Source organism: Lycium barbarum, chromosome 6 (genome assembly GCF_019175385.1).
Source record: "Lycium barbarum isolate Lr01 chromosome 6, ASM1917538v2, whole genome shotgun sequence".
Lineage (NCBI taxonomy): Eukaryota > Viridiplantae > Streptophyta > Magnoliopsida > Solanales > Solanaceae > Lycium > Lycium barbarum.
The window spans coordinates 123,603,458-123,675,546 of NC_083342.1; the positions used below are offsets into that span (position 1 = coordinate 123,603,458).

General features: G+C 34.1%; 4 protein-coding genes and 1 long non-coding RNA gene across 12 annotated transcripts in view; 1 reads left to right on the forward strand and 4 right to left on the reverse strand.

The window, feature by feature from the left end:
• Positions 1–7,290: 7,290 nt before the first annotated feature.
• LOC132598550 (ferric reduction oxidase 6-like) lies at positions 7,291–12,871 on the reverse strand. 2 transcript variants are annotated; one of them, XM_060311489.1, is made up of 9 exons: positions 12,136–12,871; positions 11,938–12,031; positions 11,616–11,816; positions 10,362–10,593; positions 9,091–9,418; positions 8,727–9,003; positions 8,370–8,625; positions 7,855–8,284; positions 7,291–7,763 (listed from the first exon to the last, which is right to left on the reverse strand). In XM_060311489.1, the coding sequence occupies exons 1-9, from the start codon at positions 12,365–12,367 to the stop codon at positions 7,594–7,596; spliced, it is 2,220 nt and encodes a 739-aa protein (XP_060167472.1). In that variant the 5' UTR covers positions 12,368–12,871; the 3' UTR covers positions 7,291–7,593. The 2 variants fall into 2 exon arrangements, with proteins under 2 accessions (XP_060167472.1, XP_060167473.1); XM_060311490.1 differs by having other exon boundaries at positions 11,934–12,031; positions 12,136–12,274.
• Positions 12,872–13,760: 889 nt separating this feature from the next.
• LOC132598554 (ferric reduction oxidase 6-like) lies at positions 13,761–18,094 on the reverse strand. Its single transcript, XM_060311496.1, has 9 exons — positions 17,675–18,094; positions 17,475–17,568; positions 17,190–17,390; positions 16,117–16,351; positions 15,623–15,950; positions 15,181–15,457; positions 14,827–15,082; positions 14,318–14,741; positions 13,761–14,228 (listed from the first exon to the last, which is right to left on the reverse strand). Exons 1-9 carry the CDS (start codon positions 17,904–17,906, stop codon positions 14,059–14,061), a joined length of 2,217 nt encoding a protein of 738 aa, XP_060167479.1. The 5' UTR covers positions 17,907–18,094; the 3' UTR covers positions 13,761–14,058.
• Positions 18,095–41,072: 22,978 nt separating this feature from the next.
• On the forward strand, positions 41,073–45,910 carry LOC132598552 (glutathione S-transferase zeta class-like). 5 transcript variants are annotated; one of them, XM_060311495.1, is made up of 10 exons: positions 41,176–41,203; positions 41,295–41,411; positions 41,489–41,545; positions 42,118–42,146; positions 42,232–42,303; positions 43,171–43,224; positions 43,344–43,419; positions 43,557–43,618; positions 45,048–45,147; positions 45,289–45,910. In XM_060311495.1, the coding sequence occupies exons 2-9, from the start codon at positions 41,306–41,308 to the stop codon at positions 45,144–45,146; spliced, it is 555 nt and encodes a 184-aa protein (XP_060167478.1). In that variant the 5' UTR covers positions 41,176–41,203; positions 41,295–41,305; the 3' UTR covers position 45,147; positions 45,289–45,910. The 5 variants fall into 5 exon arrangements, 4 of the variants coding, with proteins under 4 accessions (XP_060167475.1, XP_060167474.1, XP_060167476.1 ...); XM_060311492.1 differs by lacking the exons at positions 45,048–45,147; positions 45,289–45,910 and adding an exon at positions 44,358–45,041 and having other exon boundaries at positions 41,073–41,203; positions 41,318–41,411; XM_060311491.1 differs by lacking the exons at positions 45,048–45,147; positions 45,289–45,910 and adding an exon at positions 44,358–45,041 and having other exon boundaries at positions 41,128–41,203.
• A 368-nt stretch (positions 45,911–46,278) lies between these two features.
• LOC132598553 (uncharacterized) lies at positions 46,279–49,399 on the reverse strand. Of its 3 annotated transcripts, none has more exons than XR_009566598.1 (5): positions 48,993–49,399; positions 48,348–48,511; positions 46,914–47,599; positions 46,684–46,778; positions 46,279–46,592 (listed from the first exon to the last, which is right to left on the reverse strand). It is a non-coding gene; the product is annotated as an uncharacterized LOC132598553 (long non-coding RNA). The 3 variants fall into 3 exon arrangements; XR_009566600.1 differs by lacking the exon at positions 48,993–49,399 and adding an exon at positions 48,691–48,986; XR_009566599.1 differs by lacking the exon at positions 48,993–49,399 and adding an exon at positions 48,629–48,986.
• A 21,698-nt stretch (positions 49,400–71,097) lies between these two features.
• The window catches only part of LOC132598555 (ferric reduction oxidase 6-like), a 4,608-nt gene continuing 3,616 nt past the window's right edge, over positions 71,098–72,089 (reverse strand). The window contains exons 8-9 of the mRNA XM_060311497.1: positions 71,716–72,089; positions 71,098–71,625 (exon numbers count right to left, since the gene is read on the reverse strand). The exon at positions 71,716–72,089 is cut by the window's right edge and continues 50 nt beyond it. Of these exons, the coding sequence (XP_060167480.1) occupies positions 71,459–71,625; positions 71,716–72,089 (541 nt within the window). The 3' untranslated portion in view covers positions 71,098–71,458. The remainder of the gene's footprint in view (positions 71,626–71,715) is intronic.

A 72,089-nucleotide genomic window follows, 5' to 3' on the forward strand; every position in this document is an offset into this window, starting at 1 on the left:
TACCGCTATTTATTTGCTGCTATTATTTAGTATTATTGAAACTTGCATTTCTCAACGTTCTACCAACTGGCGCATACACATCGCATTTATTTCGCACATTTTAATGATAGCGTTTGTTATTAAATATTATTGCACGGTCATTGCAACATCATATAATTTTATTATCCGGATCTTTTTATTTCCGTATTAGGTGACATTCTGGCACCCTTAGTACATCGTTAATCAAAATGGGTTTTTTATTCAAATTTAGAGGCCAAACTATTTCTTGCACTTAGTCCGTATATTGACTTACCGGACCCCAAATCAAAGTCCGATTAATTCCTAATACTTTTGGACTAGACCATATTTTTTATCTCAATTTTTAGATCAGTCCATGTTTAATTTAATAGTCCATTCTTTTAAATACCCAGTCTAAAATTTGACCCGGTCCACAAATGGACCGGGTCCAATTCATTTCTCAGCAAAAATAAGGGAAACCTAGTTTCCCTTCACTTCATTTCCGCCCCCTTTTCCCTTCTCCTTCATCTCCGCCTCCCTTCACCCTTTACCCCGAAACCCTCGCCGCCGCTCCCACTCACCCCTCTTTCCCTCCTTCTTCTCCGCTCCCCACTCACCCTTGTCCCCCAATTTTCTCTCTCTCCCGCTCCTCCTTCCCTTTTTCAGTACAAAAAACAACAAAACAAAAACCTATAAAGGGCAACAGTAGACGGGGACGACAGGGGGAGAAAAAAAAACAGAAACGGACCAAAAATCCTCTGAAAAAAGAAGAACGAAATCGATTTGTTTGATTTCCAGTCGATTCAGAAACCCCTTTCACTTGCAAAAAAAAAATCGAAGCTTTTCAGTCGAAAAATCCCTAAAAAAAAAACGAGTTCCATTTAGCAGTGTTTAATCTCTCTTAATCCCTCCAAAAAATAAAAAATAAAAAATTTTGTTCTCTTCTCTTGGTTTTGTTTGATCCGAGTGCATGCGAGTTCTATTTTGGCGGTGTCCGAGCGTAGATCTGAGGCTTCGCACTTTGTTCGCTGCCTCCAAAAAAAGGTAATCTTCATTCCCTTTTTATTTATTTTTCTTGTTTTATTTTTGTTTGTGTGTGTTCCAATTCCTGTTTGTGATTTAGTTCCATGTTTAATGTAGCTAGTTAGTGTTAGCCTGGAGTTTTATGTTAGTTGTTTAATTGTATGTTTCTGGTTTGGTTTCCTGTTTAATGTAACTGAATATGGCTTAAAATTAGTCTCAAATCTGGGAATAGGGTGATTCCTCTCTTTGTTGTATTCTGAGTCGTTTTGAAATAGTATGTAATACCCTGTCCTCTTTTATTATTTTTCTGTATATTTTTTGTAGCTTTTTTTTTTGTTTCTGAATTGTTTGGCTTTCCTATTGTTTTGTTATGGTATTTAAGTGTTGTTCCTTGTCTATATAGTCGTATACTGTTAGTTATAGCACTCAAATTCTTGTTTCCTGTTTAGTTAATACTATCAACATAGTGTTTGATTTCCTTTCCTTGTTTAGCTAGTCTTACCCTATTAGTTGTGGTATGTGATGCTTGTTTAGTTCAATATGTTAGTTATGGTATTTAACTTCTTGTTTCATGTTTAAGCTTGGCTACTATCATGTTTTGTTTTCCTTTCCTGGTTTAATTTAATTCTATCCTGTATTTATAACATCTGATCTTATGTTCCTTGTTTGATCAGCTTTGTCCTATTCAGTGAAAAAAAAATGTTTGATTTACTGCCTCTGTTCAGTATGCCTAATGTGAATTTTGGTTTCTTTACCTCATATAAGATCAACTCTATCATGCTTAGTCTATAGCTGCTTAAACTCTTGTTTTCTGGGTTTAGTTTGGTCCATCCTGTTTAACTATAGTGCTCAGTTAAAAGAAATCATCCCCTCTGGATTTTAAGTACAAAAATTGGAATTTTGGACTCATACAATCCCTTCCTCTTCTCCACTTATGTGAGTACACTGCCTATGTGTTTTCTTGGTAAACAACTGAAAATGCGGGTTGGAATACATGTTCATAGCTCTGGCATGAATCCTTTCCTTTGGTATTTATCTCAATGTGGCATTGAGTGTGTTAACAGTCTCTTTTCTTGGTCTCTTCCATCTATCCATGCTTTTACTATTTTTTCCTACTAGAGAGGTTAATATAAAAAGTCATCCTGGTGGTAGCTGAAAGATTTGGTCCCATGTTTTGCTTAACTTAGAATCGAGAATCTGCACACTCGATGTATTGAATGTCGATATAGCATGTATAGGCCTCAAATAGGAATCATAATATCCTAAATATGAGTTAATCTACAACCTAATGCTGGCCTAACCTATACTGCTTCAAAGTTGCCTGTCACCCTTAATTTGGCACTGTGTTGATATTCATATATATATATATATATATACATGGAATGGGTTATGAAGATAAGAAGAGGGTATACACTTGATATACATCTGATATACGCATCGTGTTGTGTGCATACTAGGTATATCGTATATACGACAAAGACTGGCTGAATACATGAGGCCTATATTTTCATAAGTTTAGAAAACTAAGTCCCAATGAAATTAGCTGCTGTTTTAAAACCAAAAAAAATATATATACTGCACTGGATATTGCCATGAGAAGTTTCTTGCTATACTGGACTTTACTTTACTATTGTTTCTTGTCGCATGTAGTAGCAACTGTTGCAGTATTTTTTGATTTCTTAAGGTTAAATACTGCTATCTATAATATTTTATTTTTTTAGCCTAATTGCTGCTGGTTTTTCTCGGTTAAAAAAAAACTACTGCAATCCGGTCACCTAGCTAAGGATGTTTGTTGCATGTTTTAGCTATTACTTGGTTGTTGTGATCACTTCAAAATCTTGGCTGTTTACACCTTTTTTTTGGGAGTTGTTTTACTGTTGTAGAGGAAAATTACCCTTATCATTTATGAGACTCATTTTCTCCCCTTTGATTATCTCCTGGACCTTTTGTATTTCGCTGAGTTTTGTACTGAATCGTTATAATATGCCAATTATATTTCCTTAAGTTGTTTGTGGCAGTCCTTATTCCTTTCTTATAAGGTAAATTTTATAGATATATATGGTAGTCCCTTATGGCAGAAACGTTGAATATGAAATTTGTTTTGTTTGGTTTAGCAGCTTCGTTAACTTCTCTAGTGCTTGTGTAACTTGTTCGCAACTTCTTCTATTCCTCCTTGTCTTCTCTGTGAGGCCTGTTAGGTTCCTGCCTGTTTGATCTTGGTGTCTTCATATTGCAAGTATATTGTATTTGATAATATGTATACATAAGTTGTACTCAATCGCATACTGTATACATGTGATCTGTTTGAATGCATGTTTTATGTGTTGATCATATTCATCAGTTTATGCTCTAATCTCTCTATTTTTTTTCTTTTTATGCATGACCACCGCTTACGAGTCCCTCGGACTCGTCTCCTTCCGCATTCGATGTTGGGCTGAAAGCCCAACAAAATCCTCTTATCGAGTCAACCCCCATCAGATATATAAATGATTCTGGGCCGAAGCCCAGACAGCAGCAGCAGCAGCAGCAGTCCAGTGATAAAACATTTCGCTGGGCCGAAGCCCAGCAGTGGCCCAAATCCAAAGAGACTATTGGGCCAAAGCCCAACAGCAAACAACAATCTCAAAATGGACCGATCCCACTTAATTTTATTTATACCTTCGCTTTATTTTATGCCTTTAACTTGTATGTATTATTTGACTAACGCTTTCATATTTTCTGCTCTTCCTTAGCTTAGTTGGACTATTGAGGATTAGTAGAGATAGTTTAGTAAGGGGTAGTTAGATAAAAAGACTAACGATCAATCCCATAAGTCTGTTTTTTTCTCTTTATGTCAAAACTATTTATAAGCATCTAATATTTATCTTATTTAGAATAACTGATTCGCAAATGGCATAATTTCATATTTTTGAGTCAAAGGATTCACGTTTTGTTATCTTGGGAATTTCAAAACGTCATTAACATGCAAATAGGAATTAAAGAACATTTTGAACTTCCAAAACGCAAAGTCAATCAATACATCATTGTTTAGTTTGTTTCAAATATTTGTTTAAAGCATTACGCAAACCCGCGTTTTCCTTCTGCTTATATATTTCATGCGAGTTTTAATTAGCATCATTATCTTTGCGACATTTATAAGTTATTTTTTATATGGCATTTGTAGTTTCTTTTTTTTACGCGAATTATTATATTTTCTACAAATTTCATTCTAAACAACACTTTTTTTATACAAATTATTATATCCTTTTCTATAGTTTTTATTAGCATTTTATTTTAAGAATCTTAGCAACGTTTGTAAACTTCTATTTCAAATAGCATTCTAAAATCCCTCTTATGCGAATTCCTAGATCCATTTTTTTACAACATTATTATTTGAAGTCTTTTTTTATGACATTTTAAAATCCTCTTTCGCATAAATTGTTACAAATATTATTTGTACAAGCTATTTTCTTAAAATTTAAATACTATATCCAACATTGATTAATTAACCTAAGTTTAGTCGGATAACCGTGAGTTAACGGATCCTAAAGGATGCCTAACCCCTTCCCTTTAGGATAATATAGAACCCTTACCTAGTATCACACTGGTTAAGCAGACTATTAACAGAGGTTTAGTTTTAACTTTACCTTAGTTAATAATTAGGTGTCCTAATTCACCGTAAAAATCAATTAGGTGGCGACTCTTTAGACAAGCAATTTAGGAGTCTCCAATATGTTGTACTCCGCTTCAACTCCCGGGTTAAAAATGGGGTGTGACAATAATTTTATTTTTATTTTTCATTTTATGATTGCGTAAAATTACTATTTGTGACACAATTATGCTCCTTGCCGAACCACCAAAACAAGTGAAGGCTAAAAAGGGACATGCCAGGATCGTCAGAGGAGTGTAGGAATAGAAAAAAAATCTCCAATTCTTACTCATCTTGTGATTCTCTATTGACCGCTATTAGCCTCGCCATCGGAATCATTTTTTTTTTTTTTTGAGGTGGGATTGTTAACAACATCATATTTTAATAATCTTCCTCACTGGTATTACTGCTCCTTGCCGTTTTATAAAACTACTCTTCCTTCTAGCCACTATATTATCCAGACTTTAACTTTGAACTTCTTTATGTATAAAGCGTAAATATTCATAATTCTCTTCTTGATGCATTCTGCAGTAGTCGGCTTTTGGAATTATCTGGAACGTTATTCTAATCCTTTCAGTTTCTTTCTTTAATTGGTATATATGAGTATTTGCCTTATGTAACAGTTCTGATTTAAAAGATATCTTAGAAGAAGACATTTTTATTGATTTATTCATTTAAAAAGTTATCTTAGAAATAAGACATTTTTACTGATTTTTTATTTTATTTTTTATCACGTTCTTTTATATGTGAACTTGATTCTGTTAACTTTCAGACCAACATGGACCTATTTATTTTGTCTTGGTCTGCGTTTTCAGATATTGTTATCACATTTTGTCTATATCTCGACCTAAATATCTCTTGAAATTAATTAATAAGAGAACACAATTTTTTATAACCCTACAATCTTTTGGAAGCTAGCAAATAACTACCCTAAAAAAAAAAAGACAATAACAACAAGCCCAGGTGCTTTGTGATAAGACGGTGTCGCCTAGATTGAAAGGTAAGTTATACAAAGTGGCGGTTAGACGAGCATTGTTGTATGGTGCAAAATGCTGGCTAGTTAAAAACGTTCATGCTTAGAAGATGAAGGTAGCGGAGATGCGGATGCTCAAATGGATGTGTGATCATACTAGGAGAGATATAATTAGGAATGGAGATATAGGGGACAAGGTCGGAGTGGCCTTCCTGACAAACAAGATGAGGGAAGCGAGACTGAGATGGTTCGGACATGCGAGGATGATCCAGTTAGGAGGTGTGAGATATTGGAGGTCACAGGAGTTAGGAAAGGTAGAGGTAGGCCGAAAAATAATTGGGAGAGGTAATTAGATAAGACATGACACAACTTCAACTGACTGAGGATATGACCTTAGATAGGAAGATTTGGAGGTTGAGGATTTGGACAGAAGGTTACTAGGTAATTAAGTTTTGTAGCGATGTGTGTGAGAGATGTGGGGGGCTAGCCTTTCCATCTTCTCTTCTCCTTTTCTTAAGTAGTATTATTTTGGTACCGCATAGATCATTATCCTTTATGTGTATTACCATGTGTTATTCATTTGTTTGGTATCTTGATGTTTTGCTGTCTTATTTCTCTTGCAATCGTGCATTGATTTCATTTCTTTTGAGCCGATGGTCTATCGGGAAACAACCTTTCTACCCCATAAAGGTAGAGATAATGTCTGCGTACATCCTACCCTCCACCAGGCCACAGAACCTACTTGTGAGTTTTACACTGGGTATGCTGTTGTTGTTGTGCATTGAGGCATACAAAAAACTGAAGTTTGTGTGGTGTTGAAAATTTGATTTCAACGTCTGATCCAAAGAGTCGCTCCTTTGCCAGAGTCATTACCAACATTGAATTGCCCAAACCAAACAATTCCAATTTAGAAGGTATTTTCAGTTTCTTTTGTTTGTTGATGTTAGAGGTCTTTCCCATTATACAAATTGATCAGATGCCTTGATAGATAAATCATTTTTATTGTGGAACTTATTTTTTCTATTTTGATTAGGGAAGTTATTTTTCTCATTTTTAAGAAACTTGTTTTCCTAAAAAAAGTACTTTTCAAAATTTTTGACCATCGAATGTTTTCCTATGAAAAATATTTTTCAAAAATTTTGACCATCCGAGCATAAAAAAATTGGAATCCATACCGTACACACCCTATATGTCCGTATGCATAGATTAAAAACTAATTATATATAGTTATACACATATTATACATCTAATATATAATCTACCGGGCTAGTTTTACCCTTTTTAGTTTAAGTGGTATGGACAGACGACTATTTAGATTAATTTTTTTTTTTTTTTTTGGAGACAAACATAGCGTACTGGGCTTAACATGGACAAAATTTAAGTAGTAACTTGGAGAAAGGCCATTTGTGCAAATGCCTCCTTGTCTGTACAGTCCATGATAAAGGTCGAATGGTTAAAGTAAAATGAACCTCTACAATAACAACTTTTTAGAATAGTCATTGGAAATATAAGCAAATTAGATACAAGACATTACGACAATAGTACGGAATTCAGTGATTCAAAAATTCTCTTTGATAATAGTCAACAGGTTTATGTTAGTTACTAACTTTATATGTGATATTGTTATAAATATAGATATATGTGTGTGCGTGCGCGCATTTACAACGACTGAAAATGTACAAGATGCTTATTATATATACCATAAAGCACAGATACATGCGACAAGGAACTAGTTAATAATATGATCCTTTTTCTCATTACAGCAGTAAAAAGTACTCCTTATAAGAGCTATTGGATGCATACTAGTATTGGCGGAGCTAGAATTTTCCTATGGGGATTTAAAATATAAATAAACATACGAAGAATCCAAGAAGATTCATCATCTACAATATATACATAAAAATAATTTTAACTTTCTTTGTAAGGTGTAACTTTTGACGAACCCTAGCTCCGCCCAGGCTTACTGGGTGATCTAGAGGTCAAAATTGTGGCAGTTGAAATGGAAAATCGCCTGATGGCCTTTTCTCAAGAAGTTTTGCCTTCTGCACTCTTTAGCAACACTGCACTTAAGCGTTGGAGGACCACACACTATCACACCAATATCTACACTTCCCCAACTCTTTGCATGTGATCCAAATATATCTGCAGAAAAAAAAAAGTTTAAACGCACTCTAAAAAATACAAAGGAGAAGCATATAGACCTTATAAAGTTCAAATGTTGTTCCCAAGCTACCTTGGAAATCCGGTCTTTGACCATATCGAATATTATTGACAAATTGAGCCTTTCCAGAATTCCTAGGTAAAGAGGCCTCATTTTGCTGCAAGATGTCTATCGTTTTCGTGGCATCCTCTGATTCCTCATTCGATGAGGTTTTCCTTTCCCAAAGATGCCACAAAGCGATCACGAGACCCCCAAATACAAGAACACTTGCCGCCATACATCCAATCAACAAAAGCCCCTTATACCACCAGTAATTTATATTGAATGGATTTATGTAGAAAATGTCCAACATTGCTACAGTGATGACCAACCCTATTGTGGATACTAGGACATATAATCCAGACCATACAACACTTCCAGTACCAACCAAACTAGACATTCGACATCCCTTGGAGTTAGGGGAGATTGAGGTGTGCATTGCTTTTGGTGTTTTACCCTCCTCCTGAGGAGAAAAGAAGTACAATAATTATTATATAGAAATAGGATGATGATGCATAAGCAAAATGAAAATAGGAAAAACCAATTACCAATGAAGGTTGTGACTCCCGAGTCACGAATGTTTGAATCTCGAGATTCAGTTTATCAGAGAAAAGTGGACAGATTGCCTCTATGTCAACTGTATCTAGAAGTGGAAGCTCATCCGAATTTTTAATCGCCCATACTAGTAGTATAGTTCTTGGCATGCAAGGTTTGCTATCATTGATGCGGTGGAGGATATCACTCAGGATAGCTAGGAAGGGAGAAATTCCAATTCCACCTGCTACCAAAATGAGATTTTCATATCTGAGAGGAGACACGTGATCAAGACAATTAATTAGTTAATGAATTAATAACTGAAAAAAACAAATTGTATATTTAATAGATATTGTAGCGAATTCACATACGTTAAGTGGTATGGTGATTCATGGCCATAAGGGCCTTCGACAAAAGCTGTTATTTTCCTGTTATGCTGCAAAAGGGGCCCCTTATCAGATTGTTCTAAAGAAAGATTCAAGATGTTCCCCTTCAGTTTTTTTGTCCAATCTCCAAGAACCTTTATGAGAATCGCAATATGATGTTTCCCATCAAGGGGACTAGAGGAGACACTGAAAGGGTGCCACTGCAGCCAGGACAACTCGCGTATTTGTAAGAATATCCAGCTAAGGGCGTTGTAATGTAAATCTACATCGCAAGGAAAGAAGTATTAGAATCACTGAAAAATGAAGTGGTGAAGAAATTAAATCAGTTGAGTCAAAGATTTATGTTTACTTGCAGGTTTTGAAATAACGAGTTCAACAGTTCCACAAGGAAAGCTGGTGGCTGAAAGTATGTCAACAGCCTTTCGTGACTGGAAGAATCTAAGGAACCGATCAAGCATGAACAGGAAGATCCCAGCACCAGCTATCATGAAGATGAAATCACCAACATGCAAGGCTAGGAACACCACAAACACCACATACAATTGGTGTGTATAGAAGAACAATTCAAAGTTTTTTCTCCTTACTCCAGGAAGTGAAGTTACCCACATCAGTAAACCAGCTGCAAGGCTGATAACTCCCGGAAGATTGGCTATTCCTACGTTTTTCCAGTTAATTAGCTGCATCAAAAAAAAAATGAGAAAGTGAGAAGTCGTTTGGCCACGAGATTTATTCACTTTTCTACAGAATAATGTCACTTTATTTCAAAATTTGGTTATAAAATTTCCATATCCAATTTGGAGTGGGATTCCAAATTCGTAAAAGTGCTCCAAACTTGTTTTCCAACTCCATCTTCATAAATTCCAAATAAAGTGCTCTACTTTCTCCTTGCAAAAAGTATAACCAAATACCACTCCATCTTCAACTCCAACTTCGTGAATTCTAAATAAAGTAAAAATACTTGGAATCTGTGGCCAAGCTACTATAAGTAGGCGTTTGGCCATGAAAACCAAATATTTTTCACTTTATTTGGTATTTTGGAGTTGAAGTTGAAGCTGGAGTTGAAGAAAGTGAAACATATTTGGAATCTATGGCCAAGCTACTATAAGTAGGTGCTTGCCATGAAAACTAAATATTTACACTTTATTTTTTATTTTGGAGTTGGAGTTAAGATGGAGTTGTGTTTGGTTATAGTTTTTACAAAGAATATTTGATTGTTTGAATGTATTGAAAGTGAAAACAAGTTTTTTGGTGTTTTTCAAATTTTAAATTTTCATGGTCAAACTTTGATTTCCAAATAAAGAGAAAATTTTCATGGCCCTTCAGTTTTTACTTTTTTAAGAACCCTAATAAAGATGCGTTTCATGCAGTGAAGGGCCAGTGTAAATGAAGGGGTTCACCCTTAGGCAGAAAATTATAGTGTATATTGAAGGTTAAAATTATTTTTTTATGTATATATGATAGGTGTTGAACCCTCTTGGCTTCTCCGTATGTTTACTTCTTCATATTTTTTAACCTCCTTACTGAAAATCTTAGCTCCGCCACTGGCCTTTAGTATATAGTACCAAAATAAAAGGAATCTCTATGGGCAAGACAAATGTAACTTTTAGTTTTAGAACTCACTCTTTCAATGAGTCGCCCCTGCATTGCCCAGCGAATCAAAAAGCACAGACCATGAAGAGTAAATAGAGCCATAGTAAGATGTCCCAGCCAAACGTGATATCTAATGGCTTGTTCAAAAGGGATATCTACAGCTTGAAGAAGAACTGAACCCCGTGCAACAGGCAGAAACAAAAGTGCTAAGCAGATTAATGCAATGAATCCAAAGCAAAGGCCTAGCTTCAGCAACACGGCACTGAAAAGATTACAAAGAGCAGATATTAGTCAGTGGAGCAGAAGCTGTAATTAGAAAAAGAAGACCTTGCTACTAAAGGAACCTTAAAGTCGACAACTATGAACTGGTTCTAAGTCTTGAGATAAGAATTAATGTGCTGTAACTGTATATATATATCATCAGTTTGAAACCTTTTCACATGGAATTCTTTTTAGATTTAACAGATGCACAATTTACAAATTGGGGTAACAAAGAAGACAGGGCATAGAAAATTAAGGAAGAGAAAATCATCAATCTTGCTGATTTAATATCACAGGCAGACTAGATAATGTGCAGCAAAATGAATTTAAAATACTATCATTTATATTAGCGCAGTGAGAAAATGAGATGAATATACAGAATAGCCCTGAATTACCTAGTGATGCAGAAAGTTAGTAGTACTCAATTGATCTAAATCAGTTTGCTTTCATTAGAGTGGGACAGGAATAGACATAAAAAACTAGGACACATTTATTATTTCAGCGGTCAGGTCTAAATTCTGTTTGAATGAAATCTTTAAACAGGCTCTAAAGTCATGTTTAACTTAAGCTTCAGTTAATTGGAATCATAAATTATTGATTAGTGTATCAGCTTTCTGAAGTCTACTACCCAGTACCCATGCATATTTCCGGAGAACTAGGATCTACTGTCTAAGAAGATAATATAAGAACACACATGAAAGAAAGATCAAAATCTTAATTAAGGGTATATCAGATTGCAACTTTTCTGAATATAGAGCTGTTGACCAAGGGCCAGAAGGATGCAAAATTAATAATTTTAGAGAAGCATACCATGTAGTTCTTTTGGATAATGCATAATGATTCATATATATAGCCCAGCCATACATCTTTATGTAAAAGGATTAAGGTAAGTTAGCATTCTGAAAAGATGATCATTTTGACAAGCCAGAGTAAGATGGTTTAAACTATAGACAGCAATGAGCCTAAAAATGAGCATGTTTTGAAGAGAAAGTGAGAAATCAGACAAACCAAAACTAGAATTACCTATTCTCTTTCAGGTCGTGTACATGAAACAAGGATAAGAGATCAATGTTCCGTATGGTGTACATAGTTACAGCCCAGACGATGTACACTGAGAAGAGTATAACTCCAATCATTTCTGCAGCTGTAACAACACCGAATGGTCCATCCACCAAAACTGGAAATGTCCATAACCTAAATTTTGGACCTTTTGCATTCTTCTTCCTACAACAATTAAAAATTCTAGGTAAGTTCACAATTACGCTAACTGATCATGAACATCGATTAACTTCTAATTAAGGGAAGTTCGAATAATTAAAGAAATCAAGCTAGCAGATAGACATACAATTGAGGTTCATCTTCACCAGAGAGAACGAGACGAATAATTGCAAGAAATGCAATCAAGAAAATTGGGAGACTGAATATCAAGAATGTGCTGCCTGCAGTCCAACAGAAACTGAAATTACTTACCTAAATATAAGAAAATGGAAACAAAAGAATGATACAGCATAAAAAGCAAGAAATTTCAAGTTGGGAAAAAAACCTGTAGTCCCAAAAATAGTTCCTTGGGTAGCTTGAATAAATTTCTCTTGCAGTTCATTAATGAATTTTATAGGCAGCAGGAAAAGAAAGCTTGCCCATGAAATGCAGATCACCCACGTTATTACTCTGAGAATCAACTTTGTTGATGATACCCAAAGTGGTTTCTTATTGAGATAATCCAATTCATCTTCTTTTTCTAAAAGAAGAGATACTTGGTCTGAGATGTCACCCATTTTAGAATCTTTGAAATTGGCAACGACTTTATCGACTTATATCAAAACATCCCTAAAGTACAAGTTTACTACTACTATATGATGAAAAAGTCTTCAGAAGAAACCAAAGCCATCAAGATTCAATCAAACTCTATGTACAAAATTCAAGCTGAAATCTGGCATAAATGAAGCCACAAAAAAATTGGACCACTCAAAATTAGTTTTCCCTTGGAAAAGATAAATACAGTGATATCAGATATGTCTATAACATAATGTGATTCACATTGTTACTTATAAAAACATAAAAACCAATGGCGTGGCTGGTTGCATGACCTGAAGATATCCTACAGTTAGTTGCTAATAAGTTCTTGGAAGGGTGCAAATAGAGAAAATGATGGCAAATTATGTGCAAGTGTAGGGAATAAATTGGTGTGGTGGAAATTACTACTTTATTGACATAAAGCTACTCAAATTATTTTATCTTGATCTGTATTTTGAAACCAACATGGACCTATTTATTTTTTCTTGGTATGGTTGTTATCAAATATCTCTTAGAATTAATAAACAAGCGAACATATTTTTTTTTTATTTTTTTTATAACACTACAGTTTTTTGGAAGCTAGCAAATAAATGTCCGCAAAGAGAAGACATTAGTGATAAAATGAAAAATGAGACTGAAATTTGAGACGTACGAAAAACTGGAAATTTATGTGGTATTGAAAATTTGATGTCTCCGTGGAACCCAAAGAGTCACTCAATCCTTTGCCCGAGTCATTATCAATATTGAATTGCCCCCAAACCAAACATGTCCAATTTAGAAGTACTGCACATTGAAGGTCATTTCAGTTTCCTTGTTTGTAGTTCATGTTAGAGGCCTTTCCCATTACATATACAAGTTGATAGATAAACCCCTCATTAGACCAGCTCAAATGTCCTAGAATTGTATGCCGATATACATAGATTATACACGATATACATAGTATCTGTGAACCATACATAGGTTGTATATCCATCTGGCTACTTTCAATTTAAGCAGTTGGGTGAGCAGTATCTATTTTTTTTTTTCTTTCTGCAGATAAATATAGCGCACAGGGCTGACGAGGACATAATTTAAATAGTAACTTGGAGAAATGCCATTTTTGCAAATGGCCCCCTTATTGGTGCAGTCCATGTTAAAGGTCAAATTGTTAAAGTACAATGAACCTTTACAACTTTTTAGAAATAAAAATCGGAGCAAATTAGATACAAGACGCTACAACAGTGGTATAAAATTCTCACTAATAGTAGGCAGCATGTATATGTAGCTACTAATAGTATAGGTAATATTGTTATATATAACATATATATATATATATATATATATATATATATAAATATATGTTAAAGCTGTATTTACAACGATTGAAAATGTACATGATACTTACTACAGATAACATAAAGTAAAGATATATGCTACAAGGATCAGTGATAAACTAGCTGATATGATCCCATTAAAGCAGTAAAAAGTACTCCTTATACGAGCTATCACATGCTTATTGGCATTGACGGAGTCAGAATTTTCACTAAGAAAATTCAATATAAAGAAATACACACACGAAGAAACCAAGGGGATCTGACATCCGCTATATATACATAAATAACATATTTTAACTTCCTTTATAAGGTGTAATTTTTCGACGAACCCCAGCTCCGTCTATTCGTATTGGGGTGATCTAGAGATCAAAACTGTGGCTGTTGAAATGGAAGATAGCTTGATGGTCTCTTCTCTGCAAATTCTGCCTTCTACACTCTTTAGCAACACTGGACTGAAGAGTAGGAGGACCACATACAACCACACCTATATCTACACTTCCCCAACTCTTTGCGTGCGATCCAAATATCTCTGCAGAAAATAGAAGTTAAAACACTTTTTCAAGAAAAAAAACGAGATATATAGATCCTGTAAAGTTCAAACGTTGCCTCCGAACATACCTTGGAAATCCGGTCTTTGACCATATCGAATATTATTGACAAATCGAGCCTCTCCAAAATTCTTCTGCTCATTCTGCTGCAGGAAATCAGCTTTGTTTGAGGTGTCCTCCCTTGGTTCCTCCTTCGGTGAGGTTTTCCTTTCCCAAAGATGCCATAAAACGATCACGAGACCCCCAAATATAAGAATGCTTGCAGCCATACATCCAATCATTAAAAGCCCCTTGTACCACCAGTAATTTACATTGAATGGAATTATGTAGAAAATGTTCAGCAATGCTACAGTGATCACCAACCCTATTGTGGATACCATGAGATATAATCCAGACCATACAACATTTCCAGTACCAACTAAACTAGACATTCGACATCCCTTGAAGCCAGGGGAGATTGTAGTGTGCATTGCTTTAGGTGTTTTACCCTCCTCCTGAGGAAAAAAGAAGTACAATAATTAACACATATAAATAGGGTGATGATACATAAACAAAACGAAAATAGCAAAAAACAATTACCAATGAAGGATGTGATTCCCGAGTCACGAATGTTTGAATCTCGAGATTCAATTTATCAGAGAAAAGTGGACAGATTGCCTGCATGTCAACTGTATTCAGAAGTAGAAGCTCATCCGAATTTTTAATTGCCCATACTATTAGTATATTTCTTGGCAGGCAAGGTTTGCTATCATTGATACGGTGGAGGATATCACTCAAGATAGCTAGGAAGGGGGAAATTCCAATTCCACCTGCTACCAAAATGAGATTTTCATACCTGAGAGGAGAAACATCATCAAACCAATTAATTAGTCAATAACATAATAACTGGAAAAAAATTGTATATTCAACACATATCACTGCAGATTTACATACGTTAAGTGGTATGGTGATTCATGGCCATAAGGACCTTCAACAGAAGCTGTTATTTTTCTTTTATGCTGCAAAAGAGGCTCGTTCTCAGATTGTTCTACAGAAAGATTCAAGATGTTTCCCTTCAATTTCTCAGTCCAATCTCCAAGAACCTTTATGAGAATCGCAACATGATGTTTCCCGTCAAGGGGACTAGAGGAGACACTAAAAGGGTGCCACTGCAGCCAGGACAACTCGCGTATTTGTAAGAATATCCAGCCAAGGGCATTGTAATGTAAATCTACAATGTGAGGAAAGAAGCATTAGAACAACTCGAGTATTTGTAAGAATATCCAGCCAAGGGCATTGTAATGTAAATCTACAATGTGAGGAAAGAAGTATTAGAATCACTGAAAAATGAAGTGGTGAGGAAATTAAATCAGCTGAGTCAAAGATTTATGTTTACTTGCAGGTTTTGAAATAATGAGCTCAACGGTTCCACAAGGAAAGCATGTGGTTGAAAGTATGTCAACAGTCTTTCGTGACTGGAAGAATCTAAGGAACCGGTCAAGCATGAACAGGAAGATCCCAGCACCAGTTGTCATGAAGATGAAATCACCAACATGCAAGGCTAGGAACACCACAAACACCACATACAATTGGTGTGTATAGAAGAACAATTCAAAGTTTTTTCTCCTTAGTCCAGGAAGTGAAGTTACCCACATCAGTAAACCAGCTGCAAGGCTGATAACTCCCGGAAGATTGGCTACTCCTACGTTTTTCCAGTCGATTAGCTGCATTTTATAACATTGGAAAAGTAAGTTTCCCTTCGTTGTTTACTCTCCAATAACACAAATAAAGATGCATTTCATGTAGTGAAGGGCCTTTAGTATATAGTACACAAATAAAAGGAATCTGTATGGACAAGAGACAAATGAAACTTTCAGTTTTCGAACTCACTTCTTCCACAAGTCGCCCTCGCATTGCCCAGCCAATCACAAAGAACAGACCATGAAGAGTAAAAAGAGCCATAGTAAGATGTCCCAGCCAAACATGATATCTAGTGGCATGTTCAAAAGGGATATCTATAGCTCGAAGAAGAACTGAACCCCGTGCAACAGGCAGAAACAAAAATGCTAGGCAGATTAACCCAATGAATCCAAAACGAAGGCCCGTTATCTCCAGCAGCACAACACTGAAAAATAATACCAACAGCAGATAATGCTGTAATTAGAAAAAGAAGATCCTGTTCTCAGAGGAGCCTTCAAGTAAACAACAATGAAATGGTTTTAAATCTGAGATAAGAACTATGTGGCTGTAAATGTATATATCATCTCGTCAGTTCGAAACCTTTTTCACATGGTTTCTTTTCAGATTTAACAGCTGCACAATTTACAAATTCAGTTGTTAAAGAAGAGAGGATATAATAACTTGCAGCAAACGAATTTAAAAAAACCTTCAGTTATATCAGTTAACTGTATTACAGAATTGGGTGGAATACCTAGTGATGCAGAAAGTTAACTCTACTGAATTCAGTTTGTTTTCATTAGAGTGGGACAGGAATAAACATAAAAAAACTAGGATGTATTTATTACTAGTATTTCAGTAGGTCGAGTCTAAATTCTGTTTGAAGAATAGAATGAAATCATTAAACAGGCTCTGAGTCACGTTTAGCTCAAGCTTCAGTTAATTGGAATCGCCAATTACTCGAGAAGAGTTTATCAGTACTTTCCGAATTCTACTACCCAGGCACATTTCTGGAGAACTAAGAGATACCGGATAAGAAGACAACATAAGAACAAATTATACAACTGAGCCATATATGTATAATTGAAAGGATTAAGATAACTAGCTGATGATCGGTTTTTCAAGCCAGAATAACATGGTCTAAGCTATAAACAGCAATATGCCTAAATCAGCACAGTTAAAAGTTCAAAGCTCATTGACATCGAAAAATAACTACACTTTATCTTCAGTTACACAGAAAAGAAAGTGCCAAAATTCAGATAATATGACCATGGTGACAGAATTACCTTTTATCTTTCATGCTGTGTACATGAAACAAAGATAAGAGGTCAACATCCTGTATGGTGTACATAATTATAGCCCAGACTATGTACACTGAGAAGAGTATAATTCCAATCATTTCTGCAGCTGTAACAACACCGAATGGTCCATCCACCAAAACTGGGAATGTCCATAACCTAAAATTTGGAGCTTTCGCGGTCTTCTTCCTACAACAATTAACAATTTTAGATAAGTTCATAGTTCCGCTATCTGGCTGATCATAAAGAAATCAAGCTAGCAGATAGACATACACTTGAGGTTCATCTTCACCAGAGAGAGCGAGACGAATAATTGCAAGAAACGCAATCATGAAAATTGGGAAACTGGATATCAAGAATATGCTGCCTGCAGTCCAACAGAAACTGAAACTGCTTACTAAATTTACTAATGAACTGGAAACAAAAAAATGATACAGAATCAAAGTAAGAAACTTTAAAAGTAGGGAAAAAACCTGTTGTCCCAAAAATAGTTTCTCGGGTGGCTAGAATAATTTTTTCTTGCAGTCGCTCAGTGAATTTTGTAGGCGAGAAGAAAATAAAAGTTGCCCATGCAATGAAGATCAGCCACATTATTACTTTGAGAATCAACTTTGTTAATGATACCCAAAGTGGTATCTTATTGAGATGATCAAATTCATCTTCTTTTTTCAAAAGGAGAGGCACTTGGTCTGAGACTTTACCCATTTTTGGAACCTTCAAAATTAGCCACAACTTTACTTGCTTCTATCAAAGCACCCCTAAAGTAGTTACCAATATATACACCAAAAGGCTTCAGAAGAAACCAGAAATCTGACAGAAATGAAGCCACAAAGAAATTAGACCACTCAAAAATTAGTTTCCCCTTGGAAAAGGCATATACAGTGATGGGTCTATCACATCATGTAATTCACATTGTCGCTATAATATATAAGGAAGAGTCAGTTCATTAGTAGAAAAGGGGTAGAGAAATACGAGGCTTTCTCAAAGTGCAAAATACTGAGACGTTACATCAGTATAAACAGTAGTACTATGAACTGGATTGGATTGGCTCATAAGCTGGTCAAACCAGTTTATAATCATTTTTAACTTATTTAGATGTTTGGATAAAATAAAAAAATAATTTAAATTAAATTAAAAGTGCTTAAAATAAGCTAAAGTCAAGAAGTTGCTCAATCTCAATTTTATTTTTGGCTTAAAAGCCATTTTGATTGAACCAACAATTTTACCCATTTATTCCTTATATTTTATGTTAATTTCAATACTATCTTTATTTTTAAAAACCCTTTAACCACTTTTATCGACACACATAACTGTTTATTTATAAAAATAACTTTCAGCACTTAAAAGATAATTTAAGTACTTATGCTTAAAAGTTACTCTCTTTGTTTTAATTTATGTGAATTTATTTCTTTATTATTCTGTACCAAAAAGAAGAATCTCTTTCTATATTTGGAAACAATTTATCTTTATATAATGATTTATAGACGCACAAAATATATATATCTTATTTAGCACCATAAGTTTAAAAGTCATCTTTTATTTCTTAAACTTCATGCCCAATTATAAATTCACGTAAATTAAAATAGAAAAAATATTTTTTTCAGCTAATCCAAACTCGCTCTATAACATTTATTCATGGACCATAGTGTTGATAATAGTACGTAGGTTTTTACCGTTGCACCAAACAAGAATGATAAGCCACAAATTTTAGAACAAAAGGGTGAGGTAACTTAAGTCACGGAGATTATGATGATCTTGATTATTTGTTTGAGAACTCTGTGCTTTTGCTAGTAAAATATGGGTGAGACGACTAACCTTCACGAAATTGATAAAGCGATTGCATGTAAAAATATAATTTTTGGTGTTGAAAAGAGCATAATACTCCCTCAAGTCTATCTTATTTGTCATGATTTATTAAAATAATTGGTTCAAAATATTTATTATTTTAAGAAATCAAAATAAAATTAATTAATTAATTTCTCACCTCTATTCTTATTTTAATAAATGTGGAGAAATATTAATGTGATAAAAATAAAAAAAGTATTAAATATATATAAAAAAAAAAAAGGCAATGTAAACCCGATCATACAAATATTGATGCCAAGAAAAAAAACAATCAAGAATTTGTAAAAGATTCCTACTGTCGCTCCAAAGATTAAGTTTTTTATTTTTTTAGAAAGCAAAAACTGAAAGTGTAAAGTTGATAAATGTAACATATTATTACAGATACAATCTAAAGTAAAAGACTTTCAAACTAACGTATTTTGGTTTTTTGGCCTGTAGGTAATTAATTACTTGTTAATGACTTTACTTATCCTTCTTGCTTTCTTTGGTGGAATGAGATTCTTCAACAACTAGTCCCTACCAAACCCACAATATATTAATTATGAACCAATCACACTTCAATTTTCATTTTCCTCTATCTAAGCATGGATATATATTCGTCACTCCTTTCTTTTAATTATAATCAACATTTGCGCTATTTCTTTTTCCTCGAGTAAAGGGCGCAAATTTAAAAAATAAAAATATTTGTATGATTTTCGAGCCATCAATTCCTCGATAAGGATTGACAAGACTGATTAATTAATGTACTGCATTATGTAAATAATAAAAATCAAAATAAAGGAAAGGCTTAGATTAACCCCGTACAAAGTTGTCCATTTTTTTTTTTGCTTTACCCGTAATACCTATTTGATCTTAGGAGACCAAGTGATCGTTTGGTAAAAAGTCAAAATTATCTCAGAATTATAATCTCAAAATTAATTTATCTTATTTTTTGTGATTATTTTATATCATTTAAAAGATGTCATAAAATAATTTCGAGATAAGTGAGATAAGAAGGGATATCCCATCTTTAAGTTAGGATGCATTTTATACTTTATCTGGTATAAGGAATAAATTTATACCTCTACCAAATATGATATAAAAAATTAGTGCTGAAATATCTCAGCTTATACCATGCACCAAACGACCCCCAATGGTTCAAATCTTATTAGTGTATAATTTAAATATTTTGAAGAGTTACATATTTTAAAAGGGAATAGGGTCAAAAATACCCCTTTACTTTGGGAAAATGGCTAAAAATATTCTTTACTATGTTGGTAAAAAAAATACCTCTCCTGACATTAAAATTTCAAATATACACCTGTCTTAGCAGAAATCTCAACATAATCCGATTTTATTTTTAAACACACTTCATTTAAACCCGACCCAACTACATAAAAAACCCATATGCTATCAACTTATTTCCAAGCACTACATCAGGAGTTACTAGGCACAGGAGCAAGTAATTCATATGAATTTTTTATTTAGTTGGATCGGGTTTAAAAATAAAATTAGATTATGTTGAGGATTTATGTTAAGATAAGTGTATATTTAAAAAAATTTATGACGAGAAATAATATTTTTTATTCTAATCTATAATGAAGGATATTTTTAGCCTTTTTTCCGAAGTAGAGTGAGGACCACTTGTTTCAATTATAAAGTGAAGCATTTCCTTTTATTGCCGACGTATCGATATTTTCCTTTGTTTTTTCTAATCTACATATTTTCCAAGAGACAATAAGGTCTAATCCAAGGTTAACGCTGGGATTTCAATCATGTCATGCTCTAATCTTCATTTAGATGTATTTGTAATGATGCAAATCATGGTTTACCAAAAATATTTTCAATGAAAAAGTCATCTTGTTGGCGTTTGATTGTCATAAAATCTTTCTATCAAAAGGGAGAAACTAATTTCTCTCACTTATAGTAGGAACTCATTTTCCTTGATGACTATGTTTAATTTTAAGTTTTAACTTCATGTTATTTGGTTCAATTAATACTTGCATTATTAATCTTTAATACAAAAAATTCTTCGCAATGCTCTCCTGGAATTACTTAGTGAAGCCGAAAGTTAACTGTATTCAACTAATCTAACACAGTTTTAGAACCAGACAGGAATAGACATCAAAAACTACAATATAGGAGTAGTATTTATTATTTAGTTGGTTGAGCCAAAATTCTGCTTGAAAAACAGAATGAAATCATTAAACAGGCTCTGAATTCTGAAGTCATGTTTCGCTGAATCATCAGCTAATTGGAAACTTCAATTATTCGAGAAGAGTGTATCAGTACTTTCAGAATTCTACTTACCAGGCACATTCTGGAGAACTAGTATAAGAAGATAATATAAGAACAAACTTGAAAGAAAAGACAACATTTGAATTAAGGGTAAATTGGACTGAAACCTTTTTGAATATAGTGCAATTGAGGGCCAGAAGGATGCAAAATAAGTAACTTTAGAGAAGCATATCAGGTAGTCTTTTGGAGAATGGATAATGTTTTATATAGCCAAGCCTTACGTGTATATATAAAAGGATTAACGTAACTTAGTTCTCTGGAAAAAATGATCATTTGATAAGTCGAAATAAGATGGTTTAAACAATAGACAGCAATAGGCCTAAATGAGCAGGTTCTCAAGCTTAAACTAGCAGGTCACATGATCATGGTGACAGAATTATATAGTACCTTTTTTCTTTCATGTCTTGTACATGAAACGACGATAAGAGGTCCACATTCTGTATAGTGTACATAATTACAGCCCAGACGATGTACACTGCAAAAAGTATAATTCCAATCATTTCTGCAGCTGTAACAACACCAAATGGTCCATCCACCAAAACTGGGAATGTCCATAAGCTGAAATTTGGACCTTTTGCATTCTTCTTCTTGCAACTATTAAAAATTCTAGATAAGTTCAAAATTATGTACGCTATCTACCTGATCATGAACATCCACTAACTACTATCAGATAGACATACACTTGAGGTTCGTCTTCACCATTGAGAATGATACGAACAATCGCAAGAAATGCAATCATGAAAATTGGTAAATTAAACTGAACATCAAGAATGCCTGCAGTCCAATTAACAGAAAATTGAAATTAGTTACTAATTAAGATATTGGAAACAATGATAAGTATATAGCAAAAACAATAAACTTTCAAGTTGGGAAAAAACCTGTGGAGCCAAAAATAGTTCCTTGGGTAGCTTGAATAAATTTAAATTGCTGTTCGTTGATGAATTTTATAGGCAATATGAAAATAAAAGTTGCCCATGCAATGAAGATCACCCACATTATTACTTTGATTGTTGATGATACCAAAACAGGTATCTTCTTGATATGATCAAATTCATTGTTTTTCAAAAGAAGAGGTACTTGCCCTGAGAGTTCACCCACTTTAGAAGAGTTCACCCATTTTAGAATCTTTAAATTACTTGACACAACTTTATTGGCCTAGCTATATCAAAGCGTCCCTGAAGCAGTTACTAATTTATACCAAAAAACTTCAGAAGAAAACAAAGCCATCAACACTAAATCAGAGTACTGTTTACAGGATTTAAGCCGAAATCTTGAAAAAATGAAGCCATAAAAAACTAGACTCATATCCCCACTGGGAAATGGATGATGAATACAGTGATATGTCTATCTCATTGTTAATAATCTAGGAAAAGTCAGTTCATTAGTCGAGAAGACCTAGAGAAATACGAGGTTCTTCTCAAAATTGAAAGTACTGATACGTTACATGACTTTACTTGTTGGAAGTTCAAGAATCCCATCGAATGAGGTGGATCCATGTTCTTAGTTTGGACTATAGAAAATAATTACTATAAAATAAGTAGTTGAATAAAGTATGTGAGAAGATTGGGAGCCCACATATAATGCACATGAATCCCTTAATAGTGTGAGGCATTTTAAAAAAAATCTCATGATAAAAAATGAACAAGATAATGCTGTGTTAAGAGTATCTGCGGACTTTTTGAGTCCATGGTCAGCTTAATTAAAAACTGATCCCATGAGTTTCTTGTCCATGCTTCACGTCACTCTTCCTTTTTCCTTTGTTTGGTCTTACGTCAGTAGTACTATAACGTCTCCTGATGGACCATAGTCTTTTTTTGGGGGGGTTATAGGAATTTCAATGTTAAATTGTTATTGTAGGTGTTGAAAAGAGAAGATACATTTATGTGGGGCGGTGAGCAGTTATACATTCTTCAAAAAGTATAATGACTGGAAGCAAATAATTTTGATCTACCTTTATTCGCTCAATAGTGACGAAATTCAAAATTTCCTAGGGAAAAAAAAAAGAGAAGAAGCAAGAATATGTAAATGGAATAAATTGGCTAGACTGATAAGCTAATAGAAAGAAAAGTTCACCCCCCCCCCCCCTCTCCGGCAAACCCTATCTAGCATATCTCAAAAAAAATTGCCCTGCCCTGCCCTGCCCTGCCCCGCCCCATTTATGTTATCTTTCATTTCTCCTCTTTAATTTTTACTTTGTAGCATGGTATTTTTTACAGAAGATTTTTAAAATTGAATGAAGAAACAGTTCCCGAAATTGTTATAGTGCCTTCTTTATAATCGATTTTACTAGTTTTTATTTTTTATTTTAACACAGTTTAATAGGAGTAACCACGCTAGAATTCTACTTGAAATTAACAAATTAACAAGATGCATAGCTCTAGCTTCAACTTCTTGGATTTTGTTATTCTAATATATAATTGTTTAATCTCAAAAAGGTTCGATTAAATTTGTTAATAGTTTAAAGAATACACAAATAATTTGTTATAAGTGGAAAATAAGTAAAAGCGATTAGTGGTGAAATAAAGTAAATATAAAGCAAGAAAACAATAAATAAGCCTGGGCTATGTGAGTTTCGGCGGAGATCCTTCTTCATTGAATTTTCGTTCAGTGGAACACTTAGTCATGAAGAACTTGTATTAAATTAGACTAAATTAAAAGAACAATTTTGCTTATAACTTGAATTGAATTGTGAAACTATTTGTGAGATTTATATTTTTTTCGATGGCCATTATCCTGAGCTCAGGCTCCTTTCATAGTTGAAGCTATAAATCTAGCCTAATAATGGGCAATAATCTATACTCCTTCCTCCCCGTTTACTTTTACTTGTCCGATATTTTAAAAATACATTTTTAATTTTATCCGTCAATTTAGCATATCAAGACAAGATAATTTCTTTTTTTCGCTTTTACCCATCTTATTAATTACTCACTTCAAATCATTTTCTAAACGGAAAAGGCTCATAAATGCCCCTAACCTATTGGAAAAGACTCATAAATATCCTCCTTCCACCTTTGGATCTAAAAATATCCTTAAAGTTTATTTTTGACTCAAATATACCCTTCAAACTAACATACCAAATTTAACTGTGTTAAAAAGCCACGTGGCATTTTCTAATTGGTGCCACATTTTGATTTAAAATAATTATGTAAAACCCACCCAAGTTCTAAACCCAAACCCGTGGCTGACCCGTTCTGGAGGTACGATACACTAAACGAAAAGTGAAAAAGCTTATAACTTTATTATCTTAAGAAGCTTTAGAATATCTAGCCATGGTGGGTGATGAAAAAACAGAGCTATATGTGGACGCTTTTTTTGAGGCTCCTCAGATGTAGCAGAGTTCTCCATTTATATCTTTAATGTGAATTTCATGAAATAAAAAAAAAAACTTTATAAAAATTAGAATTCTCAATTCAAAGCACTTCAATTTCTCCAATTTCTTGAAATCAAAACTGGAAAAAAAAATCAAGAAAATGATGGAAACTGATGAAGGGAAGAAAACCCACAAAGGGGTAGGTGAGTGGGGTGTTGAGGAAGAAATTCACTGAAAAAGACGCATGTGAAGTATTTGATTGAGAATTTCAATTCATTAATTTGTAATGAGATTATGCTGAACTTGATTGAGATTTTTAGCATTTGTAGGACTATTATTGTGTTGCAGGTGGGGAAAGCATTTTTCAGAATGGCAATCCAATATTGTATATAATGCAATGAAGAGCGAAGATATAAAAAAAGCTAAAAAAATTACTTATTATACTATATTAAAAGTCAAGTATTCATACTAACTCTTGATATATGAGAGGAAGATACGAGTTTTTTCTACTGTTCAATTGAAGTATTAATTTTAAGCTTTCCAATTTTTAGGATCAAATGTATTTCTTTTTTTATTTATAAACTCTTTTTATTCCAATATGAGCTCTTCTTTGAATATCAATCTATACATTTTAGGAGAAGCATATATCTTTTCTGTTGATATCGATTATTTTCAATTTGGGGTTGTAATTTTTATGGGACTTCAATTATCTTTGTTTTGGATCAAGCTGATGTTCTCGGAGAGGGATTCTAGGCCAACAAAATGCCTATTGTGTTCTCATTCCACTTTTCTTTTTTCTCTTCATAGTTTTCTCTTACTTTTCAACAATTTTATTACGTGAGTTCTATATAGTAAAATTGTATTTTCTTGTAGAGATAAGTATTCTCTTTAATCTATCTCAATTTATGAGAAGGAGTTTGGCGTCAAAACACTTAATTTGACTTTGAATTTATGTATAGATTTTTAAATTTTTTAAATTACAATTTACATATTTAAAAGCTATATAAAAAGTTTTACAAGTCAACAAAGTTGATGATTCAAAATACTTAATTTTTTTTTGAAGAAAATTACGGTCAAAGAAAAACTTATTTGACTTCCAAAACAATAATAAATTGACCTAAAGTGACACGGAAGACTATTTTAGATTAATGTGTCTATAACTCTGTTTTACTTTTACACATTCTTTTTTGCATTTTTTATTTTTCTCTTTCATTAAATCTATATTTTTGTATCTATAAGAGAATTATATTTTATAACCGTGCGAAACACGGACAAGTGCACTAGTAACCAATAAAAAAAAAGTTAATTTTATGCATATGGTAACTTGTGTATGGTTATTTAACTTTTAATTACTTTTATGAAAGTGAAACAGAAAATGTGAAATTAATTGAGAGAGCACTTGTTAATGACTTCCCTTATCCTTTTTGCTTTCTTGATGAAATGAGATTCTTCAACAATCCCACAAATATTAACCCTTACACTTTGTTCTTCCCCAATTTGCCCTTCTCAAAATAGAAAATTTGCTCATTCGCAGATTTCCAGTAAACAAGTTTAAGCATGGATACATCAGTTCTTCACCGCTTTCTTGTAGTTTTAATCATAATCAAAATTTGTGTCTTTTTTTTTTTCGACTGAAAAGACGCCGATTAATAAAAATAAAAATATATGTACGATTTTCGAGATCAACTCCTCACTGATTAAAGTTCTACATTTTGAGTAAATAAGAAAATCAAAATAAAGGAAAAGCTTAAATTAACGCCGTACAAATTAAGTCATCTCATTTGGAATTTGGTAACCCATAATAATAATAATTTATAACGATTGGATGTTACGAAAATACTTAATAGTACGACCCTTTGTAGAGTTATATATCATTTGATTGTGCTAGCTGAAATTTCACACTCAGTATTATTAATTAGCAAAAAAACAAAAGTTAAATCTTATTAGCGGACAATTTAAATATCTTGAAGAGGCGATTTTAAAAAGAGAGGACCTACTTGGGTTGATGACAAGATGAAGCTTTTTCTTTTAATCTGTATTTTCCATGAGATGATAAGGTCTAGACTTTGATTTCGTGATTTCTAGCTCTAATCTTCAGTTAGATGTGTTCAAATGACGGAAATCATATTTAGAAAACATATTTTCTATAAGAGAGTCATTTTGTTGGCGTTTTAGTTGCCATGACATTTTTTTTCTATCAAAAGGGAGAAAATGACTTCCCTCATTTATAAACAGAAGTCATTTTCCTTACAATTAATCTTAACCTTTCGCTTCATGATATTTGCTCCAACTAATACTTACATTATTATTAATCTTCTAGTACTCAAGAAAATTTTATCAAATCGCGACCCGATTTGCTATTATTACTGCTAATTTTTAATTATATTTTCCCCATAAAATAGTTTTCAGTCATCTATCAAACATTGAAATATGTTATTCAAAAAAGAAATATTTTCCATGAAAAAAAAAATCCATTTAAACCAAACACACTCACCCATACTTTATTTTATTTCTGTTATATTAGGTGTGAATTATCTTATACAGTTGGTCCGGAATATTTTAGAATTCTCACTTTTATGCACATATCTAACCCAAAGGATAGGGCAAAGTTATTGCTTCTCTGATTTTTTTCTTTCTAAAAACTACTTTCTAGGGGGGATTTTTCACCCTATATAATTTTCAAATTGTGAAGTAAACAAATAAAATAAAAACAAATAAAATCATAAAAACCAATAGTGTAGCTGGTTCCATGTGAAGATGTCCTGCAATTAGTTGCTAAGAAACACAAAATTTTATGATCCATTAGTTTTTGGAAGTGTGCAAATAACTATACAGAAAATGATGGCAAATTATGCGTGTAGTGTAGGGTATAAAATGGGGAAATGTAAAAATACTATAAATCCTCCGTTTCGGGAAGAGAGAAAAAAAAAATGGGGCGTCGGATTATTTATTGACGTAAAACTACTCAAATTAATGTGATGTGAGCAAGTTGATTGTGACATTTTTCTATAAGAATTAAAACCAGAGTCACTCCTCATCCCAAATCAACATCAACGTTAACATCAACATCAACATTAACATTAAAAATACAATAGGTCCACTTGTAAGAAAAATGAATGATCCATTGAGGAATCTTTTGATGTATTTTTTCCCCAGATACTGCTAGGTAGAGATAATAGTCTCACTCAGCCAACCGAAAATAGGGGGAAAGTAAGATTGTAACTAGAAGTAAGTAATTATTACAAAGGGTAAATTCTCTGTGTCTGACATATAAGGTATGACACAACTTTCACACGCATATTTGTCATTTAAATATAGTAGTCAGAACGTTATACGACATTCGATCTCTCGTGTGGCATGTGACCGATCGAATCACATGATTTGCTGAATTAATATGGAGCATGAACTAATTTGAAATATCCTTTAAAACATGGATAGTCTGAATAACATGAGTCCTCATAATACTAATGAAAATATTATTTAAACATGATGCAAAAATAATCTAAAAATATAATAAGTACTGAGCCAATACTGGCTATACGACTTTGAACATCTAATATGACATAATTGAGCTAGTCTATAAAACCTCTGACATGAGTTTGACTGCTAAATTGTTTACCGGGACAAGGCTCTCGGTATACCTTGACTGCATAAGTAACATGAAATAAATAAAGTTAACACCCATAATGGATGAAACTCTTCTTTTGCTTATGTATTGAATGATTTTTATTGCTATTGAAGTGGGTCTTTGTTGATTTAATTAATCTCATTCTTGAATGTTTCCAAAGGGATTAGCTAACCCTAGGACTCACCCATTTACTTAGATTGAGCTCGGAAGAGGAAATCTAGGTTGGAAAAGATTAGTTAACAAGGATTTGGGTCATTAAATCCATCTAATAACTTGAGCTCGGAAGAGGATAGTTACTTGAGATTCAATTGGTTGTGCTTGATATCACACTCTAAGGCTTGGAAAAGCTTAGAGTGAAATTCATTGATTTGGTTGGAAGACTTTCAATGAGATTTTAGAAACCATTATCTATTAACATAAATCCTCTCTTAGTTGTAATATCATAAAATATATTGGATCGTTACTTGAGTGTAATTTCCTTTGTATCCATACTTGTGGCCATTGATCATTTACTCGCTTTCTAGGTTAGTTTATATTTTCGCATTAGTTATAATTTTCTCCAAAAACTAAAATATCATCTATCGTTTGGCTTTAGTTTAGTTGGTGAAAGTTCCTTACTTTCTTAATCGCCTAGCATATTGTTCCCTGTGGGATCGATCCCGACTCATAGTTGGGTAAAATATATTGCATACGACCGTGTACACTTACTCTTTGAGGAGTGGATTAGACGTTATCATGTACGAGACAAGAACACGACTTAAATGGATCCAACAACCCACAATGGGTAAACATGAAGGAATCGTCCTAACTAAGCGGAGCAATCGTTATCCTATGTTGGCATATATAGTTTCAGGTTGTCTAAGCTTTCTTGGTAATTTGTGTAACTCTCAAAACTTGAACATGGATATAATTGGCTTAGTAGCCCATGAATTAAATAAAAATTATTGTAAACATGATTCGTGATTGTATAATAACATAAAGATAGATATATAGTGTAACTTGTATGAAAGCATGGAAGCATGTAGAAGTTCATGAAAATAAACATAAAAGTTTATATCCTGCATTTAAGAACCCATGGAATGCAAAGTATGTATTTTCATAGATTACAGGCAGATTCTCAATAACCAACAACATGGTATATCATGGTATATCATGGTACATTTACTTAGGGTTATCATGAACGTGGCTGGAAACCTTAGTTTTAGTGAAATTTCGTATAATCATGGAAGAACGTAGCGTAGGTAAGAACAATGATGTTACCACACGTAGATGGAAACCCTACATACCTGTAATGCTTCAAAACTTATAACAATGGTTTGAACTTCTTGAAGAATTCCAAAAGCCTTAATCTTGAATCCCTTAGATGAGTTTTCTTGAAAACCCTAGGTTAGGAACAATGATTTGCTATTTAGAGATCATGGATACATGCTAGAATTCACATTAAAGGCTTGGTATATATCACCTATTTTAGTGGTGGGAGGAGAAAACCATCATGCTAGGGCTTGAGAGTATGAAAAGTTGAATTAAAAACTGAAGTCCTATATTTATACTTATTGTTGAGACGGGAAAGTATGGGCAACATGTATGGACCGTACTTCAGGGCCGTACTTGGATTGCCAAAATCCAGAAGCTATGATTTTCGTGGAAGGAAAATACGGTAGGAAAATACAACCCGTACTTCCGAGTACGGTTCATATAAAAAGTATGATGAAAAAGTACGGCCCGTACATAAATGTACGGTCCATATTTCTTGACCGTATCTCGATTGTCAAATTCCAGTAAGTAGGATTTTCTGGGGGTGAGGTATGCTCAAAAAGTGCGGCTTGTACTTATAAGTATGGTCCGTACAATTTGACAAAAAAACGTGATTCTGTGAGTTGTAACTAATTTTCAATCCTAACACTTCTCATTGGCCTCTAAGTCCCCGAATCATGAACATAGCTTAGTTAGGAGGTACGAGGTGTTACAATATAAACAATTAGTATGAATAATTATTCATCGAAGTCTATAAACAATAAAAAATAAGTTTGATTTTACTACTGTTAAATGACTCAAAAAATGGAGCGATTTATTGTAAACTTAAAAAACGATAATTGTGATTTATTTGGGCAAGAGGGGTTCCAAAGTAATTTTCACTCATTAAATGTAAGAGATCTAAGCACTTCAAAATGATTTAACTTTAGATGAAATCGCTATAAATTTACTATTTTTGAATTGGCAAGATGTTCACCGGTAATTCACTTATATTAATAGACAAAGCTAACATGACTTTGGTGTTGACTTGTTAACTAGTTTCATCCACATAGATCAATATGTCAATATAGTTAATTAGAATATATCGGACGCACTACGCCTATTAACCGGTGGCCCAATTTACCGCTCCATTTTTTATTTTTGGAACCGTCCGGTTAAAATCAGTTAACCAGTCAATTTTTTTAATATATACCTGTGTTGCCTGCGTGGATTGGATAGTTGGGATACGGTCCAGTTTGCAAAAATGGTCGTTACCAACAGCTTCAAACTCTCCTTTTGGCCCCCCAATCCCCCTAAACTTTTTTTTAATCCATCCCCCACCCCTACGTAAACCCCTCTCCATTTTCACATCAATTCACTCTTCTCTTTCTCTCAATTATAGCTACTTTGCGATAATTAGCTACTTTAAATTTCTCTCAATTAAATATTATAAAGTTTTGTTTTATTTTCACTTATTAATTTTGCAATTATAACAAAAAAATTGTTGGTGGAGTTGGTGATTTTGCAGAAATATGAAGTAGCTCGAAAGTTTTGGTGAATTTGCAATTCTAGCCGCCTTCACTTTGGTGGAAATTATTCCGGCAATTTAATGCCTTCGTTCCAACTCTATCTTTATTTTCCGCTATTTAATTTACGCAATTTAATTTGTTGCAATTTATTTTCTTGTGATTTATTTGAGTGTGATTTAAATTAATCTATTTAATAATGTCGAAGAGATTCAGACGTGGTGCTGGTAGTAATGGTATTGTTAGGGATGAGTTTAATGAGCAAACATTTGTGAACGAAACACCTAATTTATGTATTGATATTGGTGGAAATAATCCTCTTTTAGATCATGAGGTAATGCAGCAGCATTATACCGACACTTTTAATGAAATTGATGATGATAATGACGAAACACAAGCCCCCGAAAATCCTATAGGAGATACAGGTCATATACAATTACATACGCAAGACAAACCACCAAGAACTCATAGGCCAACTGCTAGAATTTGAAAATTTATGATTAAGGATAAGGAAAGACAAACAGTTACATGTAATTTATGTAAAACAAAATTTGTTATTAGGCAACAAACTAGTAAGGATGGGGAAACGGGTTCACTAACAGGTCATATGAGAGCTAAACATAAGGATGTTTGGGGAGAGAAAACAAGTTCAAATGTGAGGGGTATTCAACAAAAAATAGACTCACGAATCGGTAGAAATTTTAGCTATGACAAGAAAAAAGATCATGTAGAAACAGCTAAAATGGTTGCTTTTGATGCTCTATCATTTTCCCTTCCTTTGGATTTGGGGTTTATTACTTATATTCAACATTGTTATAATTCGTTATTTAAGAGTATTCCTAAAAGTTCATGTAGAGCGGATATTATGGATTTATGTAAAAAATATAAATTTTATTTGCGCCATGTATTTAATTCTTTAAATTGTAATGTTTCTCTTACCACCGATTTGAGTCTTAGTTTTAACAAGTTAGATTTTTTTTGCTATTAGATGTCACTGGGTTGATGATAATTGGGTGATGCAAAAAAGAATTATAGCTTTTTTATATGATGAAGGGAAAAGTCGTCGTGATGAAAAATTTTAACGGATTCAATGTCAACTATTATGATTTTTTTTTAACATTTATAGATAAATATTTTGTATTACTTTAGATAGTGATTCTAATAATACAATGGTGGTTGGTCTTTTAAAAAAGGAATTAAATTCACCGCTAAAAAATATTTTTTATGTGAGATGTAGTTGTCACATTTTAAACTTGATTGTTAGAGATGATCTTGTCTATTTTGAAGATTCTATTTAAGAAGTTAGAAATGCGTTTTTTTTTTTATAATGCTAATAGGCAAAAAACAAGAGATTTTAAGAATTCTTGTGTGCAAAATGGCTTTAGACTTAGAAAAATTCAAGTAGAAGTTGACACTAGGTGGAACTACACTTTCATTATGTTACAACAAGCATATGATTCTAGGATTCTCATACAACAAGTTCACAATCATTTAATACGGATAGTGATGATTGATTAAATATTACCGATTGAGAATATGTTAAGGAATGTATTGAGCTTTTACAAAAATTTTATAAAGTAAATCTTGCTTTTTCTAGACAATTCTATCCCAAGGTAACCAAAATTTTAGTCTACTTAGCGGAAATAGCTAGAGTTTTACATGAGTATAAATATAAATCCTGTTATCAAGGCGGCTATTTTTAATATGAAAACAAAATTTAAGAAGTATTTTTTTGCATCCCAAATTTATTTGTATTGGGTTCTCTTTTAAATCCTTGTTTTAAAATGTCTTATACTAGAGCATTAGTTGGTCAAATTTATAACTACTTAGAAATTGACGAGGAAGTTGAACCATCTTTAAATGAAGCCGAGCTCGCGATTGATGCCGAGTTTAGAATTTATTTAGTCATTATTCTAATTTGGAAGAAAGTGCTACACCCGTTGCTCCACGCCTTAGTACTTCTCAAAGTAGCAAAAAAGGCTTGTCGGTTTGTCGAATTTAAAAGTTTTACTTTCACATCCAACTGCTGCTTATAATGCAAACTTTGATGAATGCCACATTTATTTGATGTAGCCAAATGTAGACATCAACCAACTAGATGATTTGGACGTCTTAGCATGGTGGAAGAGATACAAGGCGAGTCATGTGGTACTTTCAAGAATGTCTCGAGATATCCTTATAGTTCATTATCCGGATTTATCCTGCAAGTACTAGTTTGCATTCGCGATTGGATTAGATTGGAGCGGCGCAACCAAAACTTGGAAGCGGTGGAAGGCAAAGAGGAAGATATTGAAGATTTGATATCAAGTGGAATAGACCAAATGGAAGACTTTGAAGATATCTCAATGATCGAATATGATATGGCGGATATTAGCTGAATGATTGACACTTTTTTATTTTATTATTCTACTACCTTTTTCCAACTCATGTATTATTTGCAAGTTAAAAAAAACTATAACTTACAAATAAATGTTATCCATGAATGAATAAAATATATGATTCGTTGAACTTTTTTCTATTTACTTGTATTCATATTTTTACTCATATTAAGTTAAATATACTAAGAATATACTTATAATACACATTTATTTACAGTAAAAAAATAAAAAGTTATATACTTGGAAAAAATAACTAAAATATATTAAGAATATACTTATAATATAAATATATTTAAATTATAAAATAGAAATTTATAAACTTAAAAAAAACTTATGTTATAAATAACTTAAGTTATATACATATAACTTAAACATATATAAGTATGTATAGTATACATATAACTTAAACACATATATATATATATAAAAAATAGTTATAAACTTATATAACATATATAAATATACCTACAATATATTAAGAAATACTCTAATATATATATACTATACAAAAAACAAAAAAAAAGAGATTTTTTTTCTAAGTATAGAACTGACTGGTTCCGATTCCTAATTTTGGAATCGATTAACCGACAACCGGTGGCTGGCTTTGGTTTTTGGACCGGAAACCGGCTAGTTGCCGGTCCGATCCCGTCCGGTTCTGACTGGTTAACGAACTTAGGTCGCACAACTCAGAATATTAGAACAAATACTATCATGGTAAAAATACTTTGAACTAAATAATGTCATCCGACCCCGCTTTACTACAAAATATTATTAGTAAATTATATTTTTTAAACGACGTGTTTACATAAAAAATAAAAAAGCCGACGTCACTTGGAAAATAATGAAAGTAATCATTAATTTGATACAAGAATGGAAGTAGCAGAATCCTACAATTCCAAATCCAAGCTAGCGTAGAAGCTTAACTATGACAAAAAAGACGAGAAAATTACACCATATGACAAACTTTTAAATTTAGGCACATAATAAGCAAAACTTATAAAGTTCTTCAAAAGTACCTTTCTAATATTTTATAAAAAAATATACTTTTTTTTGCACGGATTATCCTTCATTTGGGGTGGTTTTTAATTTTTGTCCTTCAAATTGGTGGTCTTTAATTTATTCTTCAAATTGATGGTCTTTAATTTTTGACTGAGCGGAGATTCGAGCCGCAATCAAGAGACTTTTAGCGAAGATCAAAATTTAAAAACCATTAATTTGAGGGATGAAAATTAAAGACCATACCCGGCAAATGCCAATCCCGCAAATTGACCAATAATATATTATACAACAGTGAGCCGTGGGCTATTTATGTCAAGTTTGCTTGTGAAGTCCATCGCCAGCAGACCCATAGAGTACTGGGCTCGCATGTTCTGTTTTCTGTTGCCAAATTTTTTTTTCCGGGCAATTCGCAGAATTACCTTTTTTTTTGGTCGATTTTTAAATTTTGCCCCTCATATTTAAAAACTTTAAATTTTATCCTTCAACTAAAACCCACATGTTCCAGGTTCGAACCCCCACTCAGTCAAAAATTTTAAAAAAATTTGCAAGGCAGAATTTAAATTTTATTATGCCCCCACCGGCATACACTTGTTAAGAAATTACCAAAGTTATGCCTAACCCGGCATACTTATGCCTTATGAGCAGAATTGGCATAAATATGCCGGGTCCGGCATAACTTTGGTAATTCCTTCACAAGTTTATGCCGGGTCCGGCATACTTATGGGCAAACTTTTAATGGGCAAACTTTTAGTTAAGCCTTAACTAAAATTCCTTTCTTAGTTATACCTTATGGGGCATACTTTTAGTTATGTCATAATTAAAAGTATGCCCCATAAGGTATAACTAAGAAAAGAATTTTAAAGTTATGCCTCATGGGGCATACTTTAGTTATGTCATAACTAAAAGTATGCCCCATAAGGCCTAACTTTTCCTTGAGACATAGACTTTGTCTTATAAGACAACTTTTAGTTATGCCTTAAAGAAAAAATTACGTCTTACGGAACATACTTTTAGTTATGCCTTATGAGACATACTTTTAGTTGTGGGCATAATTAGAAGAAGACTTTTAGTTAAGGCTTAACTAAAAGTTTGCCCATTAAAAGTTTGCTCATAAGTATGCCGGACCCGGCATAAACTTGTTAGGAATTTGCCAAAGTTATGTCGGACCCGACATACTTATGCCCAGTATGCCCATAAGGCATGAGTATGCCGAGTTCGGCATAACTTTGATAATTCTTTAATAAGTGTATGCCGGGTCCGGCATACATGCGACCCAAACCTTGCCTTGTAATTTTTTTTTTAATTTATACTTGAGCGGGGGTTCGAACCCAAAACCTAATGATTTCTGCGTGAACGCTCAGGGTTGCAACGCAAAGGGCAAAAATTAAAGACCAGCAATATGAGGGGCATAATTTAAAGACCACAAATATGAGGGGCAAAATTTAAAGACCGCCCCAAAAGAAGGGAAATCCGCGCAAAAAAATGCTGAGAGTTCTTCAAATATTTGTTTGCGCTGATTACCCTTCTTTTTGGGTGGTGTTTAAATTTTGCCCCCCATATTGCTGGTCTTTAATTTCTACCCTTCGCGGTGCAATCCGGAGTTTCTTAAAAAATTATGAGGTTCTGGGTTCGAACCCCCGTTCAAGCATAAATTAAAAAAAAATCGCAACGCAAGGTTTGGGTCGCGTGTATGCGGGACCTGGCATACACTTGTTAAGGAGTAACCAAAGTTATGTCGGACCCAACATATTCATGCCTTATAGGCAGACTTGTCATAAGTATGTTGGGTCCGGCATAACTTTGGTTATTCCTTAACAAGTGTATGCCGGGTCCGGCAAACTTATGGGCAAACTTTTAGTTAAACCTTAATTAAAAAGTTTTTTCCTGATTATGTCTTATGGGGCAGACTTTTAGTTAAAGCATAACTAAAAATATGCCCATAAGGCATAATTTTTCCTTAAGACATAGACTTTGCCTTATAAGACAAACATTTAGTTATGCCTTAAGGAAAAGTTCCGCCTTATGGGGCATACTTTTAGTTATGCCTTATGGGGCAGACTTTTAGTTAAGACATAACTAAAAGTAAACCTCTAAGATGGAACTTTTCCTTAAGGCATAAACTTTGTCTTGTAAGACTAAACTTATAGTTATGCCTGGTCCGGCATAACTTTTCCTTAAGGAAATGTTCCTCCTTATGGGGCATACTTTTAGTTAAACATAACTAAAATTCTGCCGGTGGGGGCATAGCGAAATTCAAACTCTGCTTTGGGGATTTTTTAAAAAAAATTTTGACTGAGTGGGGATTCGAATATGGAACCCATAGGTTTTAGCCGAAGAGAAAAATTTAAAGATTACAAATATACGGGGCAAAATTTAAAGACCATCCCAAAAGAAGGGCTCCTTCAAATGCATTGGTCTTTAATTTTTGTCCCTCAAATTGGTGGTCTTTAGTTTTTTATCCTTTTCGCCTAATACAATGAGGTTTGGGTTCGAATCCCGGCTCAATAAAAAAAAAGACAATTTCGCAAGAGAGAATTTTGGTGCAAAGTTAGGCTTTAAGGCAGAGTTTTGCCTTTAGGTATAAGACAAAACACTGCCTTAAGATAGATTTTTAGCATGTCTGAAGGCAAAACTCTTTCTGATCAGGCAGAGTTTAAACTCTGCGTGAAGGTAGCAAAATTTTGCTTGAGGCATAGTTTTGCAGACAAATCTCTACCCTCTACCTTACAAGTTTTTTATTTTTATTTTTGATTGAGCGGGGGTTCGAACCTGAAACCAAGGGATTCCAACGAAGGCCAAAAATTAAAGACCACCAATTTAAAGGATAAACATTAAAGACCACCCCAAAATAAGGGTATTCCCACAATAGCACTTATTTACATTTTGTTACTGTAGAAATACTGCTAGATAGCCATCTTTAGTGGTGCGTTATTTACAACTAGTAAATTTATCCGCGCTTTACGCGGTTAAACAAATATTAAAATAGTTAAATATTAATACTTTTTATTTTTAATAAATCAATTACTTGTCTTTTGTGATTTTATCATCTTTCATGATTCTTTGTAACATTATGTTAAAAACATTTCAGGTTAAATATAAAACGACTTATTAAATCAGTTTATGTGAACTTAGACACAAAGAATAGAGAAAAATCATGATGTAAAAATCCAAGGAGGATTGTACAATACTGAGATATGCCCTTTTTTTCTTCTTCTTGGTATAAAACAATTGTTAACAGTACTTATATTTGATAAGTTTGTATACGGTAAAAACCGGATCAATGTGTGACCGGTGAGACCGGAGCTGAGGATAAGTTCAAAAGAGTACGAGCATGTTCGATCTTTCTCCACATCGGGGGTGTCGTACCGGATGCAATTGATCTGAGACAAGATAAGTGTGTCCGTTGGTCTGGATAGACCGAGCCTAAATCAGCATGTCCGTTGGTCCAGATAACCAGTTCTGAGGTTGCCATGCGTCATGAAATCGTTCCGCCATTTGCGTTGACGACTGTACGGGTGTCAGACCATATAGATCAACCTTATCTTTTTTAGGATTTTCATTCATAAAGGCTTTTTGCATTGTATTCATGGCCCATGTGGCATACCTATAAATAGAGGACATTCCTCCCCTTTTTGAGGTTAGCTTCCTTTTCATAAATACTTTAATCATCAAATATATAAAAGCTCTCTCTCAAAGATATTGGTCCGGATTTTGTGGTGTTCTTCCTTAGCTTGCTTATCCTTTAAATATTACTTAATATATTTGGCACTAATCATCAATCATAGTACACATACATATAGCACAAACACGTATGCATATAGGTATAACTATAAATAAATCCATTGACACTTTACACCAACCAAATAGATTAAAGTTTATCCACATATCTTATACCTGGTTACAAATCTAATTATTACCCGAAATTCAGGGTAAACAAAGTTGACATTCTCTCATTCGTATCAGATGAAAATGAAAGAAAAAGATTATAAAAAGAAATGGAATTATAAAAAGAAATGGAAACAAATAAAGGGTTGGAAAAAATGAAATGGGAAATAAGATAAAATATCAATTAAACATACACATTGGATGTACAATGAAAATAACCACGCATTGGATGAAATCTAAGAAGTGAGATTTAATTTTTTTTTTTAGTATGTTTGGCATGCAATTTCCATGTTTAATTTCTAGTTATATACTGGTTTTGAATAGAATGGATACGGGAAACCATCCCAAATAATTTTTTTACTTTTCTTTTCAATTTTGATCAAGAAGTGTGTACATCTCTAAAAAGAGAAATATTTTATTGTATCGCACAAGTTTTCAAGATTAGAAAAAAGGCCGCAGCGAAATTACTTCTGAGCCATTAAAAGTTTACTTCCACAGTACAAATGATATGCACAAATTAAGATATTAAAGTGTAAACCAAAATAAAAGTAGCTTAAAAAGAGAATACTACCCTGTGATGGAGACTTCCTATCATTAACAAATTGAAAGAGATTTTGGTGTTGAGATGACGAAAAAGAGTACTATAAATGCATGACCAGTGCTTCAGAAATTCAATTCTTTGGAACCTATTGAAAACATATGAAGGATTTTGCCCATTTTAACTCTTCTCAGCATACACTATGCACTGGATTGTGAGTAGTGTTGTTTCACTTTTTGCATATCTTGTAAGCTTAAACAGCTCATTGTTGGCATGAGAAGCATCAATGCAATACTTGTGGCATCTCTTGGTTAGTTTTTAAGGGATTCATACATGACATGTAAGCCTTCTCATAGAAAGATTTGATGACTCGTAATACTTAAAGTGACCAGGCATCAGGTATGAACTTACTTTTCTCGTTCCAGTATGCATTGCCTTTTTCCATTGCGTGACCAATAATAGTTCATGAGGAAAATATCAAGATAAGGTGTATACTTTATAACATATTATTTGGGGTTATGGACTTGAAAAGACATCGGAGTAGTTGAGGTTATTAACAGTAGGAGTTATGTAGATGAATATGTGTCAGTTAAAGGCATAAGATTAATGGATATTATTAGGATAGAAGTTATGAAAATAAATGTGTGAGTTATAAGATGACTTTTTCAAATAAAATAATTGAGAAAAAAATGAAGAATAACTAAAAAAAGGAGAAAAAAGATAAATAGAAATCGTGACCAAATAGAGGTGACGCATCACCTTATCTATGTCTAGCTTTATTATAGATATATAGATTTATCCCTTGTGTTGTTTTTCTTCTTCTTTTGCTCACCACTTCTTCTTCTTCTTCGCATGATTTTGTAAAGAAATCCAATCAATGTACCTCTACATCAAAACTTGAAATTAAATTAGTCTTACGAAGAAAAAATGCAGGCACAGAGCGGCGTGTTTTTTCTTTTATATTCATTGGTACCATAAATGGAATAATTGTAATGCAAATTTGAGTTCTGATGAATTAGAATATGATCTATCCTCATGCAGAGCAAGCACGCGTATTCAATTCAAAGAACTTGACGAATTCATTTGGAATAAAATGAAAAAATCTATCAAACAATTTACTCAATTTTCGTAGTTCAAAATGCTGTAGTTCAAACTTCAAATATATATCTATAAGAAACTAGTCCATCGGTAACTAGATTTGTTTTAAACCTGTCCTAAAAATCAGCTAGTTGGTGTCATATCTACGAGGAGAATTTCAAACTTCGATAAAGTTGGTACCTTTAGTACGACTTTAGTAGTTTGGCAGCAGTATACTACTATTTAAAATCTTAACTAGTTGTCTAAACCCTTCCCGCGTAAAAAACTATTATTATGACATAATTTCAATGAAGTCTGTACTTATATATACCCTCTTAGGCGTTGGTTAGTCATAATTTTAATTTAGGTCCAAGAATTAATTAATTAATTAATCTACTTTTGAATTAAAGAAACTAAAATAAAAAATTAAAGAATGCGGATGTTTAAGTACCTACAAAGTTGCAAAATAGAATGACGCAATTCCAAAATCTGTGTTCCGTGCACTCCATTGTTTGGGAATCAGGAAAGGCTTAACTAAAATTTAGATTAATTGCACAATCAACAAGGTCAAATATCAGAAAAGAAATTAGAAATAATAGTAATAATTGTAAATACCGAGTTTATAGTTACACAGATAAAGAAGGAAATGACGGAAGGCTATAACTTGCAGAGTCCTAATTCATAGAATTTGTAGATAGATAGTCTATCTGTTTGTTTGGCTGCTGGTTGGGTTACTCTTGAGGTCTAGAGGATCCTCGCACCCTTCCTAGGAGGTGGCCGGGACTCTAGATGCTCTTAGTGGTCTCTTTGGTTTGAGTTATAAAATGGGTTATGTCATTATTAATTTTTATATCACGTTTGGTATAAGGTATAAATTTATTCCGAGATTATTTTATACCTTGTATCAAACGTGATATAAAAATTAATGCTGAAATAACTCAACTTATACCTTCTTAACCCACTTATACTAGAAATATTTTATACAGTATAAAATAATATCAATAGATGGAATAAATTAGTCCCGAGATTGTAATCCCGGGACTATTTTGACTAGCAACCAAACGACCACTTAGTGCCTAAATTATATCAAAATAAATCTCTTTCCTGATTTGGAAATAAATTCATAAATTTTCAGACTTATTTATTTTGAACTATAAGTTTCAAAAGTTATGTTTCTTTTTCAAATGTCACGCTCAGTCATATCAGTTCCTATAAATTGAAACGGAGAGAGTATAAGATATTCACTCCTTGTTGATCATTTCTAAAAAAGTCCCACAATTATATTTTCCAGGCAACTTTGGCTATGGTGAGTACTTGCCTCTTACTATGTTAATTATGCTTGCAAAAAACAATAATATGGGTTTTTAATGGTAATCTTTATTTGTTTAATGGATCAGTTATTTATTTCATGAATTATCAGACAGGGAGTGTGGAGGAGTCAAAGAAGTTGCAGCTCTACTCATATTGGCGGAGCTCATGTGCATTTCGTGTCAGAATAGCTCTCAATTTGAAAGGTAAAACTCTTTTCTTTTGATTACTTGAAAAGAAATAGGAGTATTGTTTATTAACCCTTTTTGTTTTTCTTTGTTAGGATTGGAATATGAGTATAAAGCTGTTAACTTGCTCAAAGGAGAACAAACGGACCCTGGTTAGTTTCTCCCTTTTTCCTTTTTGGGTGTTTAAGCTTTTTGAACAGTTGAAAGATTGTTGTTTTAGGCAGTTACAAGGAGCTGTTGGTGATAAATAATTAGGACCAACAGTTATCTATTAGTTGTTAAGTAACTGTTGTTGATGAATATGAAAGATAGTATTAGTGATTGGAAAATTAGAAATTTAGTGTAAGAATTAGTGGACTGAATGTGTAAAGTTTATTGGGTTGATTCCTCAAATGATCACTCAACTAGTTGAGTTGTTATCTCAGAAAGTCACCTTTCATCTTGATTCCAATTTCCTTCAACAAAGAAAGTGACTTTCTGAGATAATAACGGAGTATTATCATCTGACTGAGAAATCAACTCTAAGTTTATTGGACAATAGAGAATGTGTGGTATTTGTTAGTTAGAATGTTATTTGGAGCTGCTGATTGTAATTAGTTAGGATTAAAGATGAGAAATTGGGTTTAGGGCCGTTAAACAAATCATTGTAGAATTCTTCTGAACTTTTTTCCTTCTATGCTGAATCCCCTTGGATATGTGCCGACTTTGGTTGATGGAGATGCAGTAATTGCCGACTCTTTTGCTATCATAATGGTACGTTTTTCTTGTGCTCTGCCATTTGAGTGTGTAATTGTTTATCATTACTACGTTGTTGGTGATGAGAAGATTTACTGGGCAGTATCTGGAAGAGAAGTATCCCCAGCGAGCATTGTTGCCTCAGGATCTTCAGAAAAGAGCAATCAACTATCAAGTACAAAAGAAAAGTGGATAGTGGTATTTTTTTGCCATCAAGAGCTAAAGTTCTTTAGTACTGATTGAACAAAACGGAACTAAAGTTTTTAGTACCTTGTTCTGGAGGCTGATTATTTAAACTGCTGGACTGAAATACTGAACTTTAGCGATTTCATGCAGTGGAATGAAAATGATTTGGTTATCACCTGCAAGCTCTGCTGAAACACTTTCCTCCAATACTGCTTTTAAAACCAATACTGCTTACTTGAAAATAAAAAGAACTTAAGATACCCTGATCGATACTTATATAAGAAAAACAGATTGTACAATGTTGAATGATTTAGCACATCATTCAATTCGACTTGTTTTCAATCTAGTTCCTGTTGAGGAATTCAAAGAACCGTGTGCATCTTAAATATTATCTACTGATGACTTAGATATACTGCTGCTTGTTGTATAGATTTAGTATTTGATTGTTTCAGCACTTAGATGTGCCTCGAGTGACTAAAGTTACAGGGTCTCCTCTTCTCACCTGTATGTGAGCTTAACTTTTTAGTATTTCCAACTTCATCTTTTATTGGGTCCATGAGCAAAGCAGGATAATCCACTTAAGCAGATAAAAATACCAAGTAGCTAGCGAAAACTTTGGGACTCTGCTATCATCTATCTCGGAATATGGCCTTCTTTGCTACCACTTCCACTACTGCACTGATACCTCACTTGAAATAAACTGCAGGAAAGTGAATACCTATAGCTCTTTCTGAACCTTTATCCTGTGTCCTGTGTCTTTCTCTTTGCCTCTTTCTTCTTTCTGAAATATTCTTTTGCTCAAGTTCTTGGAATTGGAATTCATTCAGCAAATCTGCCATGTTTTCCATTTCTGCAGGCAGCAAACATTGTTGCGGCAAACATTCAGCCTCTACAGAATCTTGCCGTACTTGTGAGCTTAAAATACTATTCTGTTTGCTAGTCATATGAGGTCATTTTCAAGTGTATACAGATTCATATGATTTACTCTCTCTCTCTTTTTTTTTTTTTTTTTGGCCTTCTCATTCACAGAATTACATCCAAGAAAAAGTTGGCCCTAATGAGACAACCCCTTGGCTTCAAACTCATATAAGAAAAGGCTTTGAAGGTAATATTATGCTTAGTGCCTTTGCAGACGTAGCATGAATGGATGCTAACTTATCTGTCCCATAAAATTTGTTTTTGATACGTATTTTGGTCCCAGTTGGTCTAGAGTTTTTCTTAACAGAGATTTGCTTTTCGCAGCACTTGAAAAGCTACTAAAAGATTATGCTGGGAAGTATGCAACAGGAGATGAAATTTATGTGGTTTGTTGCTTTCCAGTTCATATATTGCTGCCTACATATGCACCGGGAGCAGATAATGCTAACGAATGTCTTGATATCTTTCATACATGCATTGATCTTAGAAATACACCATGCACTTCTAAGTCTTTTACCCCATATGTCTCATATGCTTTCTTTTTTCCTTGATAACTAAAGGGAAATTTTATTGACAATATTCAGGGAAATGCTGTTAGCAATATCCAGTAAAATCTCTACCCTTTCTATCTCCCAGTCATTAAAATTCCTTCTAAATTAAAATGTTCATGAGCTTCCATCCCAAGAATCAGCTATTGCACCATTTTTGTCAAGTACAACAACAACAACAACAACCCAGTGAAATCCCACATAGTAGGGTCTGGGGAGGGTAGAGTGTACGCAGACCTGACTCCTACCAAGGTAGGACGGCTGTCAAGTACAATGCTCTATAAATCAGGAACTGTGACAGCTAAAGATTTGTCATTTGTTAGGTCCTCATATGCTTTCTTAATTTGGTCAAATAATGTAAAGAGCATTCAATTATGACATAATAAGTAAGCTCACCAAAACTTGACTAAAAAACTTGCAAGTATGCCTGCATGATAAAATAGTGATGACTTTAATGGTAGAATAGCAAATCCCGATTCAGTTCACTCAGTATTTCCTCTAACAGACTGAAAAGATGGACCACTTTTATGCCATATCGAATCCAATTCAGATGCTTAACTTGTTTTGCAACTTGCAGGCCGACTTGTTTCTGGCACCTCAGATCTATGCCGCAGTCAAGCGTATTGAAATTGACATGTACACACTAGGATGTCTATGCCTTTATAGACATCCTAGTGTGTGCATGAGAGTCATTTTCGTTTCTACTCACTTTTTGGTACTAAAAGAACATGGTACAATCAAGAATTTGTAATCCTAAAGAAGGGAAAATAACGTCTTTCTTGATTTATGTAGAATCTTATTCAGTGTCTTGCAAGCCTCAGTTAATTAGTACCTGATCTTGTGAATTGTTTCTTAGTGGCTTGCATAATGAGCATCTACAATATACTTATGTTTTCTCACATCTTGGAGTAGAGACAAGGCAGTGCACTGCTAGCTTCTTTATCAGATAAGGGGGACTAATTTCTGCTTCATTTCATTTGTCTCCTGATAGCTGCAATCGATTGTTCCCGTATAGTTTACCTTACTGTGATTAGCGTCTTGCCAATCCATTGCTTTGTAACTTTTCTTTTGGTCTATTTCTTCTTTTAATCAATTGTCGCTTTCAAGAAGTAAATTCTCCTCTCAAAAAGCTGGATGGTATATCCACTTCACTTGATTTGCCTTAGTCAATGGTGGAACTTTCATATTTCTTAGGTGAAGTTATACGTATACATTACTTCTCTTTAACTTATGTATTCTTCTTAAAAGTTGTCGATGCAATGTGCAGAATCAGTTCCCTACTTTGTTGAGGGTATATGAGGCTTACCAAGAGCTGCCTGCTTTCCAGGATGCTATGCCAGAAAAGCAGCCTGATGCCACCGGCTGAGGCAAGAATCCGAGTTTGTTAATTGCTTTGGAGATGAAGAATGTTTGCTTTGGTCATTTGTTATTTTGCCTTAAATAATCATACTTGTGCACCAACAACCACTGATATATCACATTTAACTAATTAGTATTTTAATGAGCAGGCCATCTATCACCTTGAAAGTTCCCTTCGAACCATTGACTCAACTGCTGGACTTGCATTTTAACAGAATGCTTGAAAAGGATGAGGATGGCGTTTGGTTCTTTCATGTCAGATCAGGAAAAGTGGTTTGCACACTTGCATGCATGGCACCTATGCTTCTAGTTATGAATAAAAGTACATATAGCTATGTATCACTTCGCTTATGGCGAAGTCATGATAATACTGAAGTTCAAATAGTGAAAATGGTATTTCACGTATGTTAAGGGGCCTTGGATGAACATTGTTTGGTCTATGTTGTAATTTGTGAGCTATAACAAGTTCCTTGCATGTTGAAAAAGAGAGTGTTTTTGTTTGAACTTTGTCCAAACAAATACTACTCGTGCATGTACTTTTGTAGCTTGTTGCCGTGTTGGGAAGTATCGGAGGAAAAAAAAAATTCTACATGAAACAGAGATTTTGCATCATGCATGTACCATCATGGAAGAGAGATGATTTTAGACATGAACAATAAGCAACTTCTAAAGTTGAGTTGTCTCTGGTGAAAGAGTAGAGAGTATAGGCGCAGTCTACTTCCTCGTGCAAATGCTCTAGCCTTAAACATCCCCCTACTACAATTACACGAATTGTTATTGTTACAACATACAGGCCTGTGCTATGTTTGAGTTGCTTCCCTGTCTCCTATTTCCCACACCTCATACTACGTATATGCAAAAAAAAATATAGGTTGATTGTTTAGAAAATATAGATAATTTAGCGTTTATATGTATCTGCATTTTAAGATTTCACACCGGGTGCAGTTTTTATCTAATGCTAACCATTTGTTTATAATCAGATGGTAATTTGGTCACTTTATTTTATAACTACCTATGTGGATACTAAAAGTGTTTTCCCAAAAAAATTATTTATATTACGTCTCTTTGTTAACTTTGATCTGACTTAGTACTTCCAAAAACGAGACCTTAGGAACATAAACGAGAATGGAAAAAGGAAGAGCAGGAAACAGTTGCTAGATAAATTTATAGAAGATTGAAAGACTAATTCATGTGCAGAACAAAAAATGAATCTCAATAAAAGGCAAATTCAGCATTAACCATTTATGCCTGAACTCTTAAGTTACATGCCAAGCTTCTCAGCATTTCCCTTTTATGTTACATGCCAAGCTTCTACCCCGAGATTACTTCAACTTCTTGCATTTGACATTTCTTTTCGGTCTCATATTTGCGGCAGTAATAAGTTTATATTGAGAGTGAGGCATCTCGCGTAACTTACCAAAACCATTCATGATAAAAGTCCCACACTTCTGACCTGCTCAAGAGAATAACGAATAACAGAACATTAGCAAGGAAGTTCACATGCACTAATAAGTTGGAACAGGGAAATGGGCGTAGCAGCCTACCAATATGCCAAGAACTGAAATGGTTCATACTTCCCACCAATTCATTCAACATCTGTTTGAACTGTCTTAATCGTGGTGGAGGTTTTTGCATGAACCTGAAATTTTAGCACCATTGAACCTGTCTAAGATTCCTAGTAACATAGAATTTCAGGGGTATATAACATGCAGGGGTGTACATTGGCACAAGTAATAGACTCGCCTTTGAGCAAGTTTGAAGCAATAGTTAATACCTGTTTTAGATGCCTAACCAAAGCATACCAGTACATTAGCACAGGTAAAAGGGCCAAATCCATCTATTTCTCTCAGTTGCTCAGCCATTTTATCATAGTTGGACAAGCTTGGGTTGCTACAAGCTTCTTCAAGTTTTTTGAGCTGAATCCTGCCTTCAACTATGCCCTTAGCAAGCTTTATAATGCGCCCAGCTCTATAGCCAAGACCGCAAAGCTTTGCTAGAAAACTCTCATCAAGGCCTGCCAATTCTTTCAGGCTAGGGAAATTCCCAAGCTTATTGAAGCTCAGCTCTCTATCCTCTGAAGGATCAGAATTGAATGTTTCACTTGTACTAACTTCACAAACCTCTGTAGTAGCCTGACAAAGATCCCTTTTTTGTAGAAAAACCTCTTTACCATCTGGAAATGCAGGTTTCACACTTACATCCGATTTCTCTTCATCTATGAAAATTTCTTCGACCTCTGTAAGCCTCTCCAACAAGTTTCTGGAACGTCCATAAGCTCCAGCTCTTTTCCTTGATTCTTTTCCTGCTAGTGTTTTTGGAGTGAAATGCTCAGATTCAGCAGTTACGCCCTTGAACTGATTTCAGTTATCTGCAACAGGAAAGCATGCAGCTGACGAGGGACAGTTTAGCTCCAACTGAAACTCACATAATGACTCAGCCATGCTCAACGTCCTTGACCACCTATGCATTGAGATAATCAGAAAAGGCTACCATTTAGGAATATCTCTTTCTATCAATTTTATCTAAACATCAAATCAAGCTGATTTTTTTTTTTTTTAAATCACAAGCTAACAGATTTCAGCATGAGAGTTCATATAAAATTCCAGAACAACCTCAACAAAAAATCTGTCTCTAATCTCCAGTTGCTCATTCCCTCTAGGGTGGAGATGTAGGGCAAGTAAAGTTGAATTATTTTTGTTTTGTTTTGATACATAAGATAATTTGAAGTTAAAGCACTAATCAGTGGTGGACCCACACTATGCCGAGGGTGATCCTCCGAACCCCCTCGGCGGAAAAAAATATTATTTTTACAAGGTTAAAATTATTTTTTATGTATATATAGTAGACGTTGAACCCCCTTAGGCTTCTTCGTACATTTACTTTTTTATATTTTGAACCCCCTCGGCGGAAATCCTGGCTCCGCCACTGGCACTAATACAAGGACTTATTAAATAAGTTAGAACCAAATTGAAGATTATGAGAAAACAAAGGTATAAACTTAGATCCCTGAAGAGTTTTACAGTTTTAATCTACTATGCAGTCACCTAGAAAATTATCCCAACAATTAGACAATTGGTGCAGTCCCTTATTTTCTTCAAATTATTCTGAATCTTGATTTCCTTGCTCAGAAATTCTTAGCAAAGGTTTATACTATATTGTATCTATTAATGTAACTAGTTTAACATTGGTACTCAGTTTAACTACTCACTGGCAATTGCAGAGCAGCATACACTTGACCATGTCCTCAAACAATGTCGGCGATCTAAACACTCTCCCAAATCCACTCTCCTTTGCTTCTTCACAAATATCCTGAACCTCTTTCACTCTTTTGTTCTCTTCCACCGATAATCTCAGCATTCGCCTCACTTGACCCTATATAATAACAGTAAAAGTAAAACCCCAGCCAATAAACCAAACTGTATAGGAAATGCAAAAGATATAATGTTCAAAAACACACCCGAAGTATTACATTTTTTGTGAGTTTCCTACCTAAACTACCGGGCGCTTGCATCTCCTACCTAAACTATCACCAACTATTTATCAAAACACACCTCGAAATTAACGAGTCAGCTGCCATGTGGACAAATATTATGGATAAAACGAGTCAGCTGCCATGTGGACGAAATATTATGGATAAATTAAGACGTCGTGCGCTTTTTAGTGATTGTATTCAAACACTGGGTCTAGTCGGTTTAGACAAATAGTTGTCGATAGCTGGGATAGGAAGCGCAAGCACCTGACAGTTCACATAGGAACTCGCAAAAAAAAAATGATACTTCAGGTGTGATTTTCCCCATTATCTCAATGCAAAACGTACAAATTGAAACAAATAGTTAAAAGGAGTAAAGAGTACCAGCAAAGAGCGTTGGTGTACAACAGAAAGAGAATCGGTACCGAAAACACGTAGAAGGAGTAAATGAGGAGAATCGGAGGGTTGATATATTCGGACGAGAAGAGATTAGATCGTCGTTGTCGGATAGGCGTAACGGACGTTCTAGGGTTTTGGAGAGTGGGTCCCAGTGGTTTGGAGCCATCATGAATAAGCCGTGGCTACATACTGATTTTTCCAGATCGAATGCGCCGTCGCAGTCGAGTGGTAGTTCCACCACTACGCTGCGGTGGCGATCGGTTTCTTGCCGGCGCTGCATTTTACTGGTCAGAGCCCTTGGGGTGACAGAGTAAGAAGTAATAAACCTATAGAGCATTAAGACTCTTTAGTTTTAATAAGTGTTTAGTTTCGCCCTAAACATTTTTTTTGGAATACTTTGTCACTCTGATATCAAAATTGCAGATGCATTATATTATCTCTTAAGATTTAGATGACTGAATTTAAATAAATATTTGAATATTAAAATATTGTATTTTGAGATCTGAATACCAAAACTATAGGGGAAGTGAGATAAAATGAGAGGATTGTAGTAAAAAAATGATGAAATGTATGAGATATTTATAGGTGAAAAATGAGTTAAATTATAATTTTTTAAACTTAAAGGTTAAACATAGTTTTAAGGGGTTGAGGGATCCTTTTTTGGGCCAACAGTTGAATTGTCAATCTTTCCATTGGCAACGGTCACTTGGCCACTTTATTAATTCTTTAGGTCCACTTGCTCATTATTAATTAAAAAAGAAAAACAAAGGAATAGTTAACTAGTTTGAAAAAAAAAATAACTAACTAGTTTTCAAACGTTGAAAAAGGTCACTGTCCACTTCATTAATTCTATGGCACTCAGCTGACCACTGACCACTAATTTTTTTTAAAAAAAAGGAGAACTAATTAGTTTTCATTTAGTAGCAATTAAATATTAACGGATTCGACTCTTTTCCATTTTCATTGTCTCTATTTTCTCCAAGTTCTTACTTGAATAAGAGACACATTACATAAGTTAAAATTAATGGTTAAGTTTTAATTAACTAAAGTAAAATTCTAACTATGGTTTGAATAATTAATAAATATTTCATATATTTGCTTCCAAAATTTTAAGAATCCCACAATTATAGCTACAGCTATATTATTGGGATACAATGTTTTTAAAATACTTAATATTAGTAATAAATGTAATACTTATCTTTTTTTTTTTTAATATGAGGTGGGCCGAGCCAGGCCGGTGCCCCCGATGAGCCATCACCCGGGCTGTTGGTGGGCCAGGCTGGGGGCTGTCCACCTTGTCCGCCCAGTCCCCTAATAAAACTCACCTAACCCAGCCCCTTACACCTCTTAGTGGGCTTGGGCTGGACCGGTGGTGGGTCGGGTTTACCGCGTCGGGTCTGGGCTGGCCCGACCCACTTGACATTCTTACCTATAAAGCATTAAAGCCCCTTTAGTTTTAGTAAGTGTTTAGTTTCGCCCTAATTTTTTTTTTTTTTTTTTTTTTGGAATACTTTTGCACTCTGATACCAAAATTGCAAATGCATTATTATCTCTTAAGATTTAGATGCCTGAATTTAAATACATATCTAAATATTAAAATAATATATTTTGATATTTGAATACCAAAATCATAGGACCGATTATTTTCTCAACACCGGAATATGTAAAAATTGTCTTACAATTAATAAATATAGGGTTTAAATAAAATATTATATTAATATAATATTACATTGATAAAAAAATGATTATATGATAATTGGAGATGCTTATGCCTAATGATGGTGGTTGTGTGTGCTGACTAAGAATTATGTTGGTAATGGTGTTTGGTTTTTATGACGTAACTAGTGGTGATAGTAGCTGATATTAGTGATTAACAATGGTTGTTAATCATGTTGGTTGGTGGTGCTAATTAGTAAATGTGGTGGACGACAGTGATATTTAATGTCGGTGGTGAATGATGACAGTAGTTAGCGATATATAGCGATGCCTAATTGTGGTGATAGTTGTTAGTGATCGATGGTTGTAATGGTGGTTGGTGGTGACGACTAATTATGGTAATTGGTGGTCGTTGGGGTGATGATGGTTGTCATACCCCATTTTTTAACCCCGGAAGTTAAAGTAGATGGCACGACATATTGGAGATTCCTGTTTTTGTTTGTGTCAAAGAGTCGCCACCTAATTATTTATGGTGAATTAGGACACCTAAAGTTTAAAGTTATGTTTAAAGTTAACTCTGCTTAAGGTCTGCAAAAAACTTAAGATTCTAGGTAAGGGTTCAATTAGTCTAAAGGGAAGGTATTAGACACCCTTTAAGACCCATTAACAATGGTTAACCGATCGGACTTAAAATTAATTAGGCTAAATATAAATATAATATTATAGAAAAAAGGAAAGTAGTTTTTGTAAGTATGGCTAAAATTATAGATAGATATGTAAGAATGCTATTTAAAATAGAACTTGTAAAATAATAATAATAATTTGTATAAAAGAGTATTTTTAATGCTATTTTGAAATACGACTTACAAATGTTGTTAAGGTTTTAAGACGAAAGTATAATAGCGTTGTTTAAAATAATACTTGTAGAAAATAGCAATTGCATAAAAGAGTTTAGTTAAGAATAAACTAAAAGAAAGCGGGACATATAATGTTTATATGTGGAGGAAATGACTAAAATTCAAAAGAGTTATTTAATAAAGTTTTAAAAGTTGTTCTAGATAAATATGTATTTCAATGTGTATTTCTGAGTGTTGAAAAAAGAACTAAAGTGAAAAGGTTGTTTTTGTTGAATTAGCTTGCTTTTTATTTCTTAGAATAAGCTAGCATTAGTGTAAGATTTGTGACGTTTTAAACTTCTAAGATAGTAAGAGCGAATGTTGATTCTTTTAGCTTGAAGATATGTAAGCATACCAATTTGAAAAATCAATTACTCCAAGTAAATATTATAGATACTATTAACAATTTAGAAAATAGAGTTGAATGTAATTTTTATGGAATTAACTACCCATAACTAAACTAAAAAACCCTTAATGTGGCTAAGTTTATCTAAATTAACAAACAAAAAATGTTAGCCATACAATACACATTAAATGCATACACAAAAAAAATGGAGTAGATATAATTAATGTAAATGAGCTCAGCCCATTTTTTCTTGGACTGCTGCGGTCTACTGACTGTTGAGACAGATTCGAGAGAAGTTGTGTTGGGCTTTTAGTTTAATAACTGGTATAATATATATTATGTAAATAATTAATATGTAGAAAAATAAATATTCTGCAAAGTGTTGTCTTGTAATTAATTTAACGATTCCAAATCCAAAAATGAAACGATGACTTATCCGTTTAAAATCTGTGATAAAGTAATACTTATAATGTTAAAAAAATAAAAGTAGCGAAAATAATAGCAGTGAAAAAAATAAAGTATTTAGCTCGTCAGTAAATTTAGAAACTCGGGTAAATTAAATAGGAGAGGGACAAAATTGGGTGTCAACAAATGCCCCTCTTCGATCGGAGATGATGTAAGAACCTTCGGGCGAAGAAGTTGACGTAGTAGCCAATTTTGTTTGGACCAACGAATATGAATTTATAAGAAAGTACGATTTAGAAAAATTGATGGCAAATATTATGAGGGCCGAAGGAATTATGGAAAATTTATGGCCAAATCTCAGTTTCGAGTCGCCTACATATCTAGGGCTGCATTAGAATCAGGCCATGTGTAGTTCGAAAGTTTTTGTGGATTGATAATCTTGCGGGGGTTGTAGACCGGTGACGAGAATGTTCAAGAATAGAACATATGCTTATAGCCTCTTAATTATAAACGTGGCGCGCAACACACCTTTAAGTAGGACTCTACTAGGCACGATATAAATTCGTCGAAGATGCCCCAGTGTTGAGTTATGGAGACACTGGGGGTGTAGAAAGGAATATGAGATTGTGAAAAGAGTAGATTTAGTAGAGTTTTAGCGGAGGAATTAAGTTCGAGAGTAGATTCGTGACCCTTGCTTATGAGTTTGATATTCCTCTTCAGCAAATTTGCCCCAGTTCACTGCGTAAGATAAAGTTCCACGTTGTGTTGCGTCTCTGCAGGTTGTACATTCTGCCAAAACTGAAATTCATGTCAAAATTAGTAATAATGTTGAAAGTGCAAAATTATAAAGAGTGTAAAATGATAGTAAATATGAGTGTGGGAATGAAGATGAAGCCTTGTGGCCAATGTTGTCTCTGGTTGTCTGCAGGGACTTGAATGAATGTGTGATGCGTATGCCGAGGATGTGATAAGGTCTCTAGTTGCAGTTGAAGATGATAGTGATAAGGCCTCCGGCTGTCTTCCGGGACTCGGTGATAAATGATATCTGCAAAATTTAAGGTAAATTCGTTAAAGTAGGTAAAGTAGATGATTAAATAAAGAAATGAAGTAAGGAGTGAAGTAAGTGTATAGCCGTTTGGCTTATGCGAGTGAGGCCGTATAGCCATGCGATGTCTCCGGTTGTCTTCGGGGACTTGATGTTGTGCCTCCGGTTGTCTTCGGGGACTTGATATTGTGCCTCCGGTTGTCTTCGGGGATTTGATGTTGTGTCTCCGGTTGTCTTCGGGGACTTGGTGTTGTGTCTCCGGTTGTCTTCGGGGACTTGATGTTGTGTCTCCGATTGTCTTCGGGGACTTGATGCTGTGCCTCCGGTTGTCTTCGGGGACTTGATGCTGTGTCTCCGGTTGTCTTCGGGGACTTGATGCTGTGGCTCCGGTTGTCTTCGGGGACTTGATGCTGTGGCTCCGGCTGTCTTCGGGGACTTGATGTTGTGGCTCCGATTGTCTTCGAGGACTTGATGCTATGGCTCCGGTTGTCTTCGGGGACTTGATGTTGTGCCTCCGGTTGTCTTCGGGGACTTGATGCTGTGCCTCCGGTTGTCTTCGGGGACTTGATGTTGTGCCTCCGGTTGTCTTCGGAGACTTGATGTTGTGCCTCCGGTTGTCTTCGGGGACTTGATGCTGTGCCTCCGGTTGTCTTCGGGGACTTGATGCTGTGTCTCCGGTTGTCTTCGGGGACTTGATGTTGTGTCTCCGGTTGTCTTCGGGGACTTGATGTTGTGTCTCCGGTTGTCTTCGGGGACTTGATGTTGTGCCTCCGGTTGTCTTCGGGGACTTGATGTTGTGCCTCCGGTTGTCTTCGGGGACTTGATGTTGTGTCTCCGGTTGTCTTCGGGGACTTGATGCTGTGTCTCCGGTTGTCTTCGGGGGGACTTGATGTTGTGCCTCCGGTTGTCTTCAGGGACTTGATGTTGTGTCTCCGGTTGTTTTCGGGGACTTGATGTTGTGTCCCCGGTTGTCTTCGGGGACTTGATGCTGTGCCTCCGGTTGTCTTCGGGGACTTGATGCTGTGCCTCTGGTTGTCTTCGGGGACTTGATGTTGTGTCTCCTGTTGTCTTCGGGGACTTGATGTTGTGTCTCCTGCTGTCTTCGGGGACTTGATGCTGTGTCTCCGGTTGTCTTCGGGGACTTGATGATGTGTCTCCGGTTGTCTTCGGGGACTTGATGATATTCCTGTAAAGTTCAAGGTAAATCATTAGAGTTGATGATGTGCAGCCGTCTGGCTTATGCATATGAGGCAGTATAGCCAAGTGATGCCCGGTTGTCTTCGGGACTTGATGATCTGTCTCCGGTTGTCTTCAGAGATTTGATGATGCGTCTCCGGTTGTCTTCGGGGACTTGACAATAATTCCTGCAAAGTTCAGAGTAAAAATGGTTAAAGCGGGTAAAGTGTATGATAAAGTAATTGGTAAAGCATGGAGCAAGGCGGTAGAATAGCCGTTTGGCTTATGATGTTGATGGTATCGTGACAGGCTGAACTAATGATGTGCGATCCTGATTTAATTCGCCTCCAACTTCGTCAGCCTACAAAATAGGTATATAAAGTCATAAAGTTATTGTGATAAAAATAAAATTAAAGATAGAGTTAGAAATAAAGCCATTTGGCTTTTTAGGCGAGGCCATATTGAGCCAGATGATACTTTTCTGCTATGATTGATAGACTTGATTGTTGATCTCGCGGTCTTAAGTTCCTGCACTCAAAGAAAAATTCTTAGTCTGGGAGGGAAAAGTTGATTCGTGTTGACTCGAAGCTTGACGTTGTTGGTGTTCCGTTCGTCTTGTTTGTTTGGATCTTGAGATCTCCGTTCAAGCCTCGGTAGATGAACAGTAGTGAAACAATTGCAAGAAAGTATTTTATTTGAAAGATAGGTATGTAGGTATATGTATAAGGAAACGTGACTATATGTATATAAGTTGTGAAATATATATATATATATATATATATATATATATATATATATATATATATATATATATATATATATATATATATATATGTGTGTATATATATCCAAGGAAAGATATATATGTATGTAATGAAAGATATATGTGTAAATATATGTATGTAAGTTGTAAAATGTTCTGTCAACTTCGGACCGTGACATTTCTAAAGCAATTGGTTTATAATATTTCCTGTTTGGTAGCCTTAATCTTGTTAATGTCCCCGTTCTTTTGTCTATATTTTTTCTCAATAAAAAATATGCCCCAGTTTTGGTTCTGAAGGGTGTACTAAATTTATGTTGCGGTGTGACCGAACCTTATATGGGTTGTCTATGTATCCGCTGAGGAATCAGGTCAGAACGTAGTTCGTAAGGGTGAATGGCCTGAAGTTTTTTTTTTTTCTAATAAAGGGACCGAACCCGATGTGGATTGCCTACGTATCCCACCAAGGGAATCAGGTCGGCGTAGTTCTGCTATATCTATGGTAAAGGGTTTGTTGGATTTTATCTAGGTGTGACGGTTCTGTATATTGATGGTGTACGAATCCCGCCGAGGGAATCAGGCCCATGTGTGGTTTTCTTTGTGTAAGGATTTTTTTGGATTTTCTATTATAGCGCAACCGAACCCTATGTGGGCTGCCTACGTATCTCACCATGAGAATCAGGTCAGAACGTAGTTCGTACGCATGCCAATGGGAAAAATTCTAACATAGTATGACCGAGTCCCTATGTAGGCTGCCTACGTATCCACCGAGGAATCAGGTCAAGCGTAGTTCGTACTACGCAAGATTTTTTGATTTTTTTTGTTCTAAATGCAACCGAACCCTATGTGGACTGCCTACGTATCCCCCATGGGAATCAGGTTAGCGTAGTTCGTATTTTAAAGGAAAGGTTGCAAACTAGGTTGTCTTACCTAATGTCGTCCTTTGATCTCTTCTTGGATTGCTTGCTTTCAGGCTTATGTCATCACCTATCGGCTATTTCAATTCTTTTGAGTGGGATCTTGTCTTGTCCCCTAGTTTCTTTGTTACTCTCTCGGGATGTATGTTGTTTATTTGTTCATTTCATGTCACAATCGTAGAGTTGGCAGATTTGATAATTATAGTAGAAAATAACAATAATAGATGATTAAGGAAAATTAAAAATACATTCATAGTTTCCGCGATTAAGCTCCCAAAAGATGAAGCAAAGCAAACAAACGTTTTGAGCATGATTCAAGCCTTTAAAAATAAAAGTTCACTACATGTTCAGTCTACCAAGACTCCTGGCGAATCAGGGACGGAGTACAAGTCCTGTTCTTCAGAGTCTCTCCTGGTTCTGCACCCTGGATGGTTGGTGTCTCAGTAGTTGTTGCAGCAATCTTCACTGGCACTTGTTTTCGGATCATCCCCACAGGCGCAACGAACGTTGATGACATGCCTCTCTCCATCTTTTCCAATTGGCGCAACGGTCTCCTTCCGATTCTTAACCTTTCGATAATTATCATGTTCACGTTGGCGTTTTCGTGAGTAGGCAAAGGGATGGGGATCCATATCGGGTCGAGCTCCAGTGAGCTGGATCGCTCCTTCCTTAATCAAGGTTTCGATTTTGTTTTTGAGGCCATAGCAATCCTCAGTGGCATGCCCAGGAACTCCAGAATGATATGCACAATGCTTGGAACTATCAAACCATTTTGGAATAGGATTGAGAATTTTCCCTTCAATAGGTTGTACCACGCCTGCCGCTTTCAGTCTTTCAAATAGTTGAGCCAAAGGTTCAGCGAACCGAGTGTAATTACGGGTGTTTTTTACGACAGGGTTTGGACGGGCTTTATGTGTGGTATGTGGTCGATTTTGGTAAGTAGGAACTTGAACAGGCGAGTTTTGATGGTGAGGTGCCCGAGGTTGGTAGTAATTTGCTTGGGTGTTGTAGACAGAGTAAGGGAATAGTGGAACTTGGTAGGGTTCAACGTAATGGTAAGGGTAGAAAAGTTGTTGTGGATGGTCAAGGTATGTAATGGCTTGGTTTAGAGGAGTAATTGTAGGTGGTGGGTTAGTGTTGATGAGTAAAGGAATGTAAGAAGTATGACCTAGTGATTGATTTGGTGGATTGACGGGTGGTGGATTAGGAGTAGCATGGGTAGTGTAGGTGGGTGGTTGATTTTATGGAGAGGTGTAGATGGGCGATGGATTTGGTGGATTTGCGGGGGTGATTGGAGGTAAGTTGTTGTTGATAGGTGCATTATTTTGTGGAGGAAAATGTTCAGGAACTGAAGGTTCAAGTGATAGAAAATGAGGCGGGTTTGACGCGATGTTCATAGGTTCAGGAGGCGGACTTTGGAGTGTAACAGATGAGTTGGTCATGTTTTTAACCCGATTCAGTTCTCTGCGTAGATCCTCAATTTCTTGAGTTAGGCGGGCGATATGTTCATCCCGTTGGATAGTAGTGCTATGTTCAGAATTCTCAGGGGGATCATTTGAAACCGTGATGTTTTCCGGACCAGTTGAAATAGGTGTGGCTGGATCAGACGTAATTTTTGCCTTTCCTTGAACAACCCAGCTGCGTTGAGGTAACGATGATGTCTTTGACCTTGTGATGTAAGGATGGTCGGCCATTGAGCGTCAACACGAATCAACTCTCTTTCTGGAATAAGATAAATAAACATAAAGTATAAATGATGTTAGTCTCGTGAACATATCTAGGTAAAGTCAAGTAAGTCATGTAGAAAATAATTCATCAAATAAAGTCAAACAAATTGTCAAACAAGTATATCAAACAATAACGTGTCCTAACATGCATGTGACCTCTTTGTGCCAGAGGTGGGCCTAACGTTGTTTGAAGGATAAAGTGTGCCATAATATGTCATCCCGTTGCTTTGATTAATTAAACAAGTTCTATTTCTCAAAAAATAAAGTACAAAATAATGTAATATTTATTACATGTTAAATGAATACAACATAAGATGTTTCCTAATCTAAATAAAGTAAATGATATTTCTATGCCTAACTTCTAGCTCCATTTGTGATGCCCTTGATCTTCGTTATTTGTTGTACTTCGATGCAAATGCATACCTGTCATAGAAACGTTAATCATTCCCTCCTTCCTAAAGATTAATTAATTAGAGCAAGTAGTCAATATTTAGGCACAGTTATCCTTCAAATATGCACATAAAGTATGATTGGTGTCACTCGGGGGCGTGAACCCGCTTGGACGTTTTGGGTAAAGTCATCTAATGGGCTTAATACACCAAGGGCATTAAACCTCCTAGGTCATGTATGCTCTTGATAAAGTGTGTTGGTTTAGCTCTATCCTAGGTTGACTAGGAGTGGGATTACTAGACGCAAGGTTCCCGAGCGGACAACTCGAGTGAGAAGGCTACGCGGTCCCCGTTATTCGAGCACCCCGCGCATACGCCAACTCTCCTAAAAATTGGATTCTACGAAAGAAATTTGCGGGTGCGCAAAACACACCTCGCGTGTACGTGTGATAGTGTGAGTTTCCAGAAGTGGAAGAAATATGAACGGAATGACAATTTATCAAAGCAGTAACACATAAACAGTTTATATCGAACAAACAGTTTATATCAAACAAACAATTAATAGCATGTAAAGACAGTTAAACATGTAAAAATAGTTTAAGCGAATAAAGTTAGCACACAAATCCTAATTAAATACAAGTCCGTTATGGTTAGAACCTAAGTGATTCCCCAGCAGAGTCGCCAAGCTGTCATACCCCATTTTTTAACCCCGGAAGTTAAAGTAGATGACACGACATATTGGAGATTCCTGTTTTTGTTTGTGTCAAAGAGTCGCCACCTAATTATTTATGGTGAATTAGGACACCTAAAGTTTAAAGTTATGTTTAAAGTTAACTCTGCTTAAGGTCTGCAAAACTTAAGATTCTAGGTAAGGGTTCAATTAGTCTAAAGGGAAGGTATTAGGCACCCTTTAAGACCCATTAACAATGGTTAACCGATCGGACTTAAAATTAATTAGGCTAAATGTAAATATAATATTATAGAAAAAGGAAAGTAGTTTTTGTAAGTATGGCTAAAATTATAGATAGATATGTAAGAATGCTATTTAAAATAGAACTTGTAAAATAATAATAATAATTTGTATAAAAGAGTATTTTTAATGCTATTTTGAAATACGACTTACAAATGTTGTTAAGGTTTTAAGACGAAAGTATAATAGCGTTGTTTAAAATAATACTTGTAGAAAATAGCAATTGCATAAAAGAGTTTAGTTAAGAATAAACTAAAAGAAAGCGGGACATGTAATGTTTATATGTGGAGGAAATGACTAAAATTTAAAAGAGTTATTTAATAAAGTTTTAAAAGTTGTTCTAGATAAATATGTATTTCAATGTGTATTTCTGAGTGTTGAAAAAAGAACTAAAGTGAAAAGGTTGTTTTTGTTGAATTAGTTTGCTTTTTATTTCTTAGAATAAGCTAGCATTAGTGTAAGATGTGTGACGTTTTAAACTTCTAAGATAGTAAGAGCGAATGTTGATTCTTTTAGCTTGAAGATATGTAAGCATACCAATTTGAAAAATCAATTACTCCAAGTAAATATTATAGATACTATTAACAATTTAGAAAATATAGTTGAATGTAATTTTTATGGAATTAACTACCCATAACTAAACTAAAAAAACCTTAATGTGGCTAAGTTTATCTAAATTAACAAACAAAAAATGTTAGCCATACAATACACATTAAATGCATACACAAAAAAAATGGAGTAGATATAATTAATGTAAATGAGCTCAGCCCATTTTTTCTTGGACTGCTGCGGTCTGCTGACTGTTGAGACAGATTCGAGAGAAGTTGTGTTGGGCTTTTAGTTTAATAACTGGTATAATATATATTATGTAAATAATTAATATGTAGAAAAATAAATATTCTGCAAAGTGTTGTCTTGTAATTAATTTAACGATTCCAAATCCAAAAATGAAACGATGACTTATCCGTTTAAAATCTGTGATAAAGTAATACTTATAATGTTAAAAAATAAAAGTAGCGAAAATAATAGTAGTGAAAAAAATAAAGTATTTAGCTCGTCAATAAATTTAGAAACTCGGGTAAATTAAATAGGAGAGGGACAAAATTGGGTGTCAACTATGATGATTGTAGGTTGTGGGTGGTGGTAGTTGATAATAGTGGGTGACGGTGATTAGCAGTGAAAATGAATGGAGTGAATGATGAACTGGGTGTTCTTCATAGTAGCTTTTGAATATAAATTTTAACGATATTCACACTATATTATAGAACTTAATCATTCAGATCTATTCAGATCCAGAGTGGTTATACAATTATAACAAAATAAACGCACTAAATGATTAAGATTTGAATAATTAAGATTCGGACCTAAAAGGCAAATAGATTTAGTGACTGAGATCTGAATAATTAAGATTAAGACGTTCATTAAGTGCAAATAAATAAGACCTTAGTAAGTGTTTTAGGTATAAAACTATGAATTTTAATCCGTTGTTGAAGAATTTGTGTGTTACTTATTTTTGACACAATTTGAAATAAGAACACATAGATTAGAAAAAAAATATAATAAAATGTTCTAGGTTATATCAGAAATAACCTCTTTACCTTCAAATAGAGATGGAATACGGTCTGCATGCATCTTACCCTCACTAGATCCTACTTGTGGAATTACACTAACCATGTTTTTGTATATAAAAGAGTGTACTAGAACTGATTCTTAATTTTGGTATTACAATTTCTACAATATAGTTTATATAGTATTATTATTGACCGCATAACGAGTTATATATTGTATTTACTGCATAAAATTCATACATTATAATTCCTTCTATAACTTGTTCGCAAACTAAATGATTTTTCGTTTGTTTTCTCCCCTCCTATTCTTTGACTAGTCCTTTCTTTGTCAACACCAACTGTTGACACCCAATTTTGTCCCTCTTTTATTGCAATTTATTTTTTTGAGCTTTTAATGTTTAATAAACTACATATCTTATTTTTACTATCACTACATCATCATCACCATCACCCAACACCACTATCACCACCATAATTAAAGTATTGTTGCTTAGTAATACCTAGTATATCACTACTCACTAATTATGTATTAATCATAAGATATAACCTAGATATATTTTTACTATATTATTACCTTACTTATATTTTATCTATTAATAATAAGATTATCATGTTAAAATACACCTTATTAATGCTAATTGCTAAATTATTATTATTATCTCTTTCTCTTTCTCACACACACAGAATATTTTGTTAATACAAAAAAAACTAAAAGAAATTAATTAGAAAAGGAAAATATCCAACAAATTCGGCTATTTGAAGCCCATTCTAGTGGCCCAACTAATACCCGACTGAGCAGCCCATTTCTCTGTTAAACCCAATATTTCTCAACCCTAACTAGAAATCTAATCAGCTGCATCCCTCATCTATTCCATTTTCAAGCGAAGATCCAGCTTTCCACAGCAATGGCAGACTTTTGTTATCCCATTTTCGTGCAAGTCTCTGTACGGTCAACGAAAGGACCCAACCCAGAAGTGTTTCAATCTGTTTTCTAACCTAATTTCTAGCCGCTTCTTGTCTTCTCCCTCTTTTCCTATTTCTACACAAAATTCATACCTTTATTCAGCCATGGACAGAGTGTTACACCATTTTGGTACAATAATATCCTTTCTCTCATCTTCAGCGATTGGATCAACAAAAGATGCCAAAATACCTTTTTTAAAAATCTGTATTTAAGTTTGATATCCGATCTGTTTTGGTTAAATTAACTATCAACTTTATTGTCAGGGTCACTCGTCGAGCCTATGAAAGCTTAGCTGTGACAATATAAATATTCTTTTCATGTTCTTTTGTTCTATACTTGTTTTAGAATCTGGAGCTTATACTAGTTATGGCTTCAATACGCCCTGTTAGTTATTGTAATATGAGATTATCATTTTAAGTTTGATGTCCTCTTTCACCATCATCTGACTGAGCATATAGTTTAGGGAGTTGTAATGAACTTATAATACTTAACTTTGGCATTTCAAATAGAGATGAAAGTTTATATTTCGAATGACTAGCTTCACTTAACAATCTGTTAGCATGAGGTGGTTTTCTCATGTCTCCTAATCGTCACGACATACAGGACTACCTATATGATTTTCAGTTTGGTTGTTTCATTTCTTATGTCTGCTAAAGATTTTGTGTTTCTTCTAATTCCCCTGTTTTTATTTTCTTTGTTTACATGGTATGTGGAGTCTCTGTTCCATTCTCTACCACGATAATTAGCTTTATTTTATACTTTGTGTATCTTATGTATTTCGACTTATTTTTTATTTGTATTGTTGCTCGCCTTGTGTGACGATTGTATCCACTTTTAATCTAGACAATCAGTTTTTTTTACAAAGATACCATAATAAGTATAGCTATTTTACTTCAACTATGAACTGGGTGATTTCTCAAGTTAGTCTAATATTGTAGTTTATTTTGTATTACTCATTACCCTTTTTTATAATAAAAAGTCGGAATATTACACTAGCTTAATTATTAATTAAGTCATGTCGGTTAACCATTTTAATGGATCTTAAAGGGCGTTTAACATTTTTCCTTTAGGTTAATTGAACTCTTAGCTAGAATATTTTGGTTAACTAGATCTTTAAAACGGAGTTAACTTTAGACAATTATTTTAATCAACTTTAGGTGTCCTAATTTACTCTAAATAATTAAGTGTCCTAATTTACTCTAAATAATTAAGTGTCCTAATTTACTCTAAATAATTAGGTGGCGACATTTTAATTTTAGTTAACTCAGGAATTATCGAAATGTTGTAAATCATTTTGACTTCTGTTAAAATGGGGTATAACACCAACATATTCTTATTTATCATTTTACTTTTTATGCAATTTATATATAAATTATAAAATCTGTCCACGCTTCGCGTGATGGTTAATGACCTCATTGAACCTGTGATTAATCATTTTCCATATTTAAATATTAAAATAACAAAACGGCATATTCTTGTAAAAATTAGAAACAATGCTGAGAATATTCCAATATAAATTAACATTAATTAAAAATAATAAAAGGTAGATTATCCTAAAATAAAAAATATTGGGAATGTTGTAATTTAAAATTTAAAAAGCTAGCATAGTCACTTACTTGGGAAAATGAGCTAAAAGGGTTCTGTGAGAGTGGAATGAAGAATAGAGGATTTCTATTTTTTTTTTCTTTTGTTATAAATATTTAATTAGGGGTTAATTATGAAGATCCTGTGAAGAGATGGGGTTGAATTAAAATATTTATAAACTTAGGATAAAAACTAAAAGGAACTCTATCCCCTTAAGTTTTTTTAATTTACACAAACCCCCCCCCCTCCCCCCCCCCCCTCCCCCCCCCCCCCCAAAAAAAATGTACGTTTTTTTCTTAAAAAAAAACGCAAGCAACTATTGGTTGCTTAAACAACTCCTTGTTGCTTATACAATAACCTTGTATCTCATTAAAACTAGGTAAACAACTAGTAATTGTTTAAATAAATAAAGGTTGCTTATAATAAACAACACGAAGTTGTTTAAGCAACTCATTATTGCTTATACATGAACTCAATTGGAAATTAATTGATTGATCACAAATGAAAATTAACTAATATAAAAATCTTGTTTCTTGTAAAAACTAGTCATTTGATGAGTGATTAAATCCAACTTATTAATTTTATCTTAATTGATCGCAAAATTGATTGACTCAATTAAAAGATCAAAAACTTTTACCAAAACCCAAAAAGTTGCTTACAATAAATAACAAAAAGTTGTTTCGACAACTCCTAGTTGCTTACAACAGAACCCCAATTCTTGTGAAAACTTAGCAAACAATCGATTGTTGGTTGAACAAATAGTAGTTATTTATGTTAAACAACACGAAGTTGTTTATGAAACTGTTGGTTGTTTACATTAGAACTTATCGAACGGGTCATTGGATGTTCAATTGTTATCAAGTGAATACGTTGATGTTCAAATATTCATATAATCAAACAATATTGATTCCATTATCACTAGATTAGTAAATTATTGTTAAACTATTGGTAGAGTCAATCAATTTTGCAATCAATTGTGATATTATTAATAAGTTGAATTTAATCACTCCTTGAATGACTCGTTTGATATTTAATTGTTATCAAGTGAATACGTTGACGTTCAAATATTCATATAATCAAACAACATTGATTCCATTATCACTAGATCAATAAGTTATTGTTAAACTATTAGTAGAGTCAATCAATTTTGCGGTCAATTGTGATATTATTAATAAGTTGGGTTTAACCACTCATTGGATGACTCGTTTGACATTTAATTGTTATCAAGTGAATACGTTGATGTTCAAATATTCATATAATCAAACAACATTCATTCCATTATCACTAGATCAGTAAATTTTTGTTAAACTATTAGTAGAGTCAATCAATTTTGCGACCAATTATGATATTATTAATAAGTTGGGTTTAATAACTCATTGAACGACTCGTTTGATATTTAATTGTTATCAAGTCAATAAGTTGATGTTCTAATATTCATATAATCAAACAACATTGATTCCAATATCACTGGATCAGTAAATTTTTGTTTAAACTATTAGTAGAGTCAATCAATTTTGCGATTAATTATGATATTATTAATAAGTTGGGTTTAATAACTCATTGAACGACTCGTTTGATATTTAATTGTTATCAAGTCAATAAGTTGATGTTCTAATATTCATATAATCAAACAACATTGATTCCATTATCACTGGATCAATAAATTTTTGTTTAAACTATTAGTATAGTGAATTAATTGATGATAAAATTAATAAGTTGGATTTAATCACTCATCAAATGACTAGTTTTTACAAGAAACAAGGTTTTTATATTAGTTAATTTTCATTTGTGATCAATCAATTAATTTCCAATTGAGTTCATGTATAAGCAATAATGAGTTGCTTAAACAACTTCGTGTTGTTTATTATAAGCAACCTTTATTTATTTAAACAACTACTAGTTGTTTACCTAGTTTTAATGAGATACAAGGTTATTGTATAAGCAACAAGGAGTTGTTTAAGCAACCAATAGTTGCTTGCGTATTTTTTAAGAAAAAAACGTACATTTTTTTTTGGTAAAAAGTGCTTTTATTTTTGGGTATTTGTGTAAATTAAAAAAACTTAGAGATTTTTGTGTAAATTAAAAAAATTTAGAGGTTTTTATGTAAATTAAAAAAACTTAGGGGGATAGAGTCCCTTTTACCTAATTTTTAAAATTTGAGTCCTAAATTCTTAAATAAGTAATTCAAAAGTCTGTTGTAATAAAATGCCCCCACTTACTTAGGTATCTCTAATGAATAATACAAAAGACGTCGTTTCAAGTTTTTGACAACTATTTGCTACAAAAGACTAACGTTTCAAGGTAACTATTCGGAACAGCCGAACAAATATATCATTTTTTTTTTAAAATTAATTACAATTAAAGATCAATATAGATACTAGTTTCTGGACACGTACATTGAACGTGTGTCTCATCAATTATATAATACAAATAATATAAATCAATTGACTTGATTGTTCAATGGTCAATGATTAATGAGTTAACATTTTGATGTTATACAACCCGTTTGACTTAGCTTATAATATGTTTTTAGTTTTTTTGAATGTTTGACTGGTCAGCTTATAAGTCATTTTATGCTTAAAATAAGTCCCTAAAAATAAGTTTGGGAGACCCAACTTATTTTTTTGGATTATAAGCTATTTTTTTTAAGTTAAGCCAAACGAGCCCATAATTTGGTGCAACCGTGTAAAAATTGAAAATTAAAAAATTAACTACTGAATAAGCTCATTTTTCCTTAGCAAAATATGTTTTGATGACAATTTTAATATAAGAGAAAGAGTTAAGAAATTCAAAATTCTTTTGCATTGCATGTACGAATTCGATGCATTCCCAATTTCAACCCCTCTATATCAATATTATTATCCAAAATAATCTAGCCAGAATATTTACATAGTATAAATTGTAAAAATATAGACAAAATGATACTGACTTATTTTCCTCATCATTGCTGCCGAAACCGTGAAGAGCTTCGGAAAATCAATCAGAAAGGTCGAAAAAAAAGAAAACCGTTAATATATGTAAGGTTAAGAAAAATATAACATATTTTTAGTGATATCAAGTAGGAAAACAAAGGAAGTGCACCGATGTTCATTGCACATATATACCGCTAAATAATATCAAAATTTTCTATATATATCCAACTGATATGTTAGATCGAAAAATAGTAATTGAAGGTGTACCAAAAGTGCAAGTTCCTAAGAAAGATAAAACATAGTTAATCTTATTTTTAGTCATTTTTTTGCACGGATTGCCCTTCGTTTGGGGTGGTCTTTAAATTTTGCCCTTCATATTTGTGGTTTTTAAATTTTGCCCTTTGCTTGGAAAGATGAGCGAATACATGAAGTTCTAGGTTCGAACCCCACTCAGGCATAAAATAAAAACATAATTTCACAAGGCAGGACTGGGGGAGTGTATGCCGGATCCAGCATACAATCTTTAAGAAAAAGTTAAAGTTATGCCGGATCCGGCATAACTAAAAGTCTGCCACTCAAGGCAAAGTCTACCCCCTCCGGCAGACTTTTAGTTAAACATAACTAAAAGTTTGCCGGAGGGGGCATACAAAATTTAAACTTTGCCTTATAAGGCAAACTTTTTTTTTTTTGGTTGAAAGTCTATTTTATTCCATCCAAAAAACTTGTACAGCACAAAGTTGAAGCTGACCTTCAACTGTACATGGTAAAATTCCTACTCACTAACTTGTATAAGTCAAACTAGGAGCAACTATTACATTAAAAAAATAACAGCCGGTTTCAATCAACAACACTTAGCTAGGGATAGCAATTCATAGCAGCTAGAGCTCTCTGCCATCTGAAGTTGCTTGGATGTGAATATGTTGTGCAATCTCTCTGCAGAGTCTATCAGGAAGAAACTGAGTGTTTTGAAATCTGAGTAGGTTTCTTTCTCTCCAAACTAATGCCACTAGCATACCAAAAATGCAGCAAGTAATGGAGCAGTGGCTTGATTTGTGTCTAGCAATGTGTGAGATCCATTTGATTTCATCTTGCCAGCCCCTTATTTTTCTAGTGTACCCCAGCCATACCAACAATCTGTACCACAACCCTTTTGTGATGGAGCATTCAAAATAAAGATGGGAAAATGTTTCTTAGGTCTGCCCACAGAAGATGCAATCAGGTGGCACTTGAATGCCAAATTTGTGAAGTCTATCAACAGTTGCTAATCTACCTTGTATTGCCATCCAAAGTGTGAATTTGTATCTGAGATGGACATTTGGTTGCAGCATAATACTTTTCCATGTAACTTTGGTATATATGCTTGAAAAAAATACATATATATGCTTCAAGGCAAAGTTTGCCCATAAAGCATAAGTATTCCCCCATCGACATAAGTTTGGTAAATCCTTAACAAGTTTATGCCGATGGGGGCATACTTTTAATGGGCAAATTTTATGCCGGATCCGGCATAACTTTGCTAATTCCTTCACAAGTGTATGCCGATGGGGGCATAGCGAAATTTAAACTTTGCCTTGCGATTTTTTTTTAAAATTTTGACTGTGTGGGGGTTCGAACCTGAAACCCATGGGATTTAGCGAAGGGCAAAATTTAAAAATTTCAAATATGAAGGGCAAAATTTAAAGACCACCCCAAAAGAAGGGCAATTCTGCTAATTGCCCATTTTTAGTCACCTTCAAAATGAACTTTTAAGAAAAATGAACTTAATATCTGCAAAGATAAAACTGAATCTAAGGTAGATAATACTATATATAATTGTTTCAATGGTATTGAAAAAAGTGTTCTAATTAATTTTATAAGACTGGAAAAACTAACAAGATCTAATAACTTCAACATTTCCTTTAAAATATCCCCAAAATAATGAACATATGCTAATACCAAAAGTAGACTCAAGAAATACTAATAGAAGACTAAAAACTTTGCAACCACATCTATGATCTTCTTCATAACACAGCAGAAAACACCATTAATTACATGTGATGCACAGTCATGACATTGGCTAACAACTCCTAGATCCCAAGCTCTTTCTCGTCCCTCATAAGTCACAGTCATTGAGGAGCAAGGAACATATTTTGTTGAACCTATAGAAAAAAAAAGTTAAAATATGTAAATAGCTTTAATTATCAAAGATGTTATACAGATTAAGATTCATTCAAGATATGCGACCGTTTGAATGTCATTCTAGCAAATTCATCTCCTAGGAATTAAAGCATTTGAACACATTTGCTATATTATTTGCTATATTTTTGGTGAAAATGATAAAATAAATTATGCATAAGATTGAACCTGGGAGGACTCAAAATACTACATTTATGCATACCTTCTTCTCCGACAGGAAAACATATTTTTATTCTTCATCCTAAACCCAGAGCCATCCTTGCTTAGACCACCCAAAAACTTGCCTTTTCTTGAACTCTTTGTGTACTCTTTGTCGGCTATAGATAGTGACGGAGCCAGGATTTTCATTCAGGGGTTCAAACATTCTAAAAGGTAAATATACGAAGAAGTCAGGGAGTTCAATATCTATTATATATACATAATAAAATAATTTTAAATTTTAAAATACACTGTAATTTTTCGCACTCCTGGACATAAGCTGGCTCCGCCCCTGACTATAGAAAAGAGGCCCTATGTCCCTACCTCTCGGCAGAAAATCTCCAATGATCTCGATTAGCATATAAGTGTGGCAATAATGAAGAAATAGAGGGATATCGGTTGTTCTCCAATGTCCAAGATGTCAATAACTACGTATAGCCATAACATTTGTTTAAGCATAAGGTGAAACCAAATTTGTATATAACATTATAGAATTGTGGCTCTTCACCTCCTCGTAATTTATGTTCATTGAAAAAACTGTTACAGATATTGTAGCAAACGTCTTTTCATCTTTAGATTAGTTTAACTTGATAAGTAACTGTTCAATATATTAATTTGAAGAAGCATATGATAGCAGCTAATTAATGAGAGATACTCAATTGTTTTATTATAGTGATTACTACTATTATTTATGGACCATACTTTTACTTTTCTGAAACAATTATTAAGATGAATGTGGTATATGCTAAATCATTGAATGTAATTAACTCCTTAAACTTTTCACCTTTTTGAGATTAACGAAGAGAAGAAGCCTACTTCAATATGTGAGATGTTTTTGGAAGTAAATGAAGAGAGCGAATTCCCTTAATCCATTCACTGCATTTTCATGGTCTATAGCATTGAAGTGCTACTGTTTCATTTTTAATTCACTGGTTCACTTTCAATGTAATTGACAAATGATTACCTAAATAAAATATGACTATTTTATTATATATTTAATTAGATTTTAATTTATTATAAGGCAAAATGGTAATCCAACTTTGAAATTGGGAGCTTCCCACTTTTAGTATAATATATGATATATGATGATATATATAATACAATTTAAACCTTCTTTATAAGGTGTAATTTTTTGATTTATGGTACCCTAGCTCCTTCCTTGCTTATTGAGGGGTGATCTAGAGGTAAAAACTGTGGCTGTTGAAATGAAAAATAGCGTGATTATCCCTTATCTGCAAGTTCTGCCTTCTGCACTCTTTAGCAACACAGGGCTGAAGAGTAGGAGGACCACTCAAGATAGCTAGGAAGGGGGAAATTCCAATTCCACCTGCTACCAAAATGAGATGTTCATACCTGAGAGGAGAAACATGATCAAGCCAATCAATTAGTCAATGACTTAATAATTTAAAAAAAAAGGAAATTGTATATTCAACAGATGTCGCTGCAGATTTACATACATCAAGTGGTATGGTGATTCATGGCCATAAGGACCTTCAACAGAAGCTGTTATTTTCCTGTTATGTTGTAAAAGGGGATCCTTCTCAGATTGTTCTTAAGAAAGATTCAAGATGTTTCCCTTTAGTTTTTATCCAATCTCCAAGAACCTTTATGAGAACTGCGACATGATGTTCCTCATCAAGGGGACTAGAGAAGACACTGAAAGGGTGCCACTGCAGCCAGGATAACTCGCGTATTTATAAGAATATCCAGCCAAGGGTGTTGTAATGTAAATCTACAATGTGAGGAAAGAAGTATTATAATCTAGCAAATAACACTACAGTGTTTTGGAAGCTAGCAAATTACTGTCCGCAAAGAGAAGACATTAGTGACAAAATGAAAAATGGGAATGAAATTTGAGACATACAAAAATCTGAAAATTTATGTGGTATTGAAAATTTGATGTCTCCGTCTAACCCAAAGAGTCACTCAATCCACTGCCCGAGTCATGTTAGAGGCCTTTCCCATTGTATATACAAGTAGATAGATAAACCCCAGAGTGGACCAGCTCAAATGTCGTAGAATTGTATACCAGTATACATAGATTATACACAATATACATAATAACCATGAATTATACATATATTATATATTCATCTGGTTATTTTTAATTTAAGCAGTTGAATGAGCAGTATCTATTTCTTTGTCTTTTTGTAGATAAATTTAGTGCACAGGGCTAACGAGGACATAATTTAAATAGCAACTTGAAGAAATGCCATTTTTGAAGATGACCACCTTATTGGTGCAGTCCATGTCAAAGTACAATGAACCTTTACAAATTTTTAGAATAGAATCGTTGGAAGAATAAAAATCGAAGCAAATTAGATACAAGACACTATGACAATGGTAGGGAATTAAAAAATTCACTGATAATAGGCAGCATGTATATGTAGCTACTAACAGTATAGGTAATATTGTTATAGATATATAATGTTAAAGCTGCATTTACGACGATTGAAAATGTACATGATGCTTACTACAGATAACATAAAGCACAGATACATGCTACAAGGATCAGCGATAAACTAGCTGATATGATCCCATTAGAGCAGTAAAAAGTACTCCTTATACGAGCTATCAGATGCTTACTGGCATTGGCGGAGCCAGATTTTTCAGTAAGAGAATTCAAAATATAAAGAAATACACATACGAAGAAACTAAGGGGATCTGACATCCATTGTATATACATAAAAAAATATTTTAACTTCCTTTATAAGGTGTAATTTTTCGATGAATCCTAGCTCCGTCCATTCGTATTGGGGTGATCTAGAGGTCAAAACTGTGGCTGTTGAAATGGAAGATAGCCTGATGGCCTCTCTGCAAGTTCTGCCTTCTACACTCTTTAGCAACACTGGACTGAAGAGTAGGAGGACCACACACAATCACACCTATATCGACACTTCCCCAACTTTTTGCGTGCGATCCAAATATCTCTGCAGAAAATAGAAGTTAAAACACTTTTTCAAGAAAAACACGAGAGATATATAGACCTTGTAAAGTTCAAACGTTGCCTCCAAACATACCTTGGAAATCCGGTCTTTGACCATATCGAATATTATTGACTAATCGAGACTCTCCAAAATTCTTCTGCTCGTTCTGCCGCAGGATATCAACTTTTTTGGAGGCGTCCTCCCCTGGTTCCTCCTTCGATGAGGTTTTCCTTTCCCAAAGATGCCATAAAGCGATCACAAGACCCCCAAATATAAGAATGCTTGCAGCCATACATCCAATCAACAAAAGCCCCTTGTACCACCAGTAATTTACATTAAATGGAATTATGTAGAAAATGTCCAGCAATGCTACAGTGATCACCAACCCTATTGTGGATACCATGACATATAATCCAGACCATACAACATTTCCAGTACCAACCAAACTAGACATTCGACATCCCTTG

Coding starts and splice junctions, on each gene's coding strand:
- LOC132598550 (XM_060311489.1), bottom strand. CDS start 12,367: ATGGGTGACATCTCAGACCAAGTATCTCTTCTTTTAGAAAAAGAAGAT. Junction 9,419..10,361: donor AGGGGCGACTCATTGAAAGA/GTGAGTTCTAAA, acceptor TTTTTGATGCAG/CTAATTAACTGGAAAAACGT. Junction 7,764..7,854: donor TCAAAGACCGGATTTCCAAG/GTAGCTTGGGAA, acceptor TTTTTTCTGCAG/ATATATTTGGATCACATGCA.
- LOC132598554 (XM_060311496.1), bottom strand. CDS start 17,906: ATGGGTAAAGTCTCAGACCAAGTGCCTCTCCTTTTGAAAAAAGAAGAT. Junction 17,569..17,674: donor AACTATTTTTGGGACAACAG/GTTTTTTCCCTA, acceptor GTTGGACTGCAG/GCAGCATATTCTTGATATCC. Junction 15,458..15,622: donor CATTATTTCAAAACCTGCAA/GTAAACATAAAT, acceptor CTCACATTGTAG/ATTTACATTACAATGCCCTT.
- LOC132598552 (XM_060311491.1), top strand. CDS start 41,306: ATGAATTATCAGACAGGGAGTGTGGAGGAGTCAAAGAAGTTGCAGCTC. Junction 43,225..43,343: donor TACAGAATCTTGCCGTACTT/GTGAGCTTAAAA, acceptor TCTCATTCACAG/AATTACATCCAAGAAAAAGT. Junction 43,420..43,556: donor TATAAGAAAAGGCTTTGAAG/GTAATATTATGC, acceptor TGCTTTTCGCAG/CACTTGAAAAGCTACTAAAA.